The following is a 72089-nucleotide window of genomic DNA, read 5'->3' on the forward strand; positions in this document are numbered from 1 at the left end:
CTAAATAATTGAACGTAGACCTTGATTTTACACTCGATATTACCAGCCTCTGTGGGTTAGACATCACACGCTATCTACCTGTATAGCTGAGTACATTGCGTCTGATTGCCAACTGAAAAATCTCACTTCAGTTTCCAGTTCTGTCACGAATTGTTCCTTGTTGGGAGGACTGGATGCAGATTTTGATTTCCTCGTGAGGCACAACTGAGGAATTGCTTGAAGGAGAAGTAGCGGCTCCGAACTGGTAAAATAGACGTCAATATCTGGGAGAGCGGTGTACCGATTACCTACTTCTCCATACTAACACCTAACCATGTCTCACGGTTGATAGTCTGATCAAGTTAATCAGTCTGACAGTACAGTTCTTTCGTACTTTTTTATGTTTTCCTGTAGCACCAGATTTCAAGGGTTTGATTTTCCTTTGACTCATGTTTTCCTAAACACCAAGTTAATCTTAGCAAAGCTTTTTCAGCACTCTGGTTTTGACGTGACCCTTATTTTGGTTTCTTGTGCATTCTCAGTTATGACTTTTCTAGTATATCGTCAGTAGTTAACCGAGGTTTCCAGATACGGTTCCCCATCATCAGTTCGTTCTCTCAGACATCCTGTGCAGTATCTCAGAGCTTTACGATATTGTTTTTAAATACCGGCACACACTGGTTCGCTAATGAATGTGAGTCCGGCGGTGCTCAAGCTGGCGATAGGCGGTTCAAATCCTGATGCTGGAGGAACCTTTCATAACCGTATTTAGCCGTCTAAGGAAGGAGAGGCGGCGGCGTACAGTTCCTGAAACGCAGACTTTGTACAAATGTACTGAATTAAAGTCTACTTTCTGTTAGCAGTGTCTCACTGAGTGCGGGCACGTGACCATAATGATAGGGATCTTTTCGTCAGGTAGGAACGTTAATCTCAGTGTACCTCTTGGTACTAATCGGGAAGCATAGGCAATGTCTTCTCTCTCATCACCATCAGCAGCATAAGCATTTCATCAGACTCGACTCACGTTTATCACGGCCGGCCGAAGTGGCCGTGCGGTTAAAGGCGCTACAGTCTGGAACCGCACGACCGCTACGGTCGCAGGTTCGAATCCTGCCTCGGGCATGGATGTGTGTGATGTCCTTAGGTTAGTTAGGTTTAAGTAGTTCTAAGTCCTAGGGGACTTATGACCACAGCAGTTGAGTCCCATAGTGCTCAGAGCCATTTGAACCATTTGAACGTTTATCACGGTCGGCACTTAACACACTTCCCGAAGGATAGGTGCCATTTTGGTCGAAGAAGAAAAACTTTTTCAGGTAGAAGCCTCCATCACGAAAACTTCCAACTCGCCTTACACAGAATACCCGTAGGCATTTCCCAACTTTTCCGTGTGATTCAACACCAAGTAGGTTCAAAATGGTTCAAATGGCTCTGAGCACTATAGGACTTAACAGCTATGGTCATCAGTCCCCTAGAACTTAGAAATACTTAAACCTAACTAACCTAAGGACATCACACAACACCCAGTCATCACGAGGCAGAGAAAATCCCTGACCCCGCCGGGAATCGAACCCGGGAACCCGGGCGCACCAAGTAGGTGATTTTCCTTGTCGTTCGAATTTTGATTTCGAGTGAGCGGTATCGGTGTCAGCCAGCAGCTTTGTGAAAGACAGTAAGAATTTGGAAAAATTAATTTCGCTGTAGCATCATCACCATCCTCGCACCAGAAGACATTGTAACCCACATACACAGTTGGGTGTCTACTTTCACGAGGAGCTCTGGTATCGTATTGTGGACTGTCTGTCAAGTGACAGTTCGAAGTGTACCGTGGTCTTTACCTTTCATCAGAAAGGGAGTGATAAGACACTGGACTTGTATTCTCGACGTCAGCGGCTCAAATTCCCATCCGGCCATGCAAATTCAAACTTTTCGCGATTTCCTTTCATCACTTACGGCAAATGCTGAAACTGTTCCTTTGAAATGGCTAGGCCTATTTCCTTCCTCATTCTACTTCAGCCAAAACTTCCGCTCCCTCTATAACGAATTCATCGTCGACAGATTGCTGGAATCTTATCTTCTTTATATTATGTCTAAATAACAGGCTCACCGCGATCGCTCGTAAATCTTTTTATTGATAACCGGTTTCGACAGTTCTGTGCTGTCGCCATCGGATCTTGTTCGCAGAAGTTGATTATCTTTACAAGCCCGCAAGTCACATAGTGAAGCTGTAGCGTTTTACAATAAACGGTATCAAGCAACATCAGCATGTCAAACAAAAAAAAAAAACAAAAAAAACCCACATATAAAGCACAAATCACGTTACATTGATGTCCTAGCGCACTTATTCACTAAAGACCACAAGCCTTTTAAAAATATACCTATTTTATACGATTTTTGGACAATGTATTCGCTGTTGGCAGCTGATGGTTATACTACAGATCTCAGAACACTAGCAGTAGTGGACACCGGAAGATCTTGAGGAATATCCCAGCACAGCTATCGAAACGTCGATTATTTTAGAGGAAATGTGACGCTGCCTACTGACCCAGAAGATTTTAACTTCAGACATTGCATTGTTTTAAGCTGTTGCGTACTGTATTGTATGGAACTGGGGACCTAGAAACGACGGAGAGGCTTCGTCCCCGCCGCAGCCCTCAGTGGTTCACAACCCCACAACAGGCCACAGCAGTCCACCCACCCCACCGCCGCCCACGACCGAACCCAGGGTTATTGTGCGGTTCACCCCCCCCCCCTCCCCCCCCCCCACCCCCACGGGGACTACTCATGCCAGTCGAGTGCAACCCGAAATGATTGCGTGGTAGAGTAATTATGGTGTACGCGTACGTGGAGACAGTGTTTCCGCAGCAATCGCCGACATAGCGTAACTGAGGCGGAATAAGGGGAATCCGCTGGGCGGATTTGTGCCGGGGACCGGCACGCCTTCCAGCCCGGGAAGCAGCGCTTTAGACCGCGTGGCTAGCCAAACGGGCCTTTAAGCTGTTACTACACTCCTTAGTAATTCTATCGGTTTGTAAATCACTTGGGGCTGGTGAGAAGTTTATGGCCCACTGAAGTCATACAGTATACGATGGCGCGCTCAAAGTGAAGCCTCTGAGTTTCTTATTCAGTTTTCAATATCAGTTGAGGAATTACACGTCATGTGTACTACTTGATCGAATTTCCTGCTTCGCTGACGCAACATGTCTGTGCGTGAGAAACAGCGTTCTGTAATCGAATTTCTAACTGAAGGCTAGTGAAAGCAGGGGTTCCGGAGGGTTCGTCCACACATAGAGCACCCTTCCTTCGACATGACATGCTACACCACACAAAACAGCTGCGACGTTTCCAACAATATGGCGTCATCACTGTTTCGATAACCCCTTATACAGTTGCGATTTTTAACTGTTTCAGAAACTTAGAGAACATCTTCGAGGACTTCATATTGGTAGTGACGATTCGATGCAAGAAGAGCTGAGGGTGTGGCTCCATCAACAAAGTCAGACATTCTACAGTGACGGTATGAACAAACTGGTCTCTAGTTGTTTGTCGCCTGGGCGACCATGCTGAAAAATAAATACACAGACATAAAGAATAAAGGTGCAGAATGTTAACAAAGCTTGCTTTATTTAAAAAGCTATAAGAGTTTTCACATTAAAAACTTCGGAGTCATCACTTTTCAGTACGCCATTCTAAACAACGTTGGTACGTGGTATGAAACCATCTTCAGCTTTTATGTTGATAATTAATATGTTATATACCGCGTTTTTAACTGTTATGAAGCTGAACGAGGTACTGATTCGTTGTACTTTTCCGGTATTTACTATCATGATGAACTCCCACTGAACACAAAAATTTAACTTTGAAAATCGTAGGATCAAATGGAAACGTGGATACACACCGACGGATAAATCGCAAGACCAAAAAGTAATTACTGGAGCAATTAAATATCGGAAATTCATTTACCTACGTAATGTACACTGAAGAGCCAAAGAAACTGGTACACATGCCTAATATCGCGTAGGGCCTCCGTGAGCACGCAGAAGTGCCGCAGCACGACGTAGCAGTGACTCGATTAATGTCTGAAGTAGTGCTGGAGGGAACTGACGCCATGAATCCTGTAGGGCTGTCCATAAATCCGTAAGAGTACGAGGGGGTGGAGATCTCTTCTGAACATCACGTTGCAAGGCATCCCAGACACGCTCAATAATGTTCATGTCTGGCGGCCAGCGGAAGAGTGTTCCTGGGGCCACTCTCGCATTGCCCTGCTGGAATTGGCTTAGTCCTTCGGAATGCACAATGGACATGAATCGATGAAGGTGACCAGATAGGATTTTGAAACGAGACTCATCCGACCAGGCAACATGTTTCCAGTCATCAACAGTTCAATGTAGGTCTTGACGGGCACAGGCGAGACGTAAAGCTTTGTGTCGTGCAGTAATCAAGGGTACACGAGTAGACTTTTAGCTCCGAATGCCTATGTCTATAATGTTTCGTTGAATGGATCACACGCTGACACCTGTTGATGACCCAGCATTGAAATCTGCAGCAGTCTGCGGAACGGTCGCACTTCTGTGACACTGAACGATTCTCTTCAGTCATCATTGGTCCTGTTCTTGCAGGATATTTTCCCGGCCGCAGCGATGTCGAAGATTTGATGTTTTACGGGATTCCTGATATTCACGGTACACCTGTGAAATGGGGAAAATCTCCACTACATCGCTCGTGCGCCGACTATAGCACCACGTTCAAACTCACTTAAATCTTGATAACCTGCTATTGTAGCAGCAGTATCCGATCTAACAACTGCGCCACACATTTGTTGTCTTTTGCAGGCGCTGCCAACCGCAGCGCAGTATTCTGCTTGTTTACATACCTCTGTATTTGAATACGCATGCCTATACTAGTTTCTTTCCCGCTTCAGTGTATTTAAGTGGTTAACACTGCAATACCACAGGTTAATGTAAGTGCGATGCAAATGGGGAATGTTGGTACATTAATAACCGGTGTAGCTGCCAGAATGTTGAATGCAAGCATGCTCACATGCATGCAATGTGTTGTCCGGGTGTAGCATGTCAGGAGTTCCATGTCTGTTGCACTTGGTCGTTCAATACACGCACGGTTAATGCTGTTTGTGAATGCTCTGAGTCTGTCGTCCGATGGTGCCCCACATGTGCTCGATTGGAGACAGATGTGGTGATCGAGTAGGCCAAGGGAACAAGTCGACACACTGTAGAGCATGTTGGGTTACAACAGTAATATGTGGGCAAGCATTATCCCGTCAGAAAACATCCCTGAAATTCTGTCCATGAATGGCAGGAAAACAGGTCGAATCACCAGAGTGACGTGCAAGTTTTCAGTCAGGTTGCGTGGGACATCTACAAGCACTCATTCTGTCATACAAAATCGCACCACGGACCATAACTGCAGGTGTAGGTCCATCTAGCATGCAGACAGGCTGGTTACAGGATCTCAAACGGCCACGTTCTAACCAACACAAGGCCAACAGAACCAGGTTTCATCAGAAAACATAACAGGTATCCACCTGACACTCAAGTAAGCTCTCGCTTGACTACAATGAAATCGGAACTGGCGGTGGTTTTGGGTCAGTGGAATGCACGGTACAGGGCGTCTGTCTCTGAGCTGTCCTTGAAGTGACCGATCTTTAACAGTTCGTTCGGCCATTGTGGTGCCAACTGATGCTGAAATTGCCGCAACACATGCAGAACAATGCACTAGAGGCGTACGCCAGACACGACAGTCTTCCCTCTCGGTAGTGCCACATAGCCGTTCGGAGCCCGGTGTTCTTGTGACCGTACATTCTCGTGACCACCGCTGCCAGGCAATCATACACAGTGGCTACATTCCTGCCAAGTTTTTCTGCAATATCGATGAAGGACCACACAACTTCTCGCAGCCCTATTACACGATCTCGTTTAAACTCAGTGAGGTGTTGATAATGGTATCTTTTCCGCCTTAAAGGTATTTTTGACTAATTTCATCTCACCACGTCCACGTTCATGACCATTACAGCGAGCATTTATAGCAAACCTGGTTTTTATCCACACTATTATGCAGCTGACGCGAAATCTAAATAGACATCAGCTTTCAGATGTAGAAACACGCCTACTGACTTTGGTTCATGTCGCACAACTCCTTCTTTATGTTGCAATTTCTTTTCCATCAGTCTTGGGGCACATGCATCTCACAACACTAGTTTTCAAAATCGATGTTGAGGTCCTGAGACTGGTTTGATGCAGCTCTCCATGCTACTCTATCCTGTGCAAGCTTCTTCATCTCCCAGTACCTACTGCAGCCTACATACTTCTGAAGCTGCTTAGTGTATTCATCTCTTGGTCTCCCTCTACGATTTTTACCCTCCACGCTGCCTTCCAATACTAAATTGGTGATCCCTCGATGTCTCAGAACATGTCATACCAACCGATCCCTTCTTCTAGTCAAGTTGTGCAACAAGCTCCTCTTCTCCCCAATTCTATTCAATACCTCCTCATTAGTTATGTGATCTACTCATCTAATCTACAGCATTCTTCTGTAGCACCACATTTCGAAAGCTTCTATTCTCTTCTTGTCTAAACTATTTATCGTCGACGTTTCACTTCCTTACATGGCTACACTCCATACAAATACTTTCTGAAACGACTTCCTGACATTTAAATTTATACTCGATGTTAACAAATTTTTCTTCTTCAGAAACGCTTTCCTTGCCATTGCCATTCTACATTTTATATCCTCTCTACTTCGACCATCATCAGTTATTTTGCTCCCCAAATAGCAAAACTCCTTTACTACTTTAAGTGTCTCATTACCTGATCTAATTCCCTCAGCATCACCGGATTTAATTCGACTACATTCCATTATCCTCGTTTTGCTTTTGTTGATGTTCATCTTATACACTCCTTTCAAGACACTGTCTATTCCGTTCAGCTACTCTTCCAAGTCCTTTGCTGTCTCTGACAGAATTGCAATGTCATCGGCGGACCTTAAAGTTTTTATTTCTTCTCTTATGGATTTTAGTACCTATTCCGAACTTTTCTTTTGTTTCCTTTATTGCTTGCTCAATATACAGATTGAATAACATCGAGTATAGGCTACAACCCTGTCTCACTCCCTTCCCAACCACTGCTTCCCTTTCATACCCCTCGACTCTGCCGTCTGCTTTGTGTACAAATTGTAAATAGCCTTTCGCTCCCTGTATTTTACCCCTGCCACCTTCAGAATTTGAAAGAGAGTATTCCAGTCAACATTGTCAAAAGCTTTCTCTAAGTCTACAAATGCTAGAAACGTAGGTTTGCCTTTTCTTAACCTTTCTTCTAAGATAATTTGCCCAGTCGCTGCGGCCGAGTGGTTCTAGGCGGTTCAGTCTGGAACCGCGCTGCTGCTACGGTCGTAGATTCGGATCCTGCCTGGGGCATGAATGTGTGTGATATCCTTAGGTTAGTTAGGTTTAAGTAGTTCTAAGTCTAGGGGTCTGTTGACCTCAGATGTTAAGTCCCATAGTGCTCAGAGCCATTTTTTAAAAAATTATTCCTAGTGACAGCGTAATATTAAAAATGACGGGTGATAGGTTCTTAGGTATTATCTTTTAAATATGTGTAGCGTTTGTTCTAAGCAGTAAAGTGCGAACCAGATCCACTAACGACCTGTTTTCCGGCCCAGTTCCATTGCTCGTATCACAGTATCGGAGATAACTGGAGGGAACACGCTGCTCAGAACCGCGAGTTATGCGCCGGTTAACCGGACACGCTGGCCACCCCCAGTACATTGGATGTAGCCAGCGGACCAGTGCGCCGCTGCGCTCACGGGTCACGAACAGCACAGCCCCCGGGCGGACCTGTCGCAAGCTCTCCTCCCCACAGTGTAGATTGCGTGCTGCGCACGAGTTTTGCCGGTTTTCTTTTTTTCCGTTTCCCGGGCGCGCGCCGTGCTGTCAGGTCGCCTTACGATTATTGCGGCTATTACTTGCGGCGGATTGTTAGTTAAGGGACAGCCGTGTCGCTACGGCGCGCTGCGACCCTCGGCAATTGCCCGCTATCAGGGCACGCGCTGCCGCACATACAGTAGACTCCCTCCCTAATCGATGGCTCACCCGGTAGGTGTCCGGAGCTGCATCTCCGGTGGACGGTCGCATGGAAACATTTAACAATATCCACCGCTCCCTTGTTTTGTGTGGGAAACGAATTCTGAGCTCAGTTCATTTCGTTTCTACCTGCAAATAAGCAAAGATTTACTTTTCAGCTTCGTGTTCGATTTCTGTCCCCTGAAACAATTAACTTTACCATCATCGTAAAATACACTTGTTATTCGTCTACTTCTCGTCAGCGTTTATTCCGTCTATGTGGCCTCTGTTGCACTCAAGTTTTGGCAAACCTATTTTTGAAGAAGAGAAATTTGTTAACGTCGAGTATAGATTTAAGTGTCAGGAAGTCGTTTCTGAAAGTATTTATATGGAGTGTAGCCATGTACGGAAGTGAAACATGGACGATAAATAGTTTGGACAAGAAGAGAATAGAAGCTTTCGAAATGTGGTGCTCCAGAAGAATGCTGAAGATTAGATGGGTAGATCACATAACTAATGATGAAGTATTGAATAGAATTGGGGAGAAGAGGAGTATGTGGCACAACTTGACAAAAAGAAGGGACTGGTTAGTAGATCATGTTCTGAGGCATCAAGGGATCACAAATTTAGCATTAGAGGGCAGCGTGGAGGGTAAAAATCGTAGAGGGAGACCAAGAGATGAATACACTAAGCAGATTCAGAAGGATGTGGGTTGCAGTAAGTACTGGGAGATGAAGAAGCTTGCACAGGATAGGGTAGCATGGTGAGCTGCATCAAAACAGTCTCAGGACTGAAGACCACAACAACAACAACAACATTTCACATAGCGCAACGAAACTTTCGGATCACTTTTTGGGAACCCCGTAATTGTCTCTCATTGTGTCTCGTAATGAAATTTTGCTCAAAGTTCAAAGGTGCCTACAATGTTCCTCTGTAACGGTCTGTAAAGCCCTTGGGCCGGCCGTTGTTGCCGAGCGATTCTAGGCGCTACAGTTTGGAACTGCGCGACCGCTACGGTCGCAGGTTCGAATTCTGCCACGGGCATGGCTGTGTGTGATGTCCTTAGGTTAGTTAGGTTTAAGTAGTTCTAAGTTCTAGGGGACTGATGACCTCAGAAGTTAAGTCCCATAGTGAATAAAATGTTCTCGGGTTTCCAACCGCGTCAATTGGTTAAAACTACACGAGCTTTCGGCCAAGCACTCCTTGGCCATTGTCAAGTGTTATGACTGCCAGTGGGCTGTTGGTGCGCCCTTATATACGCTAGCTGCCGGCTGTGACGTCACTGGTGCCCGTGACATTGCCATGTATGGGCATGTTTTGAGTCGGCGTTCGATGTGCCCTCCTCAACCACGCGATCGCTGGATCCCACGCAGCGTTGAGCTGTAAGCCACCGTCTCTATTCAGGGTGTTTGTGGTAATTTCTGTATTAAACTGTCCCAGTAGCCGTTAGTTCGAGCCACGACAGAGGTATTGTCAAATTTTATGTGGTGACCGTTTTCTAATGCATGCTCAGCTAACGCAGATTTCTCTGGGTAGCGTAGGCGATAATACCTCTTATGTTCTTTCCTGCGTTGTTCTACAGTGCGCACTGTTTGTCCGATGTACTTCTGGCCACACTCACAAGGTATTTCGTAGACTCCAGGTGTTCTGAGACCTACAGCGTCTTTAACTGGTCTCAGTAATTGACGAATTTTCGTTGGAGGCCTGAAGATCGATTTGATCTTGTGTCTTTTCAACAGGCGGCTTATGTTGCCCTACACAGAGCCAGAGAATGGCAGCAAAGCAAGTTTCTTTTCCTGCTCTTCGTCGCTAGTCTTATTCTGGTATTTCCCAGAAATCACTTCTTTCACTTGATAGGTGCTGTAGCCGTTATTCCTGAAAACCTTGCGTAGGTGGCTCAGTTAGTGGGGCAGGTTGTCGTCGTCTGATATTACTCTTGCACGATGCACAAATGTTTGCAATACTGTGCGCTTCTGTGCTGGATGACCGTTCGAACCATTTTTAACTGCAGCAGAGGTCGATATAGCAGAATCAGGCGCATCCATCGAAATACTGCATATTTTGAAAATCAGTTATATGAAACACCTCATCATCATTCTGGAAATACCTACTATGGAATGGTTCCTTTATTCAGTGAAGTCATTGGGTGCTATGCGAGGAGAATAAAGGGAATGAGACAAAATTGGATAATTGAAAGAAGCATCGTCTGTGACTGTGTCCTGTGCAGAATGAGTCGGGGCGTTCTCGTGGAGCAAAAACACACATTTCGATTGCTTCCTGCAAAACTTCGCCGTGAGAACCCCCTGTAACATCATCGCCTTGCCCGTCACATAGTGCTCAGAAACATTTGAATCTTTTGAACCTTGGGAACGTTTCAAACAGCAAGGTGCAAGGTCTCCACACATGAAAAAAAAGGCCACAACTCGGAAGTACACTTGAGCTGTGAGTTAATGACGTAGCACTGGACATAAATTTCTCCACAATTCTCTCTAACGCTAACGCCGACGCGTCACATGATTGGAAGATTGTGTTAAACCCTTTTCACCCACATTTCGCCCTTTCTTTTGCTGTCTCTGCGAGGGAGGTGAAATCGCGCAGTTTTGCTGAAGAAAACTTTGAAACACGCTGCTGCCCAGGATCGACGCGAAAGGCCTCAGGGGGTGACATGAAGAGCATCAGTGAAATCACTTCCTTCCCTGGGGCGTTGATTCCCGCACATTTCTCTGTCAATAACGACAGTTCGTAGTGCTATGAGCAGCAGGAAGACATTCTTGACAACTTTTCATCTACATCTACATCTACATTTACATTTATACTCAGCAAGCCACCCAACGGTGTGTGGCGGAGGGCACTTTACGTGCCACTGTCATTGCCTCCCTTTCTGTTCCAGTCGCGTATGGTTCGCGGGAAGATCGACTGCCGGAAAGCCTCCGTGCGCGCTCGAATCTCTCTAATTTTACATTCGTGATCTCCTCGGGAGGAGAAGCAAGAAGGGGGAAGCGATATATTCGATACCTCATCCAGAAACGCACCCTCTCGAAACCTGGACAGCAAGCTACACCGCGATGCAGAGGGCCTCTCTTGCAGAGTCTGCCACTTGAGTTTGCTAAACATCTCCGTAACGCTATCACGCTTACCAAGTAACCCTGTGACGAAACGCGCCGCTCTTCTTTGGATCTTTTCTATCACCTCCGTCAACCCGATCTGGTACGGATCCCACACTGATGAGCAATACTCAAGTATAGGTCGAACGAATGTTTTGTAAGCCACCTCCTTTGTTGATGGACTACATTTTCTAAGGACTCTCCCAGTGAATCTCAACCTGGTACCTGCCTTACCAACAATTAATTTTATATGATCATTCCACTACAAATCGTTCCGCACGCATACTCCCAGATATTTTACGGAAGTAACTGCTACCAATGTTGGTTCCACTATCATATAATCATACAATAAAGGATACTTCTTTCTATGTATTCGCAATACATTACATTTGTCTATGTTAAGGGTCAGTTGCCACTCCCTGCACCAAGTGCCTATCTGCTGCAGACCTTCCTGCATCTCGCTACAATTTTCTAATGCTGCAACGTCTCTTTATACTACAGCATCATCCGCGAAAAGCCGCATGGAACTTCCGACACTATCTACTAGATCATGTATATATATTGCGAAAAGCAATGGTCCCATAACACTCCCCTGTGGCACGCCAGAGGTTACTTTAACGTCTGTAGACGTCTCTCCATTGAGAACAACATGCTGTGTTCTGTTTGCTAAAAACTCTTCAATCCAGCCACACAGCTGGTCTGATATTCCGTAGGCTCTTACCTTGTTTATCAGGCGACAGTGCGGAACTGTATCGTACGCCTTCCGGAAGTCAAGGAAAATAGCATCTACCTGGGAGCCTGTATGTAATATTTTCTAGGTCTCATGAACAAATAAAGCGGTTGGGTCTCACACGATCGCTTTTGACGCTGTTGACCACCTAGGGCCTTTCAACCCTTTTCTAAAGAGATCGTGCGGCTGCATCTCCATTGAACATGATTGCGCCCGTTTGTAGTGCAGCGCGAGCGCCGTTTTTGCTCATTAGGGACCATTCAGCGAACTTTGAACGTTAACCGAAGCAGCAAAGGGTACCTACTCTTTTGTAGCCCGCTAGTTCTCTGACCTCCTGTAGTGCGATCACGCAGGAGTTCCACAATAACATGCGCGCGAATAAAACGGCAAAGGATCCCTCCAACCAGTTCGGCAACACCCTCGGTGCCGCCCACGCATCTTTGTTGAGCATGTTAGAAACTTATCTTCAGGAATTTCAACGTCAAACCAGCTTGATTGTTAGGCAATCGCATCGACACCAACTGCGTGTGGTTTGCCTGCCTTTAGCCGCTAGAGCAGCCGCATGGTTCATTCTGTGTCAAAGTTTCTGACAGTATATTTGTGTGCGTCGCAATCGGAGGTAATTACAGAGTTTGGAAAAAGCAATCCTTTAATTCTATAGTGCTGTGTATTTTACCTTCCAGCCGGATGCCCTAGATGTTGCGGCGGTCATCACTTACTTAGGGTTGCGACCGGACCGCAATGACGCCGACATCTGAAGATTCTTCCGACGACCGACGTAGGCCGAAGGCGGCTGACGTTTTCATAGCAGTACGCCGGCTCGTGAACATGTACAAAGCAGCCGGTCTCATCGCTCGAACGTACAAACTTCGGGAGGCAGTCCGTGAAATTCAAATCAGTTTTATTCACCCCGATCGGTCCACATCCTCACCCGCGAAATGTGTACTGTTAGAACGTGAAAAGTTTATTCCAAGAAAGAAGTAGCTTGTGGCATCTTGCAGATGAGAAATAGCATAATCGGGATCCGTGGACTGAAATCATTGGAAACCGCATGCAGGCAAAATCTCTATCGGAAACATTAGGCGTAAATTATAGCCTCAACAAGCAATTTGTTCATGTGGAAAGGGTGGCCTAAAGTTACTGTATGGGATCACTTTCGAGGTTGTGGTAGTTGAGCGTTAGTCAAGAACGTCCATGCGTTAGTTTAAAGGGGGCAGGGCTAGAAATTGGACTATGCAGTGTTTTAATATTTTGGAAGACGAATGGCTTTCAGTAATTAGCCATAAAATAGCTCCATTTCCGCCCCTGTTAAAAACCTGCATAATAATGACTTTAAAATCGTTTTCTTAAAAGAAAAATATGTGTCTACGCTGTAATTTTTCCTTTCCTTGATAGCTAGGTGGGAGGGGGCGGGGATAGGGGGTGCCATGCAGCCTCCCTTATTCCGTGGTATGGGCGTACTTGAAATTGGCTGTATTACTACTTACAGGAGTTTTTATACCAGCGTGCTGGTGGTTAGGTTTGCAAAGGAGGTGCATGTGTATCCTCTTTTCATTGCTTCAGATGTTCAGAGTGTCGTTGTTGTGGTCTTCAGTCTTGAGACTGGTTTGATGCAGCTCTCCATGCTACTCTATCCTGTGCAAGCTTCTTCATCTCCCAGTACCTACTGCAACCTACATCCTTCTGAATCTGCTTAGTGTATTCATCTCTTGATCTCCCTCTACGATTTTTACCCTCCACACTGCCTTCCAATACTAAATTGGTGATCCCTTGATGACTCAGAACATGTTCTACCAACCTGTCTCGTAGCGCAACATTTCGAAAGCTTCTATTCTCTTTTTGTCAGAACTATTTATCGTCCATGTTTCACTTCCATACATGGCTACAGTCCATACAAATACTCTCAGAAACGACTTCCTCACACTTAAATCTATACTCGATGTTAACAAATTTTTCTTCTTCAGAAACGCCTTCCTTGCCATTGCCAGTCTACATTTTATATCATCTCTACTCCGACCATCATCAGTTATTTTGCTCCCCAAATAGCAAAACTCCTTTACTGCTTTAAGTGTCTTATTTCCTAATCTAATTCCCTCAGCATCACCCGACTTAATTCGACTACATTCCATTATCCTCGTCTCTGATAGAATTACAATGTTATCGGTGAACCTTAAAGTTTTTGTTTCTTTTCCATGGATTTTAATACCTACTCCGAATTTTTCTTTTGTTTCCTTTATTGCTTGCTCAATATAGAGATTGAATAACATCGGGGAGATGCTACAACCCTGTCTCACTCCCTTCCCAACCACTGCTTCCCTTTCATTCCCCTCGACTATTATAACTGCCATCTGGTTTCTGTACAGATTGTAAATAGCCTTTCGCTATTACTGACGTATTTCTGTTTTTATGAATTTATTAGAAGTCGTGCAGAGTGTTTGCAATCTTGCTTTCCAACGTCACCACGAATCGTCTCAAATATATAATAGATCTTTCCTCTCTTCATCCCAAGTATTCGTTTAATTTGTCTGGTTATTCCAGTAACTGAGGAGAGAGTGTGCAGTGCACACCACGTTCATTTCGAAACAGATATACCTCATTCACCTGCAGTCGACGTCTTTTTAATAACAAAATCCGCAATGCAGCACTCGTCTCCAAACACACAGGCGTCGTGCCTTCCATATTGTGCAAAGAGGCTAAACTTGATAAAATAGATTCTAACCTCAGCTAACCTAACACCCTTGGTCCTGTCAGAAAGTGACGGCGGAGATCGGACGCACTGTAACCTAGCTGCCGGCCGTTATGGCGCTGCGGTCTGGAACCGCGCGACCGCTACGTCGCAGGTTCGGATCCTGCCTCGGGCATGGATGTGTGGGATGTGCTTAGGTGAGTTAAGTAGTTCTTCTAAGTTCTACGGGACTGATGACCTCAGAAGTTAAGTCCCATAGTATTCAGAGCCATTTGAACCATTTTGTAACCTAGCTGCCAGTTGATGTTTTCGGGCGACCTCTGGTGATGGCGTCGGGCGACCGTTATCGGTAGCGCTGTTGACGTCCACGAATTATATAGATCTTATTCTAAGTGTGATCGCAGTTTACTATTAGTAAGGCTGAAAGTATGGACCAGAACAGTATTTGCCTAAGCGAACGTAGGAAACCGCCTAAAAACCATTGTGTCACCAGCTACAGTCGTTAATACGCTGTGCGGATTCAATCCGGGGTGGCTTACCTTCCTGTCTCGGACTATGTGCGTTACTCTATACGAGCAGTTTCATGATAAAACACGCTAATAGCCATTAAAATGCAACACCACAACAAATATCAAACTGACATAAGGTGTACTACATAGCTAGATATGCAAGTGGTCATACTTCAATGAAACAACACGAAAGTAGATGTGAATAATAACATCTACCTCATGTATGAGAAGAAAGACTACACAGCGGGTTTCTTACTCAGAAACCACAATGAAATCATTATTTGTTTGTAAGAAGATCGTGTTACGTCTGGTGCAAGTAGGAGAAACGTATCTCAGCATGTCTCGGAATTCGAGTGGTTACAAAGTTGTGACCTATCGATACTGCGATTTATTGTTCCGTAATATTTCGGCTCGTGTTGTGCGGATCCAACGACTGTAACGAATGCGCTATCAGGAATGCCAAACTCAGTTTTGTGCTGGATCTAAATGGCCCCACATGACTATCGCCCTAAAGGACTTACATTTTGTACCTTAGATGTGCAGGTTTGTACAGCCACATCAGATACCTTGTTCAGGAAATATACTTGTATTGACACAGAAATGCGATGACGTTTCAAGCATCTTCAGCATGCTTGAGGCTTTCGGTGATATGGCAGTAGAGTGCACCCAACGGTAAAAACACTGAAGACATTACGAGGGGTGTGTTAGCATGTCGCGAATCCGTGGGTACAGAATACGATCTGCTCTTGTTCGCTCAGCTGATAATTTGGGCCGTACTCTTTACATTTACGACATGTTAAGGCAAGTAGTTGTGTCCTGTCTTCGCTATTTCCGTGACGCTTTCTTTCAACAAGACGACGAAAGGCAAGATGTTGCTCATGCTGTCCTCATCTGCCTCGATACATATGGCGTTCCGCTGTATCCTTGGCCATCACATATCTTCCCTCCCCGTCTTCCATAAAAAGCACCGGGTCGTGGGTTGCCGAGAGACTGTACGACTGAAGAATTGAAGATGCAATGAATATGCCATACAAGTTCTGTTGCATTCGATTCACAGCAAGGTGAGAGCCATTGTTGCTGCCAAAGATGGCATTCCGTGTACTGAATTTCGCACACTGCACGCCGCCAAACCACCGATTTAATCACGTATTTACATGAAATTGTATGGTTCCAGAGACCTTTCCAGACATCAGACATCTTGATGTAGACTGAAGCGACAAACGAAATATTTTACCAAGACCCAGCTTCGGACCCAGATCTTCTGTTCACTAGGCAGATGCACCAACTACTGCACCCCCCTGGTTCAGTGGTTTTTCACAACTGTCTCTGGAACTATTTAGTTTCAGTTAATTAAAATACCTATGCTTGGGTTTCTGTTGGAGAGCCTGTGCAATCTTGTTTGTGTTTAGGCGGAGTACCAAGGTAGACTGAAGCATAAATGAGAATTTGGACTGAGGAGGGAGGCGTGTTAGGGAAGTCCGTGCAGTTCTGCAAATCCACTGTGCCAGTGTGACGTCGTGCTTAAAGCATATGCCTAGTGAACAAGAGACCTAGATCAAAATCCCGGTCTTGGTACAAACTTTGTCTTTTCAATCATATTTACACATTAATCATGTATTCCTCTTACTACACCGTATATGCACAATAAGTACGTTTTCTGGTATCCTCCCTGGTGTCGCAGAGGTCACCAACGTACACAGGTTGAGCAATCGCTCATTTTTGTGGTGCAGGGTATGGTGAATGTCAATTATTGAGGACTGGATGAAGTTAAAGACGCCACGGTCGTTGTAAGTGAAGGTCGTATCGGAACGTCGCTCGCCGGAGGGACGAGCTACTGGTAATCAGGCGGACGGAGGCAGCCGCGGGCCGGCCGGCTAACGCTGTTAACGTGGCCCGCCTGATCGGGAGTCGGCAGGCGCCGCCGCGGCAGCGGCCGCGGTCGCTGATTGGCCGGGCGGCCAGACGTTTGTCCCGGCCCGTTCCGCGCGGGGCTCCCCCGTAATTGCGAATGTCCCCGGCCAGAGCGGCAGGCTCTGTGGGCACACAGCGGCCGCGTCTGAGCTTCGTGTTTGACTTACTGCAGCAGGCTTCGGACGCTGCCCTGCAGAATCCGTGTACACAGCTAGATGCGCTCGCTCAACGCTGATCTCTTGATATAGTGCCACTACACATTGGTACTACTGCCCCTCTGTTACATACGAAAGGATTGTGGAAAAAATAAATAAATAAAAAAGTAATATCGTGCCGTATATGAAGTACAGTGCAGCCTGAACGATACCGGTTATGGATGGAGATAACCCTGAAAACAAACAGCTCCGTGAAGCTTCCCAAAAGCGCCTAAATATTTTAATGAAGCCTGACATTGCCAAGCAGGAGGCGGTGGTTTATAAAATAAAAATTTTTGAAAGTAAAAGAATTTTAATGCCTAGACCGTGGCTTATTTACCAACACTAACAAAAAACAACATAATAATATTCGAATCTAACGAACGTGTACTATAATGGCGACGAGACGTTCCATCCCATATTTATGACGAATTGGTTCATTTAAGACGAATAATGTTGTGATCTTGAGAATTTTCCATTCTGTCTTGATGTGGAGTCAGCGTTAATAGTTTAATGAAGATGTAAACTTTGGAGTTGTTAATTCTCACTGTATTAGAGTGAACTGCTCTGAGCACTATGGGACTTAACATCTCAGGTCATCAGTCCCCTAGAACTTAGAACCACGTAAACCTAACTAACCTAAGGATATCACACACATCCATGCCCGAGGCGGGATTCGAACCTGCGACCGCAGAGGCCGCGCGGTTCCAGACTGACGCGCGTAGAACCGCTAGGCCACACCGGCCGGCAATGTGAACTAATATAACGAAAGCCGAGCTCTTAAGACGTTTAGAAATTTGACCATGGTGAGCTGCAGCATATGGGATGGCGGTTAAAAGCAATGTTACCGAATGGATACCAATGGTATCAAGGATTTGTGGAAGCCATGCAGGGCTCCAACGAGAAGGAGATAGGACCGCGTGTTACCATGCACAGTAACTGATTAATCATTGATACTGTTTTTCACCTGGATTCATAATTTACAAACTATGGGAAAAGATAACCCTTTAATAGGAACTGAAGAAACTCTACTTCTGAACACGTTGTTCTTTTAAAGGAGCATTACGTGTAACGCTAAAATCCTGACTTGTATGAGCCAGTGTTTGGTAGACACGTGGAAAAACGAGACTAGTCTGATCTTTGATCTTGGTGTGCAAGCTACCTTGTGATGGCTCAAGGAAGAATGCTACTTAAAACAGCATATGAGATAGACATGTTTCACAGTCTTGCTAATATTTGGCCCTACCTTATGCAGGGCCATAGAAATATTCGAAATTTCTCTTCACAGTTATCGATTTTGTGAAATTTATTTGCACTGCAATTTATTGACACAGACATATTGGATAAAAAAAAATTGTGTGTCTAGCTAGTTTTTAATCCTCAGTTGGGGTCCACACTATAAACATATGGCGACTTTTTTGAGCAAGGATATTATGTACGGTGTTTCAAATAAGGTGTTCTTCTCCGTAATTTACGAAATACTTTTTCCATCATGTAGCTACTGTATTTAAAGAAACTGTGGAAGTGAAAATCTCCCCTAAAAAGGGTCTGTGAGTGTAATTTTATTAAGAATAGATATTTGATGTACTAAGAGATATCATAAACATCTACTTCATACAGAAATTTCTGATTTTAATGTGATTTCTGTTGAAGATAGAAACGACTCTAAAATGAATTTCAGTCGGCGTGGTGTGCCGAGTACTATGGCGATTGCTTGAAGACAGTGCAGTAATTGTTATGACAACTTCGAACCTTAACCGTCAGGCGTCAACTAATTCAAATAAGGCTGTAGCAATGCGGCACCGGACTGTCTTTATGACCTTACAGTATTCAGTGGTATTTTCTTGGCTCCAATAGAACTGTTGGTTACTGATTTATGAAATCTGTGAGATTGTTTCGCAAATTATCTGACAGCGACAAATGCGATCGAACCGAATTTGAAGTTTATAGCTGATTTACCGCACTCAACGATCAGCTAATTAGCATCCGTTACGGACTTCGTGCAATTGGCTACTGTCTCCTGCAGGCACAAGTCATTGGAACAGATTGTTGCTTCTTCCAAATATTATACTCGAGTTTACAAAATGTTCCTGGTCTTCTTTTCGCATTGTTCATCAGCGTCTGTCGCTTCTTTAATGTTCGTAACACCCGTCAGCTATAACTTAAAGCCCTCGACATTATCAAAGGTGGTTTAAACTTTCTTGCTGAAATAGCGTTCTACAAATTCCGACATTCCGAACGTCGGCACCAGGCGTTGCTAACGTCCGTTCCATACGTGCGGTCTTTCGTGAGACTGGGAAGCAGTTGGGTGGCGTTATTATCTCCTCCTGAGTTGTGGCGTCTGGTGTAAAACACTGGGAAGCGGCTTACAATTCGTTGTCGCCACATGAAACATCATTCTGTCAATTTTGTAAACGTGATTTCGTGTTGGGCGTTAGTAAAGGCTCCAGGAGAGCGGCAAGCGGCTTAAGGTGCGATCATACTAACAAGGAGACGGCACGACCATGGGGTCAGGGATTTGTCCGAAATTTTGTGTGGTGAAAGAAGACCCATAACACCTCACGTGCTTAAAATATTAGGACGCACTACTCTGAAAATCCCGAGAAAGATAGATTCAAAGTTTCTTAGGTGCCTTATGAGTATAAAATGTTAGTCCATTGCCGAGCCGCCGTCTGGCCTAGGTGACGGGTGGGAGATGAGGTAGACGAAGAAGCCGAGATAGACGTCGATCACACTTACGGACCCTTAGTTAATTTCGAGCAGACGACCCAGTCTTACACCTACGTCTGGAGAACGAGTCGATAGATGGCTCTCTTGCTCTACTGAACGTCGGGTCGTGAGCAGGTGTCGCCCCCGACACGAATTTCATTTCATTGCTACAGGAGCATGTTTCTTTTGTATTTGTGCTATCTGCAATGTCTTCATGTCTTTCATTTGGACATTTTCAGTTTTATTCATTTCTTTAATTAATAAATTTTCTAATTAGCCACTATATTGTCAACATTTGGACATTGTAGGCACTATTTATGCGGTAGTACAAGTAAATGTATATTAGCAAAGGTTGTAAGTTTGACATTGAAAAAAAAATGGATAGAGCGTCTGAAAAAAAAGGATGGAGGGCTCGGACTCGCACTCTTACTCCAGAAGTCTCGGGTTCGATTCCTCCTCTGGTACTTTTTTTTCTTCTGTTTCATTTTCTTTTGTTATTCCACCAATTATTCAAAAAGTTTCCAAAACATACATTATTTTAGCTAAAGAACGTAAATTTTTCATTCAATGAAAAATATTCTTTCTCGTTGTTCTATTTCGTTTTATGAGGTTTCAAGGTTTAAAGGGGCTTTGTAAGGGTCCCCTTGGGATTATAACGGTCATCTGCGCATAGGACTGTGCGCGAGCCGTGAGAAGTAAGCGGCAGTTTGTTTTTAGATTTCGTCGTGAACAGTCGTGCCTGTTTCAAATTTCAACGTTTTATTCTGATCCGAAGTTAAACATGTCGACTGAAGAAGTTGCTGGCTCATCTGGAATAGGAGAAGAAATTCCTGAAGAGTCCATTCGTAGTGATCTATCAAAATTACGATTGAAGAACGCAGTGGTGTATTATGAAAAGCTTTGACGGAAAATAATTTAATTGCAAAAAAAGGATGTCGCCAATTGAAGAGAAAAGAATATCTTTCGCAATGGGAGAAAGATATTAAAAGTGGTGGTACGCGAACGGATAAATTTGAGGAGATAGATTCGTGGCCCTGCGTCCGTTTCGTGGAAGCAAGACAGCAATATCAGCAAGTCACGACAAGAAATTTACAACAATGGGCATTGCCTGCGGCTGCACAATTCGTCGATTTCACATTCAAGGCGTCTGATCGATGGGTCACGGCATTTAAACAGAAGCACAGAATTTCACAACGCAAGATCACGAAACTGGTTTCGAAAAAAGAAGCGGCGTCAATGAAGGACAACCAGGCGTCTGCGGAAAACTTTCGTCGGCAGACGTGCCGTTTAAACCCTCAATACCATGAGGATTTTTGTGATAAATACTGACCAAACAGGTAAATACATGTTTTCTGAGTACAAAATGTTTTTACCGATGTAAATTATCAACGAGCATGAGCACGAATATTTTTCAGAGAGTGAAAAACTTTTCGTTCTCCAGTTAAATAATGTTTTAAAATTAATGTAGGTTTGGGAAAATTTTTGAATAATTGGTGGAATAACAAAAGAAAATGAAACAGAAGAAAAAAAAGTGCCAGAGGAGGAATCGAACCCGAGACGTCTGGCGTAAATGTCCGAGTCTGAGCCCTAACCTTCTAGGCTAGACGCGGCTCGGCAACGGAGTAACATTATATACTCATAAGGCACCTAAGAAACTTTGAATCGATTTTTCTCGGGATTTTCCCAGTAGTACGTCCTAATATTTTAACCACGTGAGGTGTTAGGGGTCTTCTTTCACCACACAAAATTTCGGACAAATCCCCGACCCCAAGGTCGTGCCGTCTCCTTGCAAGCCAATGAAGTCTAACTAACGATAGCCAACCGCTTCGTTGGCTGAGATTTCCTTAGCGTGTACGGGCGGCATATCGGTTTCGTATGCTGGCGGTAACATCAATGCGCTGGCCGTTGGTTGGAGCCGGGACCGCTCTCGTAGTGTGGATGCCGGTCGGAATGTCCGTTGGTTCAGTAGCGATCTGCTGTGTCTAAAATGGGTGTGCATGTAAGGAATGGGTGTGTATTTAAGTTGTACAGGATAGACACAAGTCGCACTTAGTATGTTAATGACAGGTTTTGCTCTTTAATTTAAGGAGAACGTCATCAGAAACTCTGGAATGTACAGTTTAAAGTACTGTAGTTGGCTGTTAAATTAAAAAATGAAATCTGTCAATAAAATAAAAACAACTTGCGAGTGTCTAACACGTGTGAGACTGGTTGTGATCTATCTTTCTACCACAGTTGGGCAAGGACGTTCTGTGAGTGCTGTTGGAATTTTGGTGTTGAACCTACGGCCTGCAAGGCGGGAAGATATCATCTCGCGCATACAGAGTTCAGAAGAGTGCACCAGTACAGACGGTGATGTAATCAAACAATAATCTCAATGTCGGTTGCACTACAAGCCATGTAAAGGAAACATTATCGCTAACAGAAATTAGCGTACATGTTCAGGGGTGACTATATGTTAGCAATGAAAATCATTGATTTTAGTTATTAAGATTCATTTTTACTCTGAGTTCATGACATAGCAATGTTAGAAAAATTACGTACAAGATGGTAAAATATTGGTACTGGTTGTTCACAACTGTGAAGCGAAATTCCTAACCATTAGAAGGTTCTTGGTAAGATGGTTGATGACCACGTCCGGTGGTTGATAAAGATACAAACAAATTAAATAAAATTGGGGCCAGAGATATCAAAGACGCTAAAATGCACAACGAAAATACCCAAAACTGAATGCGAATCGGTAAAGAGCAATCAAAAACAAGCACACAATTAAAACAATTCGTAACTCTACAATGGCTACTGAATCCTTTTCGTTAAATCGGACATCTCTTGTTTCCGCTTCAGTTAAGGTCGAAAATCATGAATATGTTTAACGACAGGTCACGGTTGAACGTACGAAAGTTAGGAGAGACGGAGACGACCGCAGTTCTGAGTGTCAATTGAGTATCATTTCCTTGCGTAGGGCGGCTGTCGACGCGAGCTGTGAATCTGATACATGATCTAGGTCTTCAGTGAAGCCGAGACTCCTATTTATTCCCTAGCTAAGTTAATTGGCATGGTAGACGCTATTTGGCTGGGATAGCGTGTACATCTTTGCCCTCATATAGCTCGCAAGCGTTAACTGTCAGTGCTCGGTGCGATTCTACATACTAGGAGACTTCGTAGTTTAACTCTTTACGAGTTAAGACGAGCCTGTGAACAAGTGTTCAAATAATAACTCTCGCAATCGTCTCAGCGCGGCGCGAGTCGCCCTGCTCAAACGCTTGATGATTTTCTGCAAGAGAAGAGCCAGTTATTCTTTTTGCAATTTGCCTATATCAAAACTGGTGGCCATGCGTTTTCTTTCTGGCCAGTCACGTACATGTTATATTCCCACCCACTAGAGTTTTTGTAGCCTATCACAGGCGTCGTTTCTTTCATAGGCAGAGTTTAACTTCTGCTACGTACGAGGGTGGAATGAAAAGTAATTACTCCACCTCCGTAAACTGGGTTTGGATGGGAATATTTTAATAAATCAAATGCATAAATAAGCCCTAGAATGTGACCATTAATTACCAATATTTACTTTTCCACATAATCACCAGTCAGTTCACTTGGATACATTTCTGCCAACGATGAACGTCACGGAAGAAGTCGACACTCACTTTCCGCGACCACAGTCTCACAGTTCTCTCAACGTCTTCATCAGAATTATAATGATGTTCCCGCATATCGTCTTTCATTATCGGGAATAGATGGAAGTCAGACGGTGCTAAATCTGGACTGTATGGAGGATGCCGAATGGTGGTGAGTTTCAGTCTCTGAAGTTCTGGTGTGGTGACACGTGAAGTTTGTGGTTTGGCGCCGGCCGGAGTGGCCGTGCGGTTCTAGGCGCTACAGTCGGGAACCGCGGTACTCTAGCGCCTAGAACCGCGCTACCGCTACGGTCGCAGGTTCGAATCCTGCCTCGGGCATGGATATGTGTGATGTCCTTAGGTTAGTTAGGTTTAAGTAGTTCTAAGTTATAGGGGACTGATGACCTCAGCAGTGCTCATAGTGCTCAGAGCCATTTTTTTGTGGTTTGGCATTGTCGTTCTGCGGAAAAACATTTCCCTTTTCCTTTCGGCCCTTGTTAGCCGTAGTTTCAGAGTTCGCAGCGTTGTGGTGTAACGCTCTGAATTTATTGTTGTTCCACGATCAGGAAATCAACATGGATAACACCATCTGCGTCCCAGAACACTGTGGCCATGATTTTTCCAGCTGAGGGCTTCGTCTTGAATTTCTTTTACTGGGCGAAACTTTGTGTCGACATTCCGTAGACTGACGTTTCATTTCTGTAATGGTGTACCCACGTTCCATTTCCTGTCACAATTGAATGGAGAAAGGTATCACCTACATTCTCTTTACGCGAGAGTAGTTTCTGGCAAATTCTGTGCGCTTTCATTTCAGGAGTCAGTATCCAGGGTACCCATCGTACACAGAGCTTCCGATAGCAAAGAAAAGGTATAATGTGACCCACACGTTATTGTGAAATGCTGATTGTGCTTGCAGTTTCTCTCTGAGTGATACGACGATCGTCCTGAATCAATCTGTCAACATTTTGCTCGTGCTACTCGGTGGTTGCTGTTACAGGACGTACAACTCTTAGTTTGTCACGTATGTCAGATATTCCCACTTCAACATCTTTAAACTTACTCGCCCAACGACGCACAGTACTCACATTAACACAATTACCGTAACTGCTTCCATTCTCCGATGAATCTCCTTTGGGGTAACACCTTCTGCTGTTAAGAATTCAATGACTGCGTTGCTTAGATCGCTTTGACCGCCCATCTGTGCAGGGTTCCATACTTCACACTGTAACAACACAACCGCTCAATGCTAAGGCTTCACGCCAACTGGAGCTGTAGAGAAGAGGCTACAGAACAAGCCAGTACCTGCCGCATACCAATGCTGCCAACTGTTGAAGAGTTACGAAGGTGGAGGCATTATTTTTCAGTCAACCCTCGTGATACTGAGATAAACAGCTTTTTCTTTCATGCGAGTCTTAATGCAGGTAGCTGTAGTGAGTCATCAATGTTTTGAATTAGGTTTCTCCGGACTTTTATCTGCAATCTCCGGCCGTGTTCCTGTGGAAAGGCTTTCCGGAGGTAAACGTTAAAAGCAGGGCAAGGTCCGCTTTTTTCAGGCGGCATACGCAGTGGCTACGGCGTCTCGTTGTGTCCGCTAGGTGTCCCGTCTCGAGAGTTTCAGCCGCGCGAAAAGGCGTGCCGTTGTAAAGTTCTCCTTTAACTCAGAACTGCGTCTCATAGCTTGTGTTGGGGAAATTGCTTGCTTGCAATCACTAGTGTGAGTGTTAGTGGTTTATATTCACGAAATGTAGGTTTGTTTAATCGCTTCAATTTGTATAATAATAAAATTTGTACATTTTCACATAACTGTGTTGTGTGACATATTGATTTAACCGGGATTGTTTCAGGAATCCAGTGAAAGGTGTGTTATCGTTTGACGCCTTACAACTGCTCTGGAAAACTTCCTTTCAACAATCGCTGTTTCCGATGTAGGCAACGCCTGCTCTAGGTAATGATGTGTATTTGTTGTGTTTAAAAATACTTGAGTGTAGAGTGAAATACGGAGAGATCATTAAAGCTGATAGAGTTTTATCATGAACAGGAATACTTATGAGCTCCTACGAACTGCGATTACAAAAGACAAATGGAAAAGACTAGGATGCTTTGAGGGAAATAACTCAGCTATTAGAAAGTGACCTTCATGATGTGAAAATGGAAAAAAAATTGGGAGTAACTTTTAAATTTATGCTGCAGACACAGCTCTTAAAAACAGACGGTATGTTTGGAAATTTTACAGCAATATTCCAGTTCAGATTTAAGGTAGCGACTAATTTTGTTCTACCACTCTAGTCACCACTTTCTAAAAGAGAGGTCATCCACCAGCGTCGTCTGTTCTTCTTCTTTCGCTGGTGTCCTGCAGTAACATAAATGATGCAGTTGTGACAACTGCTAAATCATCTTTTTCTCTTATAATATAACTTTTGAAATTGTAATTAAAATGCTAATTTATAACAATAGGAAAAAGGAAGCAACGCTGGCAAGTTATCAGAGCGAACTGCTATTCCACATGGCCGAGTCCCTTGACCCCAAGTTCTTAGTTTAGTGTAGACGAGAAGCCTAACACTAATGCATTGGCGACCAACAGTCGGTCGAATCCAGGCTGTCATTAATTAACCGTTGTTGGCTTAGTCTGTACATACCTTTACTTTATAGAAATTAACTTCTCTCATTGAAAGAGTGATATCTGCTGGGCACAAAGTTTTCATGCAAAAAGTATGCTGTATCACATTTCACATTGTAATCTCCCCACAAAATATAATAATAATGAATAATATTCACATTTAGTGTAACCTCTCAACAGTAAAAGTTCCGAAACCTCCCAACAGTTTAATATAACCATAACATTAACATTTAGCGTAACCTACCAACAGATAAGTTCCGTAACCTACCAATAATACAATGTGATGAACCTCTCAATTTAATTGCAACTCAATTATAGCCTTTCAATAATTGACTGTGAATTTAAACTGGTAAATTTTGGACGTCACCAGCGCTGCGTCATGGCCCTGAAAATTCATTCTGAATAAATTGAAAAACCTTACTTCATTTAGGTCGCCGGATAACGCGTATATATCTGCTCCTATAAGAAATTTTTTCTAGCACAGCCCAGTGCAATGCTGGCCGATAGATTTGTCATGTATAAAAAGTAACAACTGATTTTTCTTTTGCAATAATCGGGATGACCAAGGATTGGAGAAATTAGTAAATTCTTTAAATTGAAATGAATGATTGTCAAAAGTTACTTTTCATGAGAAAGATTATTATTAAGAGATTTTTTTTTTAAATATTTACATGGGACTTGATATAACAATACTACATATGCGCGAGGCTGCTTTTACCTTATACTACAACGCTCAGGCTCCGGCATCACGACCGGCCCAGCCAACTCGATACACACGACTGCTCGCTAGCAACTACTTACTGCTACTATCACACAGTTCCTACCGCATACAACACTGCTCTTTGGCCTGAGATTCTCTTATAGCTTACATATTGCAGGCAGCGCGTGAGCAATCCATTGTAAATACATCTGCTCGAGTGTGCTAACAACAAATTCCTTAATCATGGACCTCTTACATAACCCTAACCCTCCACTGGGGGGCAAAAATTTGGCAGCGATGGTGAGTCAGTTGGACTTGCCATGAGCAACAAATTTTTCTATAATCTATTTAGTTTACTAAGGCTACAGCACAGAGTATATACATTACTGATAAGTGCAGAACATATTAAGAAAGACAAAATGTATACGCAATGAGTACAAAATATATTAACAAATGACATAAAGTGCACATGCACTGTAAAACTCTTTAGCATTTTTACAACAAATAAACATATCAAGGAGTGAAATAAAGTGCACATGCACTGTAGAAGTCTTTAGCATATTTAGGGACAACTGATCTTGTTAACAACTGAAATGAAGTGCACACGCACTGTATATGTCATTATCGTTTTACAAGAATTTAAACGCACTGTATAAGTCTTTACCATATTACAAGAACTAGGAAAGGAATGGGAAGGATTGCATCATAGTTGTAGCACAGTAGGTTGCAAGTTGCTGCACTGTAAGTCCATATCTTTCTACAGAAACACAACACCAACTGAGACAATCTGAATTTCTCTTCCCTGAAGTATTTATCAGTGTAGCCAAGACACTGAAATGTTGTATTAATATTGTATGTTATCATTTTGGTAGTACATTAGGTACACCAAACAGTAGGACTATAATAACACCTCCATCGTTCAAGGTGGTGGACAGCTTGGTACGTCAACACAACATTCTTGTAAAATCCATACTCTTACATCAACGTAGAGTTAGTGCAAAAACCAAATATAGTGATCCATGATCATGAGGTTGGACAGGACATACGGATATTGCAGTAATTGCTGGTTATTGGGTCTGAAGGTGAAGGACATTAAGTCTTATGCTAGTCATCATAGAATTACACTAGTGTATCAACCGATCTGAACAATTACTGGCATTCATTGGCTAGTTACTAAACATTTCTATGTATGTATGGAGTATTACAGAACAGTATTCATAAGTCATCTTATTACAGTAATCTTTGGCATAGTATTTATGCATAAGTCATTTCATTACAGTAAGCAGTGGCATTCATTTATGCATATGTCATCTTTTTACAGTAATCAGTGGCATTCATTTGCCAGTTACTAAACATGTAGCAAGTATTGAGTATTACAAAACACTATTCATAACTCATCTAATTGCAGTAAGTATTGGCACTCATTGGCCATTTACAAAGTATTCATATAGTTTTACAAAACATTATTCAGTATTATTCACAAGTCATCATTCAAAACAAGAGCTATTGCGTGTAGCATCAAGCTATTGGTGTTTATATATATCATGTAAGTGACATAAGACATATTTAAAATGTAAGACATTTCAACTATTACTCAAAGTCTGTAGTACAATAATACATAGACATAATGGAATCAATACATCAGAGAAATTTGCGTTATATTTAGGACTAGAAATATATCTTCAACTGGTAGCATTATTTAGTTGTATACCGGTAATAGCTGGGACTGGTAATAATTTTTTTTTTTTTTTTGCTAGCAATGCATTGCGTTAGGATCGATAATTAATTGCTGGGGCATGAAAATATTTGCTTTTGACTTATTGCTGGAAATAAGGATTAATAACATCATTCGTCATGAGTCAGCTGTAGCAAAGTTATGAAACAAGTAGAATATATGTGATTACATTCATGAATGATACACACAAATGGGTAAAAAAAAAGCAAATATTAGAACACCTTTCATAACTAAGTGTTTATAGCATATTAATATCATGAAAAGCTTCTCCTGGAAAAAATACAAAATGGATTATTGAGCTGAAAGAAGAAATGCATATTATGCTGAAAAGAAGTGAACTTCGAATTAACAGGTAATGAAACGTGTACTCAATATGTATATACTCTAGCTGTCTTTTCCAAAACATTCAGTCATTATACTATGCGACATAAGACATGCTGTCAAAAGGAACTGCAACAAATACTTAAATAACTACATAGCATTTCTTAACTAACAGTAAATATATAAACGTCATCATTATCATCATCTGCAAAGAAAAACTTCATTATTCATATTACCATAACTTCATCACTATCATCACCTGCAAAGAAAATCTTCATTATTCATATTAGCATATTCTTCATATAATTATTCATCATCATTTATATCATCTGCAAAAAATAGACACTTCATTATTCACATTCATATTACCATTTACTTCATACAAGTATTCATAGTATAGAGTTTCTTATTTCTATCATATCTCATTACTAAAATTAACATGTGTAGTTCTGTCTGACAGCTTGCATCAATCGCCTCATATTCTGAAATAAAAATAATTAGTTAAGACTGTTACTATACAGTGTGTATTGTATATTCTTGTTAATGCTCGTTAATTCTGATCCATTTACTCTTCATGACAAGTCATTGCGTTTTCTTTCGTTCATTCTGATGGTGAAATTTCTGTTTCATAGTAAACCACTGTGGTTGTTTAATTTATCTCTTTTAGATGGTATTGCTTTCTGAAAATAATGAATAAGGATTAATATCTTGCATTTAAATCACATACTCATTAAATGAAAACTTGTTTCTAGTGATATAATTAAGCATACAGTATAGCATTCCAGAAAACGTATTAGGTCAAAAATAGACAGATTTCAAGTGAAAAAATGTACACACAGTATCATAATGTAGTAGCAAAAATGTAGAACAGTCAAGATGGGAGATATCGTAAGAAAAAATGTCAAAGTCAACTGTTGTTTGTTACATCTTAAAGATTTCATAGTACATACAGAGAAAAATTCTACTTTCGATAGGAAAACAATCATACATACACAAAAAAATGGAAAATGTGCACGGTCTGATGTCTAAGGACAAGAAAAGCGACCTGCTAACCATACCTTGCCGGGCACTTGCCAAGAAAAATACGATCATTATCAGTAAGTGGTCATATGAATATAATTGCTTAAGTGGTCATATAAATATCAGGAAATGGCATTACAGTGTGATAAATCGTAAAGTATGTTCATTCAATAAAGGGTTTAATATTGTAGACATGGTGATTGCCCTTGCTTTCTCTGGTTCTCAAAGTTTCAACATGTACTACATTGGGGTGAGGAATGCTGCGAATTCTATATGGACCAGTGTATAGAAGCTCAAATTTACTGCATCTACTCTTTCCTCTGTTGGATAAATAGTGTGTGCGTACTAATATCTTCTGTCCAATCTGAAAGTCACGGCGTGTACAAACCTGTTTTTGTTCTCTTCTCCGGCGCTCTGCGGCACGTTTGATGTTGTTGAGCGCAATGTCAATTATTTCATGGTGACGTGGTCGACGAGATGTAGGAAAGGATACCAATTCTTTAAATTTGTTAGGTGGTTCAACATTTTTCAATATAACAGTCGGAGATAGCATAGTAGATTCATTTGGTATGAAGTTAATTACATCCTGAAGTGAGAGTATGTGTGTTTCCCAATCAATATGTTTTTTATGCCAGTGTATTCTACATAGTTTACCAATTTCTTTCATTAGTCGTTCACAAGGATTCGAAGAAGCGTGGTACCTGGATATATAAATCGGAGAAATGTTTCTTGCTCATAAGATACGTGTCCATATAGCAGATCGAAACTGTGGTCCATTGTCGGAAATTACTTTCAATACATGCCTTACATGAAATAAAAAATGTTTTACAAATGCATTCGAAATAAATTTAGCAGTAGCTTTGCGTAACGGAGTGAAGGTTACAAATTTCGAAGTGAGTTCAACAGCGACAAAATTGTAGCAAAAACCTCTATTAGTTCTGGGAATCGGTCCAAAAATGTCTACAGCGGCCATGTGTCTCAATTTAACGGGTACAATGGGATGTAACGGAGGAATATGTGAAGTCGTGTCTGATTTAGCTTTCGGGCAGATTTTACATGACGCTAAAACTCGTCGAATACTTTTCTCCATGTTCGCAAAATAACAGTTCTGTCTCAGTACAAGAAAACATTTTCTGGCTCCATAATGTGCGTAGCTTAAATGAGTATACCAAATTAATTTGTTAACAAGCTCGTCAAAAATACATAATAACCAACTGTTGCTGTCAGGGTGGGAACGGCGAAACAGAACGTTATTGTGTACAGTGGAATGGTTTCTAATGGTAACATTATTCTTATCTTGCCAAAGGTGTTTAATTTCTTTCCACACGTTGTCTTTGCTCTGCTCTTGTACTATGTCTCGTAATCACGACGAAATGAAATTTTCAAATGCGACTTGTTGAATATACATGACGGAAAAATTTGCTTGGCAGAAGTTGGTTGCAATGTCTTGCTGATTGTTGCTGAGAGAACGGGATAGTGCGTCTGCTACAACATTTTGTGTACCGGGAGTACGAACAATTGTAAAATTAAATTCCCGAAAATAAAGTTTCCATCTGCTTAACCTGTCGTGTGTAAATTTTGCGGAAAGTAAAAACTGTATAGGTCTATGATCTGTGTAAACGGTCATATGTCTTCCATAAAGAAAATGCCTAAATCTCGTAAATGCCCATACAACACATAATGTTTCAAGTTCTGTGACAGAATAATTGCGTTCAGCAGGTGACAGAATGCGACTTGCAAAGGCGATGTTTTTAATTACTGTAGTACCGTATTCTTCAATTTCCTGAAAAATGTGTACGCCTAAAGCGGTGTTAGAACTGTCGGTGGAAATGGAAAAATTTCTGGTAAGATCTGGGTGTGATAAAAGTGGTGCGTTCCACAAGGCATGTTTCAAATTAACAAATTCAGAATGTGCTTGGCTATCCTAGGACCAAATAGTGTTTTTACCCGTCAATTGACATAATCTAGGGGTGTCTAAAGCAGAGTAATGAATAAATTTACGAAAAAAGTTAATTAATCCCAAAAAGCTGCGTAGTTGTTTCTTCGTCGTTGGAACAGTAATGCCACGTAAAGCTTGAAGTTTTTCCGGGTCAGGCGCAATGCCTTCTGCTGAAATTACACGTCCAAGAAATTTTATGGAAGTTTTGCCAAAGTGCGATTTGCTAAGATTAACTGTGAGTCCTTGTACACGAAAAGTTTGCAACAGTTGTTAAAGAATCAGATTGTGTTCAGACCAGTTAGCTTCTGCAATAAGGATGTCGTCTACATATGTTGTGATTCTGTCTTTAAGTTCTGTCGGAAGTATACTATTCAAACCGCGAATAAATGCTGCTGAAGAAATTGTTAAACCGAACGATAATTTAAAAAATCGATAACAATCACCAAAACAGAGGAAAGCTGTGTACTTTCTGCAGTTCGGATGGAGCTGAATTTGCCAAACTCCCGATTTCAAATCTAATGTGGAATAAATAGCAGTACCATGAAATTTCTGTAGAAATTCTTCTAGTGTCTGCGGGCGATCTGTTTCATTAATAATAATGTCATTGATGTGACGCGAATCAAGTACAAGTCGAAGTGAACCATCCTTTTTCTTAACAATGTGGAGCGGGTTTATGTACGGACTAACTGCCGGTTCAATAATACCTTGGTCTAGCAAAGCTTGTAATTCTTTCTTAACTTGCTCTCTATGAATATATGGAATGGGATAATGTTTGGCTTTAAACGTGTCCTGCTGTTTAACTTGAAACTCATATATAAAACCGGACATAGTACCAGGGACGTTGTCAAAAACTGGAGCTTGCTGTAAAATAATTTTGCGTAGCTCTGTACGTTCGTCGTCTGTATTTACACTGCTCTGTTTAACTTTATCACATCTCATTTGCATAACGTCATAGTCGGCTTCGTCTGGTGTATTGTAGTTGTGAACCTACGTATCTGTGAACAATGTGGAATGACAGTTTACGTTACGTGATGCAGAAATGACCTCTGTCCGATTAATTGTTTGTTCTGCTGCAGATAAAGCGTGCTGAAATTCTAATACCAGTTGTACATTTTCATCCTTTAACATTAAATAGGAACTCTGAAAGTCAATAACTGCGTCGTGTTGTACCAAAAAACTCGTACCTAAAATAACGTCTGTTGTCAATAAGGGAACAATCCAAAAATTATAGTGGAATGTATGACCTGCAATACAAAATGATAAATGTGTCTGTAATTTTACATTTACTCCTTTACCAGATACTGCTCCTTTTACTTTAGTTTTGCCTAATGGTAACGTAGGATAAATTTTCTCTTTGTTACATTCGTTGAAGGTTTCTTCATTTATAACTGATGTAGGTGATCCGGAATCGATTACTGCTGAAAATGTGGATGGTCCAATCTTTACTTCAATGACAGGGTGGGAATTGGTTTTTTGAATAACTGGTTTTTCCGTGCAAAAGAGTGTCTCGGATGTCGTCAAAAGTAATAACATTTTCGTGAACAAGATTCTCTGTGTCAAAAGTATTGCTTGCGCTGCTGGAAGATGCAACCTGTACTGTATCTAGTGAAATTCTATCTGACGTGCTGTTATTTGCGGGAGGATGCTGTGGCATTTCGACTATTTGTACTGTTTTGTTATTCCTTCCTGAAGTATTAGGTTCGGGATGATACCTACTGTCTGGTTCATTCATGATAATCTGTTGTTGTGGATGATTTCTTCTGCTGGTAGGACCGACTGTTATTAAATGTACGCTGAAAATTGTGCTCATTACTTTTACGTCTGTCATGATAGTCATTGCTATACGGCGCGTTGCGATAGGAATTGAAATGATGTGTCTTCTGTACGTAGTGATTTCCTTCCTGCTGTGCATTCCTATTTGGTGGAGCCGACGCTATATGTCTAGGCGGCGAATCATTAAAGTTTGGTTGACCTTGAAAACCACATTGTTGGTTAGGTATGCTAACCGACTGGTTTTGTTGATGTTGTGAAGCCTCTATTGTTGCCAAATGTGTCTGAGATTGCTGAAAATTTTATACATACTGATGATTAAAATTTTGTCTGTTATTAAAATTTCGCTGGTAGTTCTTGTCATTTCAGGAGTGTCTAATGAAAACTGTCACTTTCGGTAAAACTTGTCATATCAGGTTTTCTTTACTCATTCTTAATTCCAGATAGATTGATAGTTGAAGAGCTGTTTTGATAGATGTAAAGGATAGTAAAAGAGAAGGCAGCAGTGCAGAAAACTAAAGATGAAATAGCACTACTACGGCTCGGGGCCCTGTGCACGCTACGGCAGATATTCATCGAAGTGTAATGAATCCCCTGAGGTCACTTACGCACTGCAAATAAATTTTAGTTTCTGCATTATAAGCAATGCCGGTGAAAATTCAAAAGCAAATTGTTGTATCCAGTCCAAAGAGTGTATCTGTGTTCTGTCATTCTTAAATACCTTAAATTTTCTGAGCGATAGAAACTGTTTGTAATCAAAATTATTGTCTCTGAGTGTCTGAGCAGGTTCAAGATCGCATGAGACTCTATTTGTCTGTCTCTGTTCGGAATCTTCTAAGTCATGTACTCTCTCTAAATTACCCAAGTTACACTGGCTGTGAGAGTGTGAAAAATTTTCAGAATTTGGCGTATGTTGTGACGTGTTAGAGACTGCAACATTTTTCGTCTCTGTCACTTTAAAACGTTCGTCAGTTTGGTTGTTCTGTTTTTCAAATTTCTTATCGACCTTCGCATCCAGACTGTGTGAAAGTTCTGCTGACATTAATATAAACTCGTCGCGTAGCTGTGTTACGTTTTCAGAACACTGTTTAGCGACTGCACTACTTTCATCTCTAAGTGATTTTGTTGAGGCTGTATGTGTATTACGTAATTCTTCGCTACTATTCCTAGCACAAGCCTTAATTTTCTCTCGTAATTGTTCTTTAATATCATGTCTTTGTCCGGTAACGACTCTAATCTGTTCACTGAGTTGTTCAATAGGGGTGTCAAGTTTTTCATTAATTTGTTTAAACGTCCTGTCGTGTTTTTCATTCGACTGTTTGAAACTTTCATTAAGTTGTTTGTTCGATTCATTAAGGTTGTCGTGTTTTTCATTCAACTGTTTGAGATTTTCATTAGGTTGTTAATAATTGTTGTCTTGTTTTTCATTAAGTTGTTTGAAATTGTTGTTTAGTTTTTCATTTCACTGCTTGAGATTTTCATTACGTTCTTTGTACGATTCATTAAGTTGTTTGTACGATTCAGTAAGGTTGTCCTGTTTTTCATTCAACTGTTTGAGATTTTCATTAAGTTGTTTGTAATGGTTGTCTAGTTTTTCACTGAGTTGTAGTAACAATGCCATAACTTGATTCAAGCCAAAATTACCGACTCTGTTCTCTGGGCTGTGTGATGCTGTATCTGCATTTGTCACGGTTTGTGTATCCATTTGGTCATTGTCTGGTTCACGAAAAGGTTTGCTAATTGGAAGTGCACTGTTGGTCACTACACCGGAATCAAATAAATCTGACATATTTTGAGTACATTGTTCACCGTCGTTAGAAACAATTATCTGTTCGCTACGTAATACAACGCTCAGGCTCCGCCATCAGGACCGGCCCATCCAACTCGATACACACGACTGCTCGCTAGCAACTACTTACTGCTACTACCACACAGTTCCTACCGCATACAACACTGCTCTTTGGTCTGAGATTCTCTTATAGCTTACATATCGCAGGCAGCGCTCGAGCAATTCATCGAAATTACATCTGCTCGAGTGCGCTAACAACAAATTCCTTAATCATGGACCTCTTACAACATCAAGCTAGATGTGTTTCCTTCATCAATATGCATCCTTCCAGGACCAACTTTACACTTTCCAGCCTTTAAAATTTTCTCGCATTTGGGTTTACGCTATAGTAGAATTGTTGTTGTGCAATACAGTAGAAGCACAGGGGCTTTATTGTCACTAAAAATTGATGTCGTCTGCCTAATAGCATTTATGTGAAATTTGAAATTCATTATTTCTAATTGGTATCGTACCTCATGAGCATTTTCATAGTCACACTACAGAAGATAACTCATAACACTGAAATATTAGTACATTGATGGACATGAAAGCTGCAGCACCATGAATGCAGTGAGCAACAAACGTCAAAATGCATTGGTAAGGAAATGAGTAGCATTACAGCACAATTGCACAAAGTAGGTAGAACTTACACCTTTCGCATTTTGGAGATAAGCAGGTTTCTCTTGGTAAATCGCATATGAATGTTATTTTTTGTGAGAAGATGGTGTTTTACATAGTATATTACAAAGTCAAATCTGTCAATAGATGTCAGAATTCAAAGCGGCAGTATCATGGTCTATCCAGATTGTGGTTTATGATTCTGTTATATTTCTGCTCGCAATGGTCCGATCCCTCAACTGTCAGGCGAAAGTGGGCTCGTCGGTTTCAAGAGGACCGTACAAGATCTCAAGGGTCCTGTGCGAGTAGCGCCAGAGAGGCTGACAAATTTTTCTGGCCTCTGTAGGATTGCTCAAGCACGTCATGTACCTTGAGTCAGAAAACGGGCACGTATCCACATGGACAGGATGACTCTACAACAGCAGAGAGAGGCGCATTGACAGTGGAGATAGAATGACACCTTGTCGTTTCAGACGGCTACTGTTTGTCGTACAGCATCATGACGAATACATCTATGTGTGAAGTCTTGGAGCAGAAGAAACGTTGCTGGACTGCATTCCTCATCTTAAAATGGCGCCTGAACCTGGGATGATGGGATGGGGTGTCATTGGTTACACAATATTATCACCTCTAGTTCGCACAGCCGGTAATTCTGACAGTATCTTTTACATTTCTGATTTGTTAAGGCCGCCGATTGTTTTCGTAGCCAGCAGGTTCTCTTAATCTCTCACACATTGGAAACACCTGGTCATGAGTGCCTAAGGACTGGCACGTCATCACTCTCCAGTCATTACAACCAATGAACTCTTGACATAGAGTTGAAGCAACCTGGAACGACGTTCCCGTACTGTCATCGAATCTCAATTGGACTCGACATCCAGCTCAGTTAGAAAGATTGTTGCTGCCAGAGTTAGCGCTTCTGGGCGCTAACTTCCACCTTCTTTATACCCCTAATTCAGACAAAAATTTAATCATGTGCTCTTCCAGCTGTAATGGACTCGCACAACAATAGAAATTTCGTTATTTAATATCTTTCCCAGCGTTTTAATTTTAATGGGCAGCGTAAGTAATTCCTATGTAGGTAATGTTTAAAGTTGTTGACCAAGCGACTTAGGTGTGTAACTGGAGGTATTTTCACACTAGCTATCTTGTATTTCCTGGGTATGCATTTATTTCAATCTTTTTTGAGTCCATTTCCTCATTCCCCCTCTCTCTGTCCATCTCCTCCTTCACTCTTCACTTCTTCCCCCTCTCTCTATCCAGCACCTTCACTCCCCCCCCCCCCCCCCATTCTCTGTCCACCTTCCCCTGAGCCATTTGTTGCCCATCTGCTCCTCCCCACTCTATCTGTACATTTGCTCCTCCCCTCTCTGTCCAACTCATCCCACCACCTCTTTTCATCTTCTCCTCCACTCTGTAAGTCTATCTCCTTCTCGCCTCTCTATCTCCTCCTCACCCTCTATGTCCATTTTGTGCCCACTTCTTTGTCCATCGTCTCCTCTCTCTCTCCCTGTCAGTCTCCTTCTCCCTCTGTCCATCTCCTCCACTCACCACTCTCTGTCCCATATGCTCCTCTTTTCTTTCTCTATCTATCTTCTTCTCATCTACTTCTCTATCCATCTCCTCCTCTTTCTGTCCATTTCCCCCTCTCCCTGCTCATGTCCTCTCCCCCTCTCTGTGTCCGACTCTCCAATCCCTCTCTGTCTATTCCCTCCCTTCTTCTGATCCCCATCCCAACAGGATTTTGTTGGTTCTTACCATCACATTACTTCTTTCCAGGTAGTAAGTAATAAATGTACCAACTTTGGCTGAAATAGGTCCAAGGGTTTTGGAGAGCAGTTTTTACCTGTGGCTTCGTCCAGGTACGCACATCACATGAATTCAACATACACTCCTGGAAATGGAAAAAAGAACACATTGACACCGGTGTGTCAGACCCACCATACTTGCTCCGGACACTGCGAGAGGGCTGTACAAGCAATGATCACACGCACGGCACAGCGGACACATCAGGAACCGCGGTGTTGGCCGTCGAATGGCGCTAGCTGCGCAGCATTTGTGCACCGCCGCCGTCAGTGTCAGCCAGTTTGCCGTGGCATACGGAGCTCCATCGCAGTCTTTAACACTGGTAGCATGCCGCGACAGCGTGGACGTGAACCGTATGTGCAGTTGACGGACTTTGAGCGAGGGCGTATAGTGGGCATGCGGGAGGCCGGGTGGATGTACCGCCGAATTGCTCAACACGTGGGGCGTGAGGTCTCCACAGTACATCGACGTTGTCGCCAGTGGTCGGCGGAAGGTGCACGTGCCCGTCGACCTGGGACCGGACCGCAGCGACGCACGGATGCACGCCAAGACCGTAGGATCCTACGCAGTGCCGTAGGGGACCGCACCGCCACTTCCCAGCAAATTAGGGACACTGTTGCTCCTGGGGTATCGGCGAGGACCATTCGCAACCGTCTCCATGAAGCTGGGCTACGGTCCCGCACACCGTTAGGCCGTCTTCCGCTCGCGCCCCAACATCGTGCAGCCCGCCTCGAGTGGTGTCGCGACAGGCGTGCATGGAGGAACGAATGGAGACGTGTCGTCTTCAGCGATGAGAGTCGCTTCTGCCTTGGTGCCAATGATGGTCGTATGCGTGTTTGGCGCCGTGCAGGTGAGCGCCACAATCAGGACTGCATACGACCGAGGCACACAGGGCCAACACCCGGCATCATGGTGTGGGAAGCGATCTCCTACACTGGCCGTACACCACTGGTGATCGTCGAGGGGACACTGAATAGTGCACGGTACATCCAAACCGTCATCGAACCCATTGTTCTACCATTCCTAGACCGGCAAGGGAACTTGCTGTTCCAACAGGACAATGCACGTCCGCATGTATCCCGTGCCACCAAACGTGCTCTAGAAGGTGTAAGTCAACTACCCTGGCCAGCAAGATCTCCGGATCTGTCCCCCATTGAGCATGTTTGGGACTGGATGAAGCGTCATCTCACGCGGTCTGCACGTCCAGCACGAACGCTGGTCCAACTGAGACGCCAGGTGGAAATGGCATGGCAAGCCGTTCCACAGGACTACATCCAGCATCTCTACGATCGTCTCCATGGGAGAATAGCAGCCTGCATTGCTGCGAAAGGTGGATATACACTGTACTAGTGCCGACATTGTGCATGCTCTGTTGCCTGTGTCTATGTGCCTGTGGTTCTGTCAGTGTGATCATGTGATGTATCTGACCCCAGGAATGTGTCAATAAAGTTTCCCCTTCCTGGGACAATGAATTCACGGTCTTCTTATTTCAATTTCCAGGAGTGTATTTCACACATATTTGTAGACATACTTCATCAGTGTCTCTACCGAATTTGGCTCTACAGTTTTGTTTTCACGCAGATCAACGTTTATGACGCCATATGTCCTGGACTGTGTGTCGTGCAGTGATACACTTTTGAAGTACACTTTGTGGTGTATGTGAATACTGTCTGTGAAATGAATTCCAAATATAGTTAGTAGTAGAGAAGTAATAAATTAAAAGGTTACCTCTGATGCAGTAGGTTTACTGCGTGAACAGCGAAAACATAGTAAGCGGTAAACGTCCTTCATTTCATGATTGTCTGCAAGGTGTCAACGAGCAAAAGTGCCGTAAAAGTTTGAAATTATGTGTAAAGTTGGTTGCAAGTCACTAGGTGCTCTCATTACCAAATACTGAATAAATACAATCTGGCTCTTTGTGCACTGTGAGCTACGTTCACCCACCTATTTGAGAGTCAGTATGTTTTCACCTCTACAGACGTCCCTTGGAGATAGAAACTGAAATGTGTACCAGGTTTGCTTGAAATCGATCCAGTGGCTTAGGAGGAGAAGAGAAACGTACGCATATACATCCACTTTTATAATATGTGTGGAGTCTCAAGATGGGCATGAGGCCTGGACGTTGAAATTCTTAATATTGGTGCAAGTTGCACAGAACATATTAAAATTTTTTTTATGAGGTATCTTTTACTTTGCATTCCAGATTCCTACTCGTATTTATTCATCCTCTCTGTAGTGATCCTTCCTCAACTAGGAACACTGGTAGTACGTAATCAGACCGAAACTAAAAGTCAACATGAAACTTCCCAGCAGATTAAAAATGTGTGCTGGCTGAGACTCGAACTCGGAACATTAATTGCCTTTTACAGGCAGGAGATCTTCTGTGTGAAGATTGGAAGGTAGCACATGAGGTACTGGAGCAAGTACAACTGAGAGGACGGAATCTGAGGCATGTCTGGGTAGCTCAGTTGGTAGAGCACTTGGCGGCGGAAAGCCTGGCACACAGTTTTAATCTGCCAGGAAGTTTCATATCAGAGCACACGCGGCTGCAGAGTGGAACTTTCATTCTAAAAGTCAACTTATTATGAGATAATAGTGATACAGATGTAACACATTCACTGTTATTGACAAGGATCCGAATGTCTTAATTTCTGGGCAATAGTGCTGGTAAGTGGAATCGATGTATAATTCTAACCCTGCTGTGTGCTCCACATCCGTATTGTTTGATGCAAGGGTCGTTACTGTAAAGAATACCAGATGACAACGAGTACGATGCTCATGAACGTGCAGAGGAATCTAATGAGTAGTGTGCTGTACTTAATGAAGTAACTTTATTAAAACCTATGAAACGCGCGGTGTTCTTTGGAATCCAACAAATACCAACTATAGTAACAAACACAAATTGAGCTCTATACTTGATACAGTACTTTACTGACAGTGATATGAGGGCAGAGTGCTTAGAGCAGACAGCTATCTTGAGGTAGCTAAGTACACACAACTGCCAATTCTTCTTTAAATGACATAATATTTTTCGTGTTTATCTACGGAAGAATTACTCCAACTAATTTACTACATGTAATTCAGCGTATACGGAATTTGTACGGGTAGTCATCCATTCCTCTTCCTACCCTCCCCCCGCCCCCCCCCCCCCTCCCACAAAAAAAAGAAAACAGAGAAAATGTTTCAGCAGACTAAATTAAAGTGTTCACGATTTCGTTGAATTCGACGAAGAAGCGTCTGGCACACGGAGGTATCGAGGAAAAACCTGACTGCGTAGAGGTAGACGTTAGTAATCGTGTGAGTGATGATGGATGATGATAATAGTGAAGCAGCGGTTCGTTACGTATAGTGTGCGTGTGGGATTTTGATCGACACGCAGTGACTACTTATGTAAATGGGATCATTAATGTCCAGTTAATCCACCTAATGTAATGGAGACATTAGCTAATAGAGGCTCCATCATCTACCGTCACGTACTTAGTAAATGGTAACTTGTGCCTTCAGGTAACCCCAAAGCCAATAATCGGACGGACTGAGGTCTGTGGACCTGGGAGGCCAAGCATGACGAAAGTGGCGGCTGAGCACACGGTCATCACCAAACGACGCGCGCAAGAGGGCTTTCACGCGTCTAGCAAAATGTGGTGGAGCGCCATCCTGCATAAACATCGTACGTTCCAGCAGGTGTTTATCAGCCAGGCTGGGGATGATGCTATTCTGTAACATATCAGCGTACCTCTCACCCGTCACGGTAGCAGTTTTGCTGTCCAGCGCCATCTGTCGGACATTTTGTGACTTTGTGTTTTTTTTTGTTTTGTTCTAATAAAACCTCATGTCATTCCAAGCATGTGTGTCAAATTTTACCTCTCTATCTACATTATTCCGTGGTTTATTACGTTTTCAAATTTATACCGACTTTTTGATCACACTGTATATGTTTCACTTATAAAGCAACAACAGTGTTTTGTTTTCGTATGTGCTTGGCATAAGGAGACGATTCCATTCAAATATATTAATTCACAATGGTACAGATTACACTGTTCGACTGGCGCTGTCGTATGATACAAAGAGGCTCACGATATCTTGAAACTTGATTTCTCCCAAACGCTTGAGAAATGTCACACTAGACTAACAGTAGACTAGCACTGGCTACATCTATGGATGTACTAAATGTAATAATAATAGCGTCACGTGGCTCAGCGGTCTTGTGCAAGCCTTGCAACTGAACGTCACTTCGCCGTCAGAGTTTATGGAAACTGGTGTACACAGACGGCCACCCATCCTAGTACTAAACAGGCCCGACGTGGCATAACTTCGATGACCGGTCAATTACCAGTGTATCCAACGCGACAAGGCCGTTGGCTAAATATGCACTGCAGTCTTGCGAAAGACGAGCAAAATAGTGTGCATATGTTTCCCTTATAAGATTCCATCTCAGATTTCACTCTACTCTGATCTTTAATTCACTTTTATGTTCGTTTTTCGCCCATTGTTCAGATAACCATATTGCTTTCTATTTGATACTGCGTAACTGTTAAACTCCAGTAAGTATTATCGATTTATAAAGCATTGCCATTAATTATCCTCTAATTAAAAGCACTAGGAGCGATGTTTTTTTTTTCTTTTAGTTTGCACGACAGGACAAACGTTCGCATAGTAGAACGCAGAAGTAGCATAGATGCCTCGTAACTTGTTGTCATTACCTGAGTTCCGTCAGTCCAAAGTCCGGTGTAACTTCTTACGGGCCGTAATACCAGCGTCCCAGGAATTCACGTAACCGCAAAAAGGAGTCTGACAAGCCTTGAGGAGTTTGGCGAGACACCAGAACAGGGATACGCTCGCAGCAGTCTGAACCCAGAAATGGATGTTTCTGAGTCTCACAGCATGAGAAGAAGCAAAATTAGTGTTTGGCGTCCCTTCGAAGACATGGTCATTAGAGATGAAGCACATGCTCGAATACGAGAGGGACGTGAACGGAAATAGATCGCGTCCTTTCCGAAGAAACCTTCCCGTCATTTGCCTTGAGCGTTTTAAGGAATCGTTTTTGTTGTTGGTGGTGAAGACTGGTCTGATGCAGCTGTCGACGCTAGTCTATCCTGTGCAAGCCTATTCATCTCTCCATAACTACTGTACTCAACATCCATTCTAAAATGATTACTGTATTCATTCGTTGGTCTCCCTCTACATATTTACACTCGCTCGGGGACAAGTCGGTTTGGACTCTTGAGTATTGAATAGCGACGCAATTTCTGCGTGAAATCGTCAATGAGACGGCGCGAGGGTTACACTACACCGGAAGTGGTGCGTCGTAAAAAGCTACATGACTCCCAGGAAGTGTTCCATACGTCGAACGTAGGCGCGTTACCACGCGCACTTCCTTCCTTTTCCGAACTGACGACTCATTAATGTTCAGGGTATGTCCTATCAAACAATCCTTTCTTATATACAAGTTGTGAAAGGAATTTATTTTTACCCTGCTCGTGCCTCGTCATCAGTTATTTGATCTACCCATTTAATCTTCAACAACCTTCTGTAGCACCACATTTTAGAACCTTCAGTTCTCTTCATTCATTCATTGTTTATCGTCCACGTTTCATTCCCGTGCGCGGCTGTACTCTGAACCTTTTGAAAATAAGTCCTAACACTCAAATTTTTATTCGATATTAATACAGATCTCTTTTTCAGAACCGCTGTTGTTTCTATTGCCTGTACTCATTTTACAGGGTACAGTCGCATAAACCTGACCACGGCCTATGTTCGATGTCAAAGTGCAATAGCCAGTCACAGATGGCAGGTAGCACCACTAGCAGTAGAAAGTACATAAAGTGTCATGCAGGGATGCGGAAAGCAATACAATCTTTGTCATAATGCAAAAAGGGAGCCATTTATCCGATGTCCGAATGGGTATGATCATTGGCTTTTGGGTCAATGGGGTAAGCATTTCCGCAACAGCTAAGTTTCTAAATAGTTTGCGTATGCAAAGTATACAGTGCATGCGAAAATGGCGCTATGGAAAACCGGTGAGGAGGAATAGTAGTGGGGCATTTTGTTTGTGTGGATTTCATACATTCAGAGGCAAGCAAACATTCAGGGTGAAATTATACCCTCCCCTTCCCTTATCCTATTGTTATGCTAATTGATTTATGCAGCATTGATTTATGCACACTCTGTAGGTTCATTTATGACCTGAGGGTAATCTGTCACTCTGAGAAACCCCCCTCCCCCCCCCCCCCACCCCTTCATCCTTCCCCAAAGCGACTTTTTTTGCCACCTCACCTCAGTTCAGTTCTGAGACACTTTCCCCCTCCTGGGAAATCCCCCAGACTTCCTCTCCCCAATGCCCCTTCCCTCCCTCACGTCACTCGATGATAAAAGGATGCAGTCTGTGCTGAGCTGTTGGAGGGGAAGGATCTCATAACACGAAATTCGAATCAGTGTCCATTACATTGCAGGTGATAACGGTGCATTTATAAAATTCAGTTTGCATGTTCTTTAATTAGCCAGTTGTGGGAGATGAGGGCTTCTCCCCTTACTCACTTGTGAATTGGCAGAAAAAAGACTGGAGAGGAAGGTGCCATCATTATTTAGTTGATGGGATGTTGGACAGAGAGGGGTTGATTTGAGGGGTAGAGACCAGACACGAGGTCATTGGTCTCATGTGATTAGGGAAGAATGGGGAAGGAAGTCGGCCGTGCCCTTTCAAAGGAACCAACCCGGCATTTGCCTGGAGCGATTTAGGGAAATCACGGAAAACCAGAATCAGGATGGCAGGACGCGGGATTGAACCGTCTTCCTCTCGAATGCGAGTCCTGTGTGCTGACCACTGCGCCACCTCTCTCGACGGATAGAGAACATTTTAGTATATGCACTATTACCTGTAAGCATACAGTCGATGGCTGCATTCATAGCCTCCTACATGATGAATAGAAGGACGTGACAGTGAATGAGTGAAGGGGGAATACTTCTCAGCAAATAATGGTTATGCAGGGATGGGTTAAGGATGCATTTCACAACTCATAGAGACGATTGCTTAAACTGGAACTTTTCATGTTTTCTGAAATGGCCGGTCAATCCACAGAGCAGGAGACAACTTCATCGTATTCTATTAACCTCGATTGGATGAACCAGAGGTACTCACCTTGGTGTATGGGCCACCACCGCCAGCCAGGAGAGGTCCAAATTCGGCAGGAAACTCTCCTACAATCGCTGCTGGAAGAATTCTCTTTCTTTTGGCAGGGAAAGCGAACTGAAAATTGCCTTATTGCCTTGCTCTGGGAAATTCGAATAAAGCTGGCGGAATGATTGAAAACACTATCACGAAAAAACAATGATCCACTCATCGGAAAACGTTCAAAAGTCGATAATTGAAACCATTAACTCACGCACTCCTCGAAAACACTTTGTAACATACCGCATTTCGCGGAAAACATCGAATTACACATGGAAAAAGAACATAACAAACCGTTGTAATAACATGCTGGTTGCTGCAGACATAAAACCTTTGCCTGTACCAGTATAAAAACACATTCGTAAAAAACAATCGATGAAATGGTCCCACAACAAAGCAGAATAGTCTGAGGAAAATATTGATGAAAATTGTCCTAATAGCACAGTGCTAAAAAACGACCGAAACAAAACCTTAAACCAGTCTACACATACAAAGGAGTATGTCGTGGGGAAAAAAGAAAACAATGCCACCACTCGTAAATTGTCGAATCTTAAGAAACAGTGGTTAAAGGACATGAGTAAGACCCTTCTAATACAATATATGCAACACACGAATTGACTTCTGTTGCCACTCAACCAGTATACTGAATAGTTCACTATTCAGCCAGTCAAAGGGAGCTGTGAGAGCCACAACCGTGACTTGTCGCCATGACAGTAGTCAAAAGCTCGAGCCCAAGCGCGCAGGTGGCAGCTTCCTTTGATGTCACAGTCCAGAAACTGTGGACGGAAGTCAGCATTCTTTAATATTCGATACGTGAGTAATCACCTTCGCTCTCCTCAAGTGTCTACTTCCTGTTGCAAAAACTGCGCTTGAGGTAACCAGTAGACTAAGGTGTTACCCCTCCCCACCTCCACCACTCCCTCCCCCCCCCCCCTCCGCCTGCACTTGTGAACTGGCATGAAAAATATTCAGTCTGTGCTGAGCGAAAGGCAAGACATAAGGTACTGATGTACTTCATCAAGTTTTGTGGGTGTTATCCTGCTGGATTGTCCCGTAGCTGCCTCCGCACTCTACCACTTCCCACCCCACTTTCCACTGCTCCCAACACCACTTTTTTTGATTGCACATATAAGAATGTATGTTCACCTTGCTGTGTGCCCTAGACCACACAGCTTACAGCTGCCCCTCATTTATCGATGAACAAGCTACAGCCATGGCAGTTCTTGGACAGGTGGGCATCTACATGCACGCAGGGCGAAGATTGACAATGTGGGTGGTCCACTGCTGAGTTGTTATTGAAGCTGTCTCCATTCACAACCACATTTTGCCGTCCCTACCATCGCACCCTACTCCACGCCATACATATATTAACCTATCATACATATCTTGTACATGTCTTCTGCGTATAAAACCCATAGCAAATCGAAAGCTTCACTATTTTGACGTGGAAAGTACAGAATGTCCTTATTATTCAGGAACATCAATTTCAATAAAAATGGGGTCGTGGAATAGGACGAAATTATCTTCTGCACTGACTGTTCATTTAAAAAAACATGAACAACTTCAGCACAGCCTATAGGCTCTATGAGTGGCGAAATGAATCTCAACCCATCTCTTTGCATAACTATTATTTGCTGAAAATTATTCCCCCTGAGCTCTTCCATCATCACCTCCTTTTATTCATCATGTAGGAGGTTATAGACGCAGTCCTCAACTATATACTTACAGGTAACACACATGTTAAACTCCATCCAGTACTACACCAACATCTCGTTAATTGAATGCATTTCCCACCAAAAGTAAGACAGCACCTTTCTCTCCAGTCTTTTTCCCGCCAATTCACATGCAAGCAAGGGGAGAGGAGCAGTCCTGTCTCCCACAACTGATTAAATAAAGAATATGCAGCCTGGATTTTATAAATAAACAATATATCCTCTGCAATGAAATTGGCATTTATTTGAATTTCGTGTTGCGAGATGGTTCGTCTCCGGCAACTTAGCAGGGACTTAGTCTTTTTCCCACTGATTCACAAGTTAGAGAGGAGAGGGGGAGAGGAGAGTGGGGGAGTGAAGGCGAGGAGGGGAGAGCCGTGGGAATTCCCAGGAGGAGAAAGAGTGGCTCAGAACTGACCTGGAGAACTGCGACCAAAAAATGTGTCCCAGGATCGGCATCCCTTTTCACAGAGGGGTGAGGGAGGAGGAACAGGAGGAGAAGGAGGAGGAGGAGGAGAATAATGAGGGATGGGGGGTTTCTCAGAACAGTGGATTATCCCCAGGCGATCATATATCAACCCCCAGAGGAAGTCATAAATCAACCCTCAAGGGGTCATAAATCAATTAGCATAACAATAGAGTAATGAGAGGGACGGGGAATAATTTGCCCCTGAATGTATGCTGGCCCTTAAATATATGCAACCCACACAAACAAAATGCAATAGATGTGCAGTTGTTGAGAAGCTGACTTCCCAGATGCACCTAGGTGCTACGAACAGATGGGCTCTCGCAGCAGGCGTCTGGTTCATGCACCCATGATGTCTGCCAGATGGCGTTTTCAGATGAATCACTTTTTGTGCTCCGTATGACAGGGGGCGAGTACAGCTTGAGGCATCTGAAAGTAAATACCCTGCAAGAATCGCTAGAAGGTTTGAGGCTAGAGGAGGGAACATTATGGTCTTGGGAATGCTTTCATACTATTTTCCTGTGTGATCTCGTCATTCTGGAACACACACTGGATCAACACGAGTAAGGATCGATCGTTGCAGACCATATCCATTTGTTTGTCCTCAGCTGGATGGCATCTGCCAGTGTGACAATATAATGTGTCACAAGCTCGTATTGTACGAGAATTGTTCAAAGAGCTCCGGCTGTGTTTACTGTCCTTCCCTGGCTAACAAACTTTCCGAATTTAAACTCAATTAAGAATGTGTGAGACTATTTTGATACAGCTGTCTCCACCATGGATCCTCAACCGAGAAACCTAGTGCAGCTGGACACGTGAATGGAGTGTGCATGGCCCCACATTGCTGTCGGTACCTTCCAGAACCTGCACGTCTCACAGTGGTCCGCGCTGTGAAAGATTGTCATTCAGGCTTTTGACAGGTGGTCGCATTAATCGACTAGACCAGTATATATTCTGTGTACGTCGGCCATCATCAGTCATTTTGTTGCCAAATACTTTTAGTGTTTCTAATTTATTTCCTTCAATATCTCCTGATTTAATTCCATTACCCATGTTTTACTTTCGTGACATTGGTCTTATCTCTTTGGATGACATTATATATTTCGCTCAACTGCTGTTCCATGTCCATTGCCATCACTGTCCGAATTCGGATTTCATCTGCAGGCCGCAATCTTAATGTGTCTCCTTTATAAATTTCTCCTTAGTTTCCTTTAGTGATTGTTCACTGCGCAGATGGAATAACATCACGGAGTAGCTAGGGCCCTGTCCCAGTCTCTTTTCAGCTACTGCTTCTCTTTCACGCTATGGAAAACCTAAATGTGGTGCCAAGGCCGGTATTTGAAATGCCGTCCTCCCGAAAGGAAACTCAATATCATACCTCTGCGTTTCTTTGCACTTCGAGCCTGGTACCAGCATCTGGCATGGGTCCAAGAGGTGAGAGTGTGTGTTTGTGTCATACAGGTCTACGAGTCAAGACCGTCCCCCCTCTCACAAGTAAAATATTTTAGTAAAAGCCTTCAACTTTATTTGCAAAGAGGCTTAATAGACTGGCAACCACAGCCACGATGAATCACGTTGAAAAATAAATCGTAAAATCCTTTTATTCCTATGCGCTACCGGTTTCACAAGACTTACAGCTGGAACTTCAGGTCCAAATACTTATGTAAGAGGAAAAACAATCACGTAGAAAAATAAATAATCCGGGCGTAAGATAAAGCGACAGTGAAAAATGTATTCAGTGGGACCAAATCATCACATACATAAAATATGAAGGGAAGACCAGCGTTCAGGCGATATATTTTCCACAGAACTGGCGTATGTCCTAAAAATGACACGATATCTTAGAGGACGCTCCAGTGAAACCTATGGAGAAGTGTAAAAAACCTAGGAAGAGGAATTTTATCTAATGTCACCATTCATAAAAAGGAGATGTAAGAGGCACTCATCAGAGATCAATATGTAAAGGTAAACATCCACTATCAAAAGTTATCTCGGTACCACATCGTACTAGTCCATCCTGGGCAAGTTTCTTCATCCCTGCATGACAGCTGCTATCTAAATCCACTTCAGTCTGCTTACTCTTGTCAGCCCTCTCTATAATGAAAGAGAAGAGCATCACACGCGCACTTCCCTCTATTGCTAAATAAACCGTTCCTTGATATCCTAGAATGTGCCCTATAAACCTGTCCCTTCCTTTAGTCAGGCTGTATCGTTGAACGGTTAATTCCTTATCTCTCCCTTTCGTTCGAGTACCTATTCATTATTGCCCGCATCTCGTGGTCGTGCGGTAGCGTTCTCGCTTCCCACGCCCGGGTTCCCGGGTTCGATTCCCGGCGGGGTCAGGGATTTTCTCTGCCTCGTGATGGCTGGGTGTTGTGTGATGTCCTTAGGTTAGTTAGGTTTAAGTAGTTCTAAGTTCTAGGGGACTGATGACCATAGATGTTAAGTCCCATAGTGCTCAGAGCCATTTTGAACTTATTCATTAGATAGTCTACCTCCGCATCTAATCTTCAGGATCCTTCTGTAACACCGCGTTTCAAAACCGTTTATTCTATTTATCTCTGTGTTGTTTATCACTAAAGTTTCACTTTCAGAACCTTTCTGTTGTGTTTTAACAATTGGGTACAGCCTGGAGTGCAATATATCACACCCTTTGTTGACAGAATACAATTTTTTTTTTCAAGACATCTTGGATTCTGCACTATACGCTGGTGACACAAAGCACTAAAGTCGAGAACTTATTCTGCTGGCGATCGATCTACAGGAGATCCACAAGAAAAAAAGGAAAATTACATGTCCACAGCAATGACGTCAGGCTACAGAATGACTTCACAGTACTTGGGCAGTGAAACGTTGACGCTGACAGTGCTCGATCGTATCTGGATACAGAAGACAGTTATCGAGTAAATGTCTGCCTCCGAATTTTTGTGTGAAAAGTCTTACGGCTTTTTAAATAAAACAACTTTATTAATATTCTACGGCTTGATTCTTCAAGTCTACATATTTACAGCCCTCTGACGCTAAACAGCTCCGGATCGTAGCGTGTAACAAGACGGTGTGTACCGTGACTATGTCTGTGCATGAGAAACAGCGTACTGAAACTGTGATTCGAATTCGAAGAGTTCGTCCACACATAGGACACACTTAAATTCAGCATGACGGTGCGCTGCGTCATCTGCAACAAACCCACGCCTTGGGTTCTCTGTCATCGATCATCCTCCACACAGTCCCGACTTGGCCCCATCCGATTTTAAGCTGTTTCTAAAACTTAGTGATCACTGTGGTGTCACCGCCAGACACCACACTTGCTAGGTGGTAGCCTTTAAATTGGCCGCGGTCCGTTAGTATACGTCGGACCCGCGTGTCGCCACTGTCAGTGATAGCAGACCGAGCGCCACCACACGGCAGGTCTAGAGAGACGTCCTGGCACTCGCCCAGTTGTACAGCCGACTTTGCAAGGAAAGGTTCACTGCAAATACGCTCTCATTTGCCGAGACGATAGTTAGCATAGCCTTCAGCTACATTTGCTACGACCTAGCAAGGCGCCGTATTCAGTTGATAATTAATATTATGAAGCATGTACCGCAACAAGAGCGATGTTCTACAATTGTGGATTAAAGTTAAGTATTATATCAACTACTTACTTTATTTGCTACTATTAATTCCTTTAACTGTTCCAGATCTCACGCCAGTCAGCGTGTAATTAAACGCGTGCATTTCGGCCTCCTCTAGCAATACAGCAATCACCTTTGAAGACTCTGCTTTGATAGTGCAAGCAGAGATGATGTTGTGGCTCCGTCGACGAAGTCAAACATTCTACAGTGACGGTATCATTGTTCTCTCGTTGGGAGAAATATGTTTGTCGCCAGTATGACTGTGTTGAGAAACAAATACGTAGACGTGAAGAATAGTGACGTAGAATGTTAACAACGCTTCAAGAGTTTTCACGTAAATTCTGAGGCATTACTTTTCAGGACGCCTTCGTATGTCGTGTGACCTCTCCAGTGTGCCCAGGAGAAACATGATCTCGCCGAGCCCTGCGTAACAAAATATTAGAACTGGAATTTCAAAGTGAATTTTTTAATTTGCGCCCGGTCTTTCTGCAGATGCGAAGCCACAACATTACGTTTCACTTGCAGCGAGTTAATTAGCTTCTCTGACGCTGTCGTGAATGGAGGATGGCGTCTGAATACGGTCTACTGAATGAAGGCAAACGTATGAACCCTTTTCTGGTGTGCATTTGTTACGCTGTAAGTGTTATATATAGGACATGCGCCCTGAAAGCAAGGACTGATCGTCTCTTTACCTTCAAGCTATCAAGTGGCTGTATCCGACACATTAACATGTCGATACGTCCTGAACTCACTTCACTGCAGGAAATGGAAGTGTCACAATAACAAGGACCTTAGTGAATCAGGAATACAAGGCCATGAATATTCTGCTACGGATGCCAACTTCAGAAAAGATGAGAAATGCAAAAACAACCATCGAAACGTTCGTGCATGTGTTAGAAATTCGTGTGTCTGTAAGACGATCGATGCGCGAAGTATACAACAAATACTAGCTCATACCTTAAGCATAAAATCTTGCTGGAAACCAGAGAAAATTCTGGCATTATGTAAATCGCTAAGCGGATCGACTGTTTCTACACAGTTTCTCGCTGCCTAACCTGGTGTGGCAATACAAGAGAGCAAAAGAAAGCTGAAGTTTTGAATTTCGCGTTTAAGAAATTATTCATGTAGGAGGATCATACAAACATACTGTTGTATGAGTGTCGCACACATTCCGTATAAAGAACGGAGCAATAGGCATACCCGACGTAGAGAAGCAATTGAAAGATTGAAAAGAAAGAAGTCACCAGGTTCGGATGGAATCTCAAATCGATTTTAGAGAGACTACTATACGGCATTGAACCCTTACTTATCTACCATTTATTGCGCATCTCTTGCCCAATGCAAAGTCTCAAGCAACAGGGAAAAAGCACAAAAACTGCTATATATAAGAAGGGTAAAAGAACGGACCCAAAAAATTACGCACCAATATCAACAGCGGTCTGTCACAAAATTCTTGAACACATTCTCGGTTAGATTGTGTTAGTTCCTTGAGACGGAAAAGTTTCTGTCCACAATTCAGAATGTATTTAGGAACTATGGTTTGCTCGATACTCAACATGCCCTTTTTTCACGCGATATCCGACGAATCATGGATGAAAAGTAACAGGCAGATTCTATATTCCTGGATTTCCGGAAAGCGTTTGACGCGGTGCAACACTGTAGTCCGTTAACGAAGGTGCTTGCGTGTGGAATAGCTTCCCTGTTACTTGAGTCGCTCGAAGACTGTGTAATAGAATCCAGTACGTTGTCCTCAACGGCGACTGTCCACCCAGAGTCAAGAGCAGTGTCAGGAGTGCATAAAGGAAGTGTGTCACGATCGCTCTGTACACATAAATAAACGGACGGACAGAGTGAGCAGTGACCTGCATCTGCTACGTGATGACGCTGTGGTGTACGGCGTGTCGTCATTGTGTGACTGCTGGAGGGTACAGGATGACTAAGAAAAAATTTCTGGTAGGTGTGATGAATGGCAGGCTGCCCTAAATACAGAAAAATGTAAGTTAATCCATGTGAGTAGGGAAAACATCCTGTAACGTTCGAATACAGCATGAGTAGTTTGCTGCATGACACACTCAGATCGGTTTAATAAACAGGTTTTACAAAGCGATTTGAGATGGAACGAACACGTAACCATGGTGCTAGAGAAGGTGAATGTTCGATTTTGTGTTATTGGGAGAATCTTGGGAAAGTGTGATTCGTCCGTAAAAGTGACCGATTTTAGAACACTGGTGCCAACCATTCTTGAGTACTCCTCGAGTGATCTCCACCAGGTTCAAATGGCTTCTTGTCTACGGTGATGACATGTACGCAATATTTGGACATAGACCCTTTTAGATATTAGCTCTAAAAAAGATACAATTAAAAAAGCTCCTGTACGCAACTACATAATCTTGCGGAAATTCTGGCATTGCTATCTTTTAAGTCATTAATGTGGAGGAGAGTCGCGCAGCAACGGACAGGTTAAGTTTTCTGGCTTTGTTTTGTAACTGTGTTCGTTAATCGGAAAATTAATGTACTATCCTTTTACTTCAACATATGTTCTGTGAGTAGCACTGTGTAATAACTTATTTTACTTATAATACTTAATTGCATAGAAAGTGAACAACTATAACAAAGTTGGTAAGAAGTGACGGAGTGTCGACCATTGTCTTTTCTATAATAATAAAGACTGTTAATGGTACACTGCAATGGTGCTTAATGAATAACAACAGACCATGTAAGCACGGAAACTTATTGTTACTATTTACGTTCAGTTCATGAAAGTTTACAGCTCGTTCTTTTAAAGAGATAGCAATATTCTCCTGAACACCTAACATGTGCCCAGAATCTACATTTGGTACCCACCACCAAGTCTTCTTCAAGTGACTCCATAACATAATGTACTGTTCGGTCTCTTTTATTGACCCATTATTTTCAGTAAACTCCAGTTTTATTTGCCGCTTTCCAATTGGTTTCCATGGCGACATTTTGTGTGTTTATTTTACTTTGGAGCACCCGACGTAAGTTCAGCTTTCTTCAACCCTTTCAGAATTTATATTTTCTGCTTTCGATCTCTTCCACCCTCCTCCACCCCATGAACCATGGAAACCGTTGGTGGAGAGCCTTGTGTGCCTCAGCGACACAGATAGCCGTACCGTAGATGCAACCAAAACGGAGGGGTATCTGTTGAAAGGCCAGACAAACGTGTGGTTCCTGAAGAGAGGCAGCAGCCTTTTCAGTAGTTGTAGGGGCAACAGTTTGGATAGTTGACTGATGTGGCCTTATAACATTATCCAAAACGGCCTTGCTATGCTGGTACTGCGAACGGCTGAAAGCAAGGGGAAACTAAAGCCGTAAGTTTTCACGAGGGCATGCAGCTTTACTGTATGGTTAAATGATGATGGCGTCTTCTTGGATAAAATATTCCGGAGGTAAAATAGTCCTCCATTCGGATCTTCAGGCGTGGACTATTCAGGAGGACGTTGTTATCAGGAGAAACAAAACTCGTGTTCTACGGATCGGAGCGTGGAATGTCAGGCACCTTAATCGGACAGGTAGGTTAGAAAAGGTAGAAAGGGGAATGGAGAGGTTATAGTTAGATGTAGTGGGAATTAGAGAAGTTCGGTGCCAGGAGGTACAAGACCCTGATCAGGTGAATACAGGGTTATAAATGCAAAATCAGATAGGGGTAATTCAGGAGTAGGTTTAATAACGAGTAAGAAAATAGGAACGCGTGTAAGCTAGTAAGAACAGCATAGTGAACGCATTATTGTAGCCGAGACAGACACGAAATCCACGCGTACCACAGTAGTACAAATTTATATGCCCACTAGCTCCACAGATGACAAAGAGATTGAAGAAATGTATGACGAGATAAAAGAGATTATTCAGATAGTGAAGGGAGACGAAACTTTTAATAGTCATGGGGAACTGGAATACGATAGTAGCAAAAGGAAGAGAAGGAAAAGTTGTAGGTTAATATGGAATGCGGGTAAAAAAATCATAGCTAAAACTTGGTTTAGGAATCATAAAAGAAGTTTGTATACTTGGAAGAGGCCTGGAGACACTGGAATGTTTCACATAGATTATATATTGGTAAGATAGAGATTTAGGAACCAGGTTTTAAATTGCAAGACATTTCCAGGGGCAGATGTGGACTCTGACCACAATCTATTGGTTATGAACTGTAGATTAAAACTGAATAAAATACAAAAAGGTGGGAATTTAAGGAGATGGAACCTGGATAAACTAAAAGAATCAGGGGTTGTAGAGTATTAGGGAACAACTGACAAGAAAGGGGGAAAGAAATACAGTAGAGAAATGGGTAGCCTTGAGAGATGAAATAGTGATGGCAGCAGAGGATAAATTACGTAGAAAGACGAGGGCTAGTAGAAATCCTTGGGTAACAGAAGTGATACTGAAATAATTGATGCAAGGAGAAAACATAAAAATGCAGTAAATGAAGCAGGCAAAAAGGAATACAAACGTCTCAAAAATGAGATCGAAAGGAACTGCAAAATGGCTAAGCACGGATGGCTACAGGACAAATGTAAGGATGTATAGGCATATATCACTAGGGGTAAGATAGACACTGCCTACAGGAAAATTAAAGAGATATTTGGAGAAAAGAGAACCACTTATATGAATATCAAGAACTCAGATGGAAAACCAGTTCGAAGCAAAGAAGGGAAAGCAGAACGGTGGAAGCAATATATAGAGGGTCTATACAAAGGCGATGTACTTGAGGGCAATATTATGGAAATGGAAGTGGATGTAGATGAAGATGAATTGGGAGATACGATTCTGCGTGAAGAGTTTGACGCAGCACTGAAACAAGGCCCCGGGAGTAGACAACATTCCATCAGAAGTACTGATAGCTTTGGGAGAACCATCCGTGACAAAATTGTAGCATCAGGTGAGCAAGATGTATGTGGCAGGCTAAATACCGCCAATTTCAAGAAGAGTATAAGAGTTCCAATATCAAAGAAAGGAGGTGTTGACAGGTGTGAAAACTGCCGAACTATCAGCTTAATAAGTCACGGCTGCAAAATTCTGACACGAATTCTTTACAGACGAATGGGAAAAATAGTAGAAACCGACCTTGGGGAAGATCAGTTCGCATCCCGTAGAAATGTTGGAGCTCGAGAGGGAATACTGACCCTACGACTTATCTTAGAAGATAGGTTAAGGTAATGCAAACGTACATTTCTAGCATTAGTAGACTTAGAGAAAGATTTTGACAATATTGACTGGAATACTCTCTTTCAAATTCTGAAGAAGGCAGGGGTCAAACACAGGGAGCGAAAGGCTATTTATTTGTACAGAAACCAGATGGCAGTTATAAGAGTTGAAGGACATGAAAGGGAAGCAGTGGTTGAGAAAGGAGTGAGACAGGGTTGTAGCCTATCCTCGATGTTATTCAATCAGTATACTGAGCAAGCACTAAAGGAAACAAAAAAAAATCTGAGTAGGAATTAAAATCCAAACTTCGAGGTTTGCCGATGGCATTGTATTTCTGTCAGAGACAGCAAAGGACCTGGAAGAGCAGTAGAACGGAAAGGAGAGTGTCTTGAAAGGAGAATGTAAGATGAATATCAACAAAAGCAAAACGAGGACAATGGAATGTAGTCGAATTAAATCCGGTGATGCTGAGGGAATTAGATCAGGTAATGAGACACTTAAAGTAGTAAATGAGTTTTGCTATTTAGGAACAAAATAGCTGATGATGATCGAAGTAGAGAGGATATAAAATGTAAACTGGCAATGACAAGGAAAGCGTTTCTAAAGAAGAGAAATTTGTTAACATCGAATATAGATTTAAATGTCAGGAAGTCTTCTGTAAAACTATTTGTGTGGAGTGTAGCCAAGAGACATGGACGATAAGTAGTTTAGGCAATAAGAAATGTGATGCTACAGAAGAATGCTGAAGATTAGATGGGTAGATCATGCTACTAATGAGGAGGGATTGAATAGAATTGGTGAGAAGAGAAATTTGTGGCACAACTTGACTAGAAGAAGGGATCGGTTGGTAGGACATACTCTGAGGCATCAAGGGAGCACTAATTTAGTATTGGAGGGAAGCGTGGAGGGTAAAAATAGTAGAGAGAGACCAAGAGATCAATACACTAAGCAGATTCAGAAGGATGTAGGCTGCAGTACGTACTGGGAGATGAAGAAGCTTGCACAGGATAGAGTAGCATGGAGAGCTGCATCAAACCAGTCTCAGGACTGAAGACCACAACAACAACATGTCCTCCCTCCAGTGGAGATCTTCCTCGTGTATGATTGTTGAAAACGCTTCATCTGCCACCCTCGCGATCAATTTGTTAGGTGTAACGTTGCTCACAGACATTTTCATTTACTCTTCATTCCAATGTCCTGTTACTTTTTATAATTTTTTGCCATTTCAATCTGGAAAGAATAGAGAACGAGAAAATGTAATTTAGAACTGTAATTACTTCCGACCGATACTGAAAGAAAATCAGTTGGCCGGTACTTCACGACAAACATGCAGTAGTATCTAGCCATACTGTTCGATCTTTTACAGAAAGTGTCTTGAATCGTTTGGTAGATATCATTCCTAACACAACATATAGCAACCGAAATATAGCAACGAAATTAATCTGTTGCCTTAAAAATGCGTACCACAGGTCTCAAAATTCCTTGAGTGAACCAAGAGCTGCAGCAACACTCTCAAGCACTCAGAGCAGACAAAGCACTGAAGAAGGGAAGAAGATACCCGAGTTCAGTGCACACTGATAGACTCCTGTCATTTGGAGGAAGAAAGATAAATCATAGTAGTGGCCGGTATTGTAAGTCGGTCGATACTACTGGACCCTCCCCTATTGCATACCATTCTCCTAGACGTGGATATAGTAATGCACTTAATCGAATGCTTTTCTAATTTTCAAGACGACCGTATGCACTGAATTATTGCTATCAATCGCCATTAGGAACTCGTACACGACGAACCGGAGCTGTATCTCGCTGAATCGGTGTCCTGATAACCTGTTCAATTTGTTTTGGCTCTCATTTTGTTGCCAGGAAGTCATTATGTTCGAACTCGAAGTCCATTGTGAATGGCTGCTACTGCTATAGGAAGGTAATTCTATGGTTCATTTTCCCCTGTATCTTTTGTAGACGGATATGCGAGGTAATGTTTTCAAAGTGTAGGGGACTACATTAGGAATCTTTGGTATATTACGATTAAGCGTGGAGTTGATTCACTTCCAAATCTCTGTACCTAATTGTTGGATTATTGAACCATGTTCTGTTTTCACCTCCCCCCATGAACCATGGACCTTGCCGTTGGTGGGGAGGCTTGCGTGCCTCAACGATACAGATAGCCGTACCGTAGGTGCAACCACAACGGAGGGGTATCTGTTGAGAGGCCAGACAAACGTGTGGTTCCTGAAGAGGGGCAGCAGCCTTTTCAGTAGTTGCAGGGACGACGGTCTGGATGATTGACTGATCTGGCCTTGTAACACTAACCAAAACGGCCTTGCTGTTGTGGTACTGCGAACGGCTGAAAGCAAGGGGAAACTACAGCCGTAATTTTTCCCGACGGCATGCAGCTTTACTGTATGGTTAAATGATGATGGCGTCCTCTCGGGTAAAATATTCCGGAGGTAAAATAGTCCCCCATTTGGATCTCCGAGCGGGGACTACTCAGCAGGACGTCGTTATCAGGAGAAAGAAAACTGGCATTCTACGGATCGGAGCGTGGGATGTCAGATCCCTTAATCGGACAGGTAGGTTAGAAAATTTAAAAAGGGAAATGGATAGGATAAACTTAGATATAGTGGGAATTAGTGAAGTTCGGTAGCAGGAGGAACAAGACTTCTGGTCAGGTGAATACAGGGTTATAAATACAAAATCAAATAGGGGTAATGCAAAAAAATGGTTCAAATGGCTCTGAGCACTATGGGACTTAACATTTATGGTCATCAGTCCCCTAGAACTTAGAACTACTTAAACCTAACTAACCTAAGGACAGCACACAACACCCAGCCATCACGAGGCAGAGAAAATCCAAGACCCCGCCGGGAATCGAACCCGGGAACCCGGGCGTGGGAAGCGAGAACGCTACCGCACGACCACGAGATGCGGGCAGGGGTAATGCAGGAGTAGGTTTAATAATGAAAAAAATGTAGGAGTGCGGGTAAGCTACTACAAACAGCACAGTGAACGTATTATATTGGCCAAGATAGACACGAAGCCCATGCCTACTACAGTAGTACAAGTTTATATGCCAACTAGCTCTGCAGATGATGAAGAAATTGAAGAAATGTATTATGAGATAAAAGAAATTATTCAGGTAGTGAAAGGAGACGAAAATTTAATAGTGATGGGTGACTGGAATTCGACAGTAGGAAAAGGGAGAGAAGGAAACATAGTAGGTGAATATGGATTGGTGCTAAGAAATGAAAGAGGAAGCCGTCTGGTAGAATTTTGCACAGAGCATAACTTAATCATAGCTAACACTTGGTTCAAGAATCATAAAAGAAGGTTGTACACATGGAAGAATCCTGGAAATACTAAAAGGTATCAGATAGATTATATAATGGTAAGACAGAGATTCAGGAACCAGGTTTTAAATTGTAGGACATTTCCAGGGGCAGATGTGGACTCTGACCACAATCTATTGGTTATGAACTGTAGATTAAAACTAAAGAAATTGCAAAAAGGTGGGAATTTAAGGAGATGGGACCTGGATAAACTGACTAAACTAGAGGTTGTAGAGAGTTTCAGGGACAGCATAAGGGAACAATTGACAGGAATGGGGGAAAGAAATACAGTAGAAGACGATTGGGTAGCTCTGAGGGATGAACTAGTGAAGGCAGCACAGGATCAAGTAGGTAAAAAGACGAGGGCTAGTAGAAATCCTTGGGTAACAGAAGAAATATTGAATTTAATTGATGAAAGGAGAAAATATAAAAATGCAGTAAATGAAGCAGGCAAAAAGGAATACAAACGTCTCAAAAATGAGATCGACAGGAAGTGCAAAATGGCTAAGCAGGCATGGCTAGAGGACAAATGTAAGGATGTAGAGGCTTATCTCCCTAGGGGTAAGATAGATACTGCCTACAGGAAAATTAAAGAGACCTTTGGAGAAAAGAGATCCACTTGTATGAATATCAAGAGCTCAGATGGAAACCCAGTTCTAAGCAAAGAGGGGAAAGCAGAAAGGTGGAAGGAGTATATAGAGAGTCTATACAAGGGCGATGAACTTGAGGACAATATTATGGAAATGCAAGAGGATGTAGATGAAGATGAAATGGGAGATACGATACTGCGTGAGGAGTTTGACAGAGCACTGAAAGACCTGAGTCGAAACAAGGCCCCCGGAGTAGACAACATTCCACTGGAACTACTAACGGCCTTGGGAGAGCCAGTCATGACAAAACTCTACCATCTGGTGAGCAAGATGTATGAAACAGGCGATATACCCTCAGACTTCAAGAAGAATATAATAATTCCAACCCCAAAGAAAGCAGGAGTTGACAGATGTGAAAATAACCGAACTATCAGTTTAATAAGCCACAGCTGCAAAATACTAACGCTAATTATTTACAGACGAATGGAAAAACTGGTAGAAGCCGACCTCGGGGAAGATCAGTTTGGATTCCGTAGAAATGTTGGAACACGTGAGGCAATACTGACCTTACGACTTATCTTAGAAGAAAGATTAAGGAAAGGCAAACCTACATTTCTAGCATTTGTAGACTTAGAGAAAGTTTTTGACAATGTCGACTGGAATACTCTCTTTCAAATTCTAAAGGTGGCAGGGGTAAAATACAGGGAGTGAAAGGCTATTTGCAATTTGTACAGAAACCAGATGGCAGTTATAAGAGTCGAGGGACATGAAAGGGAAGCAGTGGTTGGGAAGGGAGTGAGACAGGGTTGTAACCTGTCCCCGATGTTATTCAATCTGTATATTGAGCAAGCACTAAAGGAAACAAAAAAGAAAAATTCGGAGTAGGTATTAAAGTCCATGGAGAAGAAATAAAAACGTTGAGGGTCGCCGATGACGTTGTAATTCTGTCAGAGACGGCAAAGGACTTGGAAGAGCAGTTGAACGGAATGGACAGTGTCTTGAAAGGAGGATATAAGATGAACATCAACAAAAGTCAAACGAGGATAATGGAATGTAGTCGAATTAAGTCGGGTGATGCTGAGGAAATTAAATTAGGAAATGAGACATTAAAGCAGTAAAGGAGTTTTGCTATTTGGGGAGCAAAATAACTGATGATGGTCAAAGTAGAGAGGATATAAAATGTAGACTGGCAATGGCAAGGAAAGCGTTTCTGAAGAAGAGAAATTTGTTAACATCGAGTATAGATTTTAGTGTCAGGAAGTCGTTTCTGAAAGTATTTGTATGGAGCGTAGCCATGTATGGAAGTGAAACATGGACAGTAAATAGTTTGGACAAGAAGAGAATAGAAGCTTTCAAAATGTGATGCTACAGAAGAATGTTGAAGATTAGGTGGGTAGATCACGTAACTAATGAGGAGGTATTGAATAGGATTGGGGAGAAGAGAAGTTTGTGGCCCAACTGGACTAGAAGAAGGGATCGGTTGGTAGGACATGTCCTGAGGCATCAAGGGATCACAAATTTAGCAATGGAGGGCAGCGTGGAGGGTAAAAATCGTAGAGGGAGACCAAGAGATGAATACACTAATCAGATTCAGAAGGATGTAGGTTGCAGTAGGTACTGGGAGATGAAGGAGCTTGCACAGGGTGGATTAGCATGGAGAGCTGCATCAAACCACTCTCAGGACTGAAGACCACAACAACAACAACAACAACAACTATTTTAAGACAACTGCATGACAACGATCTGTCTTGTATTCAGTTATTATTGCCACTCTTTGCGGTCTTGAATCAAGATATGGTAATAATAATAAATAAATACAACACAGTTCTGTGTGATGCGTTTTCCAAAAAATATTGCTGCTGTTGACATTTGTCTGAGGAATATATGTTATTTTGTCACCATACTCTCACAAAACATGCCGTGAAATTTTTTGTACAGAAATAATACACCGAAAGAAACGCTATGTGTGAATATTAGTTCCTAAGACGTACCCAAAAAAAAAAAAGGTTGAAAATTTGCAAATTCGTAGTTCACCAGGCGGCAGGAGACAAGTAAACCCCTACAGCGGCTGTAACAGATAGCGCACGTGCAGCATGACTGCCATAGCCTGGGTTGACGGCGCATCGGTAAACAGATAACACGGCACAACACGATCGTAATTTGCAAAGCGTTGATGCTTCCTGTGACACAGTTGCTCTCAGTTACTCTTCGCTCGAATTTGCAACTCACTTAATATCCATAATAATTAGCAGCTGTCTTTGCGATGTCGCTAAGTGTTGACAATGGAGACGAACCTAAAATTATTTTCTTTCTGTTTTCTTCGTATATGCTTGCTAGTATCTTCTGTCCTGGTGCAGTTCCATCTGTGGAATCTAGTTATGGTTTTCAACTTTGCAAAGATGAAATATGAAGAATGTGGAATCCAAAATTGGACACCTTCTTCTGGAAACCTACACAATTATGTGTTATTCACATTAGTCAGTTTCTAGGTCATCCATTCGAATGACGTCGACATTCCGTTAGAAATTGTGGAAACATTAGAAGATATAGGAAATAACTCCAACGTTTCCGTTTACCATGGTTCAAACGATGACTGTTGTACTAATTAATGGTGAGAACAAATATACAGTATCTTTCTAGCCCAAAGACAACTTTACAGATACAGTTCAATGACAAAAAAGGATGTAAATATTTTTCTTAAACAAAGGAGGGATAAAACGCTTAAAGCTCAACACTGTGCAAAGCCTGTTTCGTTTCGTAAAATCTAAATATGAACTGTCTAAGTAGAAGAAAGATTTACATGAATTATGAAATATGTACAAAAATGAAACTTGCAAAAGTGAGAGACAAAAACTGTTTTAAGGATTTAGAGCTACAGGTGAGGGTCATTGCACCATTACCGAGTGAGATCCATGAGACTGGGCCCTTCGAATTGCAGATGAGCTAAGAGAGTCAAAAATTATACGGGGAACGAAGTCGCAAAATTACGAAGTTCAAATCAAGTAAATTTGTAGGGGAAATACCATTAATAGGTAACACTTTTCAGAAATTCGTAGCTGACGTGAGGACGAAGCTTTTTTTCATCCCTTAAAGTGCTGTGTATAAAGCCAATCTGTTAGGTCTCATACAAGACATTTGTGCATACCGCACTTTATCATTTCTAATGAATGAGAACAGAGTCACTTTCCAGTAGATGACGCAACAATGACAGTGATAAAAATGGAAATGTCGTGTGGCTAGGGCCTCCCGTCGGGTAGACCGTTCGCCTGGTGCAGGTCTTTCGATTTGACGCCACTTCGGCGACCTGCGTGTCGATGGGGATGAAATGATGATTATTAGGACAACACAACACCCAGTCCCTGAGCGGAGAAAATTTCCAACCCAGCCGGGAATCGAACCCGGGCCCTTAGGATTGACAGTCTGTCACGCTGACCACTCAGCTACCGGGGCGGACAATGACAGTGATAAATATCAATCGATTACTGTTTCTGCAGCTTCATATCTGTCTTCAGGAACATAAAGGCAAAAATTAATGAAATTAAAAAAAACGACTACTTAGTTGCAAAAATTTTGTAATCGATGTAGAAAAATCTGGAACAATGGAAGAGAATAAGTTTCAGTATTACATCCGAAACGCCTTCCTACCACTTGCAGAAAGTAATTCATTGCTTTTGTCGGACGATTGCTCTGAACATAACAATACCTGTGTCTTTAGAAAGACGACGAAAAGACTGTTAATATAATTCGGATTTCACACGGATTGTCATTCAGCCTCTCGATAAAGAAAGTTTTCGACAATGTAAAGCACTTTTCAATAAATTGTGAGGCAATATAATTTTTGAAAGCTCTTCGTCGTTTCAGGTTTATCACGGAACGGTATTGTTAAACTTCAGTCATCTGCGCGTTGTCAGTTTGCATCACCATGTTTTACGAATTTGATCAAGTGTACCTGACACCCAGCAAAATGTGCACAATTACTGCAACGACCATTTCTTACCCCATCCTACTTTTGTCGAAGTAAAACTAGCAGTTACTGTGAAATGACTGAATCTATTAATCTCTCTTTTATCAGGTGTGGCTGGTGTGAGGAACTTATTTATCTTCTTCATCCGATAGAAATTTCGCATTTTTGTGATAACTACGGGGAATAAACAAGGAACTATTTTAGTATTAGTAAAATATACAGTATCGAAAAATTATCGTAAATGTGCTACAGTAACTGTTATTAAATATTTCATGGCAGTAATTTAAAGTTCTGAATGATGGAAGTCGTCTGTAATGTAACATCATACACTGCTTGATTTTCTTCCCTCTACTAGTCACGTAACAATGACATCTACAACAGTTCAACTGTCGATATGAACTGCAAGATAATAAAAAATTAATGATTTTAGGCTAAAACTAACGTGGGAACACTTTGGACTTCGCGCTGCGCAATGCAACGTTCTCTTGTCATGGCTGTGTCTGCTAATTCGCCGACTCGCACGCTAGGTAGGAATAACTGTACAAACCGCTGTTATAAACTGTTGTTCGTGCGACTAAAATGAGTATATTTAACATTTTTTTAAATACTTGCAGTGCGACTTAGCAGGTGAAAATTTTGATAGGGCATTTCTTTCTGAGTATTTTTTTTTGCGAAAACTTTCAGGGAAGGTTTCGACACGTCGGATTGGACCATTCCCTTGTTAGTGCGACGGCAGTTGCACGTTTGTGACACACCTTTACTTCTCTTGGTGAAGGATAGTGTGGAACAGAATTCACAATATAATCGTTTGCTTGTTGATGTCTACTTCACCCTCTGCGTGATTGGCAAGTGGCTGGCGCCTAGGTTTGAAGTCAGCCACGGCCTTTACGAATGATTTGTTATACCTGTGACTAATTATACTTCTGCATGTCCGTACACGTTTAGTTATAAATTTTTGTTGCATTAAGTTGAGATGTCTGATATTAATGAAAAGTGGTTTGTGGATGAATAAATAATTGATTTATTTATTAGGAATCTGGGAGACGTCATGGTGTAGGACATTTCTACGACAGATTTTCAAGATCTTACACGCGGCATTTCTTGTTCTCAAATGTTTTTAATTAAAATCTGTCTTTAAGTGGCGTTAGGATTGTCATTGGAAAGAAAAAGTAGAATCATCATGCTACTACCAACTGCACTTGCCTTGAGCGGAAAGAAAGTTGTCTTTCATGTACCAACGAACACACATGCCCAACAACGTTGTTGTAAGTGGCAAACGCAAACAAAACCGTACGGAACTGGTAGTATTGTGACTACCGAGAGCAGCAAATACCTAACTCCTGCCATTGTCTAGCGGACAGTAATATACTTACAATCGCGAAACAACTGTGAAGTGTGGTGACACGACTTGCTATGCGAAGTGTGATATCAAGCTGGGCCAGAAATGTAGAAAGCATAGAGAATACTGGGCGGAGTGGCAAACCATTAACAAATTAGGCTGTTTCAAACATGATGTCTGCAGCAGTAGATGCCAGTGTTCTACCCATATGCATCTCGCAGCCAATTAATGAAAACACCTAGTGACGGAATTAGCTGCCGGTTTAACAATGAGCGACATACATACACGACCACAAGAGGCGGGAGTGCGAACCAGCTTAAAAGTCGCGTCAAACTTCACAGCTTTTTCACGGTGCTATGAGTCCGGTTTAAAGCGGCCATTTAACAGTTAACGCGCGCGTCGGCTTGACAAAGTGTTTATTAGATCGGACATAACGGTCCAGCGCCACTGCTACCAACCCCTGCGGGCTAATCGGCGCAGCAGATAAAAAAGTACGTAGTCAGATGGCCGTGTCTGTCCTGTCGCCTCCCCCCTGTCTCCCCCCTGTCCTCCCCCCACTTCTCTCTCTCTCTCTCTCTCTCTCTCTCTCTCTCTCTCTCCCCCCCTCTCTCAGCGTGTGTTCCCATTACACACGCTGGTCTCTTTGTTTTTGCTTCCGATGCTCGCGTTCACGGTCCTGCGTTCTGGCGCGAGTTATTGTGTGTTGGCAGTGATGTAAGCACACGATATATCGCTCCCCGTTCGCAGTAGTAGCTAACATCACACACACACACACACACACACACACACTGCAGATACTGGCAACGCGAAGAAGAAAAACGATGACAGCGGATGTCCGATAGGCTCGTGGTACGTCTGAAAGGTTCCGGCTGATGTTCCGTTTTCCAATCAAACACATGAAACCGGTTCCTGCCATTGAGAGAAGTAACATCCGAATACAGCGTGCTCAGCAGGCTAACAGATACATGTTCTAGAACGGAGTGAAAAGTAGTACATACTAGTAAACAAATAGTACCTATGCTCCATTTCAATTTCACATTATTTCTGACACTCTGAAACAGTTAACTTCTGCTACCCTTGTGCCTAATGAGGTATAGCTGTTCAGCATATAGCTTGTTCGAAAACTTTAAAGTAAAGTTTATTAGAGATGGTAGAGAATCTTGAACTGAAAAACTTGAGGTAGCGAATTAATGATTGGAAATGAATACAGTGTTCCTTTTAAGTAAAGCGTTAACTCTCTCATTAACTCGTAACAACTGTTCGTACTGACTGTCACTTTTCTCTTTGTCTATACGGCAAAGTTCTTGCAGTTCTAGTGCATTCTTTTATTATAATTGTCGGTTATTGCATAATAAAAAAGGCAGATAGGGCCGTACAGCTCGAATGAAATGATTTGGTGGTTTACAAATTTCAGTGATGAGTGGGCGTGGATTATTGGCAGCTTAGGCAGCCGCAGTTGACAACACTCTGCCTGTATTGCCCGTGCATTATGATGTGTGTGTGTGTGCGTGTGTGTGTGTGTGTGTGTGTGTGTGTGTGTGTGTGAATTCCTAAGGGACCAAACTGCTGAGGCCATCGGTCCCTAGGCTTACACACTACTTAAACTAACTTACGCTAAGAACAATACACACCCATGCCCGAGGGAGGACTCGAACCTCCGGCATGATGCAACCGCACAGTCCGAGAGATGGCGCCTCAAACCCCGCGGCCATAGAGAGCCTGTATAGGGAGAGTCTGGCCAACCGGACTATACGGCTGCCATTTTTCTGCCAACTGCGGGCGGGACTTTTGAATGGCCAGTAGTGGAGTACACACTCACCGAATCAAAAGCATAAGACAATACAGCGATATCATTCGTTAAATGCCTACCTTTACAGCTATAATATACTCATAGTAGCCTACTACGTACAGCACAGGAAAATTTGATACAGTGACTGTAAAAATTATTCGTTACTTGCATTTGTCTCCTTTAAAGTTCGTTTACTAGACATATTGCAATGAAATTATCGTAAATAAAAAAAATAGTGTATAGCATTTATTTTGTATTGGAAGTACACAACGCTCAAGATTTAACGTACCTGTATTACGTCAAATAAATGAAAGTCGTAAGCAGTTGTTTACTTGTGACATGCAAAAAGTGAGAGACGTATTAGTACTTCTTGTCACGTCTTCAAACTTTTTGCATGTCACAAGTAAACAACTGCTTACGACTTTCTTTCATATATATATATATATATATATATATATATATATATATATATATATATATATATATACCTCTCGTATATAACAAACGAAAACGATTACAGAAATCAGGTAATGTTAGATATAAGCTACTGTAATAACGACCAAATATAACAAGAAAACTACCGTGTCCCATCTACCCACAGTAAGTAGGCCTATTAAAAACTGTCTTCAAGAGTACCTACAATTATTTACTACGAATAATTTTTCAACAACCACGACATCTGCGGAAAATGTGCTTACAACTTGCCTGCGTCAATAGTCAGGCAAAAATACTGGAACCAAAATAACGCTTAGTGTTCTGATTCGGAACGAAATAAAGTTTGACGCTATAAAGTCGAGTTAGCATGGCACATCAATTACAGATGTCAAAAACAATACTGTACAATTACTATCGTATTTACTTCAAACATGTAGGCCTACCGACTTCATCGGAAAACGCTTCATTATTTCAAGTCGTATTTAAGATCACAAACGGTAATTAGGTACTAATAACGATATACAACTAAGTCGAACATGTTTAATCGTTTCCAAAAGTCCTCTGAACTTCAGTTCAACTCAAAAGTACGGCGAACTTAGGAAGCGCGAGAGACGTTTGGCAGAAAAATGGCGCCAAAGCTAATCAACCAATCACGGGCAACTTCACCTGTGGCCACTATCTCCCTATACAGGCTCTCTACGCAGCCACTCCTCGCGCTCCGTGTAGTAGAAGTCTCAACAACTCTTAGGCATGTCAGCTGGCGCCAACGGTATAGCCTGAACTACTAACATTGATGCACTTACCACACTAACAATGAGAGGCGGTCTGTGCAACTGGAGAAGTCTCAGAGGTATTTGGCCATGCCAGCGTACACACTACCACTGGAAACATGTTTCTGTTGGAAAAATTATTTTCTGCGTAGTTTCGCAAATGTTTCCGACTTTGTTTCTGGTTTCTGTTACCGTCCACTCTGGCGGCAAATATTTCTCGTTGTGTGCTCACACCGTCTGCAGTACTCTTTGTATAATTGTGTTCGTATCGTCTGCTGCTGCTTTATGTCTGGTGTCGAAGAAACAATTATTATATGTGGTGCTGCATTATTAGTACTACTGACTTTCGAAATTTGCTACATGCTGTTTCATTAACACTTCATTAAGCAAATCCATTGTTTTCCTCTTTCTAATTCTGGCAGTTTCCGTAACACTGATGCCACATACTGCTCATATGTACTGCATTCATCGTTCTTGTTCTCTTCTTGTTTTTGCAGCACTTTAGCTAATAATTGAGACGCAATCTTATACGGTTGCTCCATAGCTTTTTTCTCGCCCATCCTTCTAATTTTTCGTGGTGGAGGACTGGAAGGTCAAACCGCAACCTCTTCATCTTCATTTATGCTCTCTGGCGAATGTACCAAAACCTGAAATCAAATTTATTTCTTTCAGATATCTGCGACTGAAAACGATTGACATGAAACAGCATGTTTGTTCTGAGAGATTCTTCAGTTCCGCCATTGTGTCGGAGCAATTGATGGGAAACATATCGTGCTACAGTGCCCTGTTGGTAGTGGAAGTGAATATTATAATTATAAAGGTTCAGTCAGCAATGTGCTGCTTGCTGTCGTCGATGCCAGATCATTTCAAGCAGTGTCTGGAGGGACTCCTAAAAATGTTTTGTCATACTCAAAGAATTACTTGGAAATCATCCTGATGCTTGTTGAATAGTTATGATAATGACACTTGTTTCATCGTATTTGTCAAAATATTAAAATACAAATAACAGGATCCTATTTGCTGTTACCATGTTTGAAACGTGCACTTCACTCGTTTTAGATACGCTTCCACGGTTATTGGAGACCGCATATCTGTGATCTATGAAAGGATGTAATCCCAATACAACAATGCACGATTCTACTTTTATGTCATATCCAAGAGCAGCGGAACAAGATACTCCAGCCAGTGGAGTGAAGGGGAAGGTCCTTTCCTGTGGCCAGCATGATCACCATATGTCACACTGATGAATTTTTTCCTGTGATGTTATGCTGTGTTCGTCATATATGATATCCCCGTAGAAATTGAAGAGGGAGTGACTGATACTCATGGATAGAAATGACTCTGTGATTTACATTCGCTGAGTTGCCTGGTACTGGTCAGTCATTAGCCAATGAAACTCCTTCTAAAGCGCTATGTGCTCAGTGTAGCGCCTGTTAGCAGAAACTATGATCGCTCTATGAGTTATCCAACTTTAGACGGGTGAGGCTATGGTGAGAGGAGAAAGCTCTCTGTGCCTGTACAAAGCAAACAGGCAGGTCCCAATGACAAGTATCAGCTACCTCATTGCTAATATGGTATAATGGGCCGAAGCTGGGAGTTCAGGCTGTATTATCAGAGCCAGGCGACAAGCCTGCGAGCTGATGACACTTCTCCTGACGTACAGACAACAGTTGTAGTATGGTAAGCTGGCCTATGTTGGTAGTTCAGGCTATACCGTTGGCACTTGCTGACGTAACTACAAGCTGCTGAGACTTCTTCTGATGTGGAGAAGATGCAATGTTGTTCAGGACAGCATTCGCATTGTTATTGTGGTAAGCTGAATATTGCTGCTAGTTCAGGCTACAGCATTGGTGCCAGCTGACATGCCTTCAAGTTCCTGAGACTTTTTCTGATGTGCAGTCAGCAATCGCTTCGCTTTAGTCATAAATTGGCCGATGTTGGCCAGTTTGCCGATTAGTTCAGAAAGTAGCTTAAGCCGCATACACACTGAGCCTGAAACGTTTTCAAAACATGTTTCCGGCTACTTGATGTGGACACCACTTGGAAACATGTTTTGAAACACAGAAATATCTATCCGCAGCAGTGTCGATACAGATCAAAGAGGACAATGTTTCAGGCTAGCTACCACTTGTCACCGTTGCACGGCGCTAGCGTGTGTGTGTATGTGTCGTCAACTGTTGAGTGATGTTGTGTTTACTGTAGTGTCGTTTACGTTTTATTTTTCTAAAATAATGGATTGGTCAAGGGAGTAAATTGTTGATTTAATTGCCATGTACCAGGGGAAGGATTGCTTATGGAACGTCCGGAGCAAGGAATATAAAAACACTGTAAAAAAAACACGACGCACTTGCAAAATGGCACAGACAAGGAAAGTGTAGAGAAAAAAATACGATCGCTCGTGGTTGCTTACAGGTGTGAGAAAAGAAAAATTGTTTCCAGCAGACCTTCTGGTAGTGGTGGAGACACTGCATGACTCCAACTGGTTCGGCTATCGGCTGCTGAAGCTCTTGGACGATGTTCATGAATCGAAGGAGACAACAGATGACGTGGAAAATAAGGTCCTAAAATTATGCTTGTTTGTCTTTATTAGTATTTTATGGTACACAGTGACATTTACCGACAGTTATTTTACCACGATACACTTCCTTGTGGGCTTAAAAATAGTTAGCAAACTCGTCTCGAATTTGTTTATTCGTGGAAGCAACTTTCCTTGCTATATTCTGCGCTGCAATGAAAACTGATGCAGCGTCATCTCGTCTCCATGTGCCTGCAATCATCTCACCTGACTAAATCGTAGGAATCGAAGCTTCTATGTGGGGTGTACTGGTTCCTTGCCTCAGCATTTCGCCTTAAGAAATTTGGAGACATACAGGTGTAAGTATGACAGTTTTTGCCTTCTGCAGTTGTAGCACCATAGGTTTTTTAAACACACGAAAAACTGAAGTCATAATGCCGAAAGTGTTCTGAACAACCATTCTGACCATGTTTTCCCGGGTAGGGTTTCATAATGTTTTCCTGTAAAGGAAAAGCATTGTCTGCTACAAAAACATATGCTAGGGCTTTTGTGCCACCTGGTAAGCGTTCAGCTTGTGGCAAGTTAAGTTTCTTTCTGTTAATTAACTCACTTACGCTCGCGTTTTTGAACACACTACCATCCGATATTCTGCCTTGGCAGCCGATATCTGGGTACAAAAAATTGTAGCTGGCATCGACGACAGCAAGCAGCACATTGCTGAATGAGCCTTTATAGTCTTTTCTAAGTTCATATCTTGCAATTTTTTTAATGTTCCACATATATATTGAAATTTGTTGGTTTTCTTTTCTACTTCTTTGTTTGTATTCAGATTTATGTCACTGCCTAAATAACAGAGACTAGAGACTTGCGTAAGTACTCGTACCTTGTTTTCGAAACAATCTTAGATCTAACGGGGAATTTTCTGTAGTGGGCTATTGCTTTTCTTTTTGTAGTGGATATTTTTAGATTCTAATGGCTTCTTCCGATCTCATATAACTTACGTACAGAGTGTTGTACCTCTGCATTCTTTAACTGCAATTACATTATCAGCATACAGCATAGCATTTAGATGGCAGTTCCTTTACCGCAATATACCTTTATTGAGTACATTCTTTGAGTTTCTTATGAGGTCGTCAACACAGAAGTTAAAAAGAGTCTGGGGCATGCTAGTCAGTTAACTATTTTAACCATTAACATTATTACCTCTTCTTATGGTAATGGAGAAGTCTCTGAAATGGTTACTTTATGTGTGATAGCGAAGCCTTCCTAATAGTAACAGGGAAAAATCGGCAAGGAGGTGAGTGTTTGAATCCAATCGCTCTTTTTAAGAGAGGTGCAGAAGGGATTATGAACATTCGCCGTATATCAGAGCGTCGACGTGAA

The sequence above is a fragment of the Schistocerca americana genome, chromosome 7 (assembly GCF_021461395.2).
Source record: "Schistocerca americana isolate TAMUIC-IGC-003095 chromosome 7, iqSchAmer2.1, whole genome shotgun sequence".
NCBI lineage: Eukaryota > Metazoa > Arthropoda > Insecta > Orthoptera > Acrididae > Schistocerca > Schistocerca americana.